The sequence below is a fragment of the Pteronotus mesoamericanus genome, unplaced genomic scaffold, assembly GCF_021234165.1.
Source record: "Pteronotus mesoamericanus isolate MK-2021 breed Mesoamerican mustached bat unplaced genomic scaffold, CSHL_Meso_final contig_1189, whole genome shotgun sequence".
Taxonomy (NCBI): Eukaryota; Metazoa; Chordata; class Mammalia; order Chiroptera; family Mormoopidae; genus Pteronotus; species Pteronotus mesoamericanus.
This window is the reverse complement of record NW_026555038.1, coordinates 1,229,531-1,290,478: the sequence shown is the minus strand read 5'-3', so window position 1 is coordinate 1,290,478 and position 60,948 is coordinate 1,229,531. Positions and strand designations below refer to the sequence as shown.

The following is a 60,948-nucleotide window of genomic DNA, read 5'->3' as shown; positions in this document are numbered from 1 at the left end:
CATTAAAAATAACATTTGCTGTAGTGTTTTGGTAAATGATGTATCAAAATAAATCACTCATTATTGACTTGTTGCAATTTTTATTATATATGGGTATTGAACTTTATCAAGTGTTTTTTGTATCAATATAATATGATTTTCTCCTCAGAATGTCATAAATTACACTGATAAATTTTTCTGGTGTTTTACCATCCCTATAGTCTGAAGATAAACTTTATTTATTCTTAATGTAACCATCCCTATAGTCTGAGGATAAACTTTATTTATTCTTAATGTATTTTCTAAATATAGAAGCTGGCCTTAGCTCCATATTTTAGGATTTTTGTATCAGTGTTCATTAATAAAATGAGGCGCTTTTTTTTTCTGCATTATTCTCTTCAGGTTTGGGGATCAAAATTACATTTGACTTGTACAATGAACTGTAGGGATTTTGTTTTCTACTCTCTGGAAAGGTCTCTATATGAGTAAACTGTTTCTTCAAAGTTTGTTAGAACTTACCTGAAAAACACCTGGGCTTTGAGAGAGAGGTGAGTGATTGATTACCTTTGCAATTCCTTTCATGCATTTTGGTTTACTGTGTAAGTTTTCTGTTTTTTTCTGGTACCAGTTATGGCATTGTATATTTTGTTTTAGTTATTTATCCATTTCTAGTTTTTACAGTATTCATTTACTGTAACTCAATAAAACTTGTTTTTCTGCATATAGCCATTTTCCCTTCTTCAGCCTGCATTTTATTGGCATTTTCTTCTTTGCCTTGATCTTGCCCAACATGTATGACCTAATCTTTTCAAAGGATCAAGTTATGTCAATCTCTTCTATTGCTTTTTTGTTCTTTAGCTCGTTAATGTCTGCTGTTATTTTATTCTTCCATATTTTTTGCTTTGGGGCTTTTTTTGTTGTTCTATTTCCAACATACTTATGTAATGTTAATTTTGTTTTTTAATTAAACTATTTCGAGGTTAAGTATAGATTTATATGTAGTTGTAAGAAACACAGAAAGATATTATTTGCCTGTTACTCAGTTTCCTCCCAAGGCAGTATCTGGAAAAGCACAAAATCACAACCAGGCTCTTGATGCTGAAGTCAGGATGCAGAACAATTCCATCACAAGAGTCCCTTAAGTGGCCTTTTCATAGTCACGCATTTCTGTCCTACACCCACCTGTTCCTTAACTCCTGATCTCTACTGCATGTCTGCAATTTTATTTCTAAAATGTTATGGAAATGAATCATACAGAATGTAACACATTATGATTATCGTTTCTCACTCAGTATAGCTCTGGAAACTTCTCCAGGTTGCTGTATAAATCAACAGTTCATTCCTTTTTTTATTGCTGATTATCCCATGGTATGGATTTACCACAGTTTAACAGTTCACCCATTAAAGAATATCTGTATTGTTTCCAGTTTGGGGCTATTATGAATAAAGCTGTTATATTTATATACAGGTTTTTGTGTGAACAGTCTTTATTTTCCTGGGATAAACACCCCAGAATGCAACTTCTGGGTCTTATGATAGTTGCATGTTTAGTTTTTTAAACAAATTGATGAACTGTTTTCTGGGTTGGCTGTACCATTTAGCACTCCCACTAGCAATACATGAGTCATGCAGTTTCTCCACACCCTTGCCCACACTTCTTGCCACTATATTTTATTTAGCTACTCAGGTGTGTAGGGATAACTCACTGTAGTTTTAATTTGCATTTATCTAGTGGTTAATGATGTTGAACATCATTTCATGTGCTTCCCATCTGTATTATGTATTTTTGTGAAATGTTTGTTTATACCTTTTGCCCATTTTTTAATTGTTTTTTAACTATTAAATTTTTAGAATTCCTTTATGCAATGGAATACTACACAGCCATTAAAAAAAAAGATGGATGGAGTATCAAGATGGTGGAGGAGTGAGTGGAAGTCATATTGACCTCCTCCCAGGATCAACCAGGAATTACAACTAAATTGTGGAGAAATCACCTGGAACAAACAACTGAACAATAGCAAGAGAGGAGCTTTGTAACCTCGGAGACAGAAGAATCGGTTTTATACAACCTAACTGGTAAGGAATGTGGTAGAGACTCGAGAAGGCAGGCGGGGCGCCCACGGGCGGCAGCACCAGATGGGTACTGAAACGGCCAGTTGGATCCCCCTGAGAAGAGGGGGTTTAAAACAAAAGTGGGGATCCCTAGCCTACAGCACTTGAGCCCAAAAAGTACACAGAAAACAGCCAGCTGTGAAAAGCAGCAGGGTTGCTCTCTGCCAGAGACGGGTGGCTGGAGACACAAAGAACCGTTTAAAGGGCCAATGCATACATTTTTATTTGCAGCCACCTACCCTGGTCTCTGGCAAAAGTGGGGCAGAGTGGGCTAGAGACACCTGAGGAGAGACTGGGGAAGGAGGCTTTGGGGAGAGAACTGAGAGTAGCTGGTGGGATCTCGGTTTGCAGCAGAGCCATCTTGCTCAGGTGGAGACCATCGCCCTGAGCAGCAGCAGCATCAGAGGACCCAATAGTCCCATCCCCAAGTGAGATTCCACCCTGCCCTGTGCTAAGCCACCTGCTGAGTGTAGAGTGGCTGCCACAGATAGTAGATCCCTGGCTAAAGGGGGCACAAAGAGGTCTGGAGACACTTGAGGAGAGACTGGGGACAGAAGCTTTGGGGAGAGAACGGAGACAGTAAGCAGTGGGAGCCCAGTGCTGACTGCTCCCCTGTATAGCAACAGCATGAGAGGACCCCATAACCTCACCCCCAGGAGGGACTCCACCCCGCCCTGTGTTGTCTAATGTGGCCTGCTGAGTGCAGAGTGACTAGATTAACAGCCAAAGGAGACAGCCACGGACAGTAGATTCCTGGAAGTCTCGAACAGACTGCCTAAGGTCAGACAGGGTCAACATCTGACATCATCAGAGGCAGATCCAGAAAGTAAAAACAGCAGTCTCCTACCATAGAAGTTCACACCACAAAGTCAGGAAATCAAGACAGATCAACTTAAGAAGCAGAAGCAAAAAAGAAGAGTCTCACATATAATGGGAAGACAAAGAAATACCCCCCACTTGAAGGGAAAGGAGGAATCCCCAGAAAGAGAACTAAATGAAACAGAGGCAAGTAAACCATCAGATATTGAGTTCCAAATAACGGTTCTAAGGACGCTCAATGAGCTCAGTGAGCTCAGAGAGAATTACAAAAAACTACAGGGAAACTATGAGGAACTTACTGCAAACTATATCATCATGAAAAAGGATATAGGAACTATCAATAAGAGACAAGAGGAAATGAAGAATACAATTTCTGAATTGAAGAACACAGAACAAGGAATTAAAAGCAGGTTAGATGAAGCTGAGGGTCGAATCAGCGAGCTGGAAGACAGGTAGAAAAAAGTTCCCAGAAAGAGCAAGAAAATGAAAATAAGACTCAAAAAGAATGAAGAGCCATTGAGGGAAATGCAGGACAACCTGAAACGTAATAATATCCGTATAATAAGGATACCAGAAGAAGAGGATGAGAAAGGGATAGAGAACCTGTTTGAAAAAGTCATGATGGAAAACTTCCCTAATTGGAGGAGAGAAAAAGTCACAGAAGTCTAAGAAGCACAGAGGGTTCCACTCAAGAGGAACCCTATGAGGCCCACTCCAAGACACATCATCATTAAAATGGCAAATATCAAAGACAGAAAATCCTAAAGGCAGCAAGGGAGAAAGAAGTAGTAACGTATAAGGGAGCCCCGATACAGCTAACAGCTGACTTCTCGACAGAAACAGGGCAAGCCAGAAGGGTGTAGCAAGAAATTTCACAGGTCATGAAAAGCAAAGCCCTGCAACCAAGACTGCTCTACCCAGCAAGGCTCTTAGTTAAAATGGAAGGCAAAATAAGGAGTTTCCCAGACAAAAGATGGCTAATACACCTCCACCAAACCAGCACTGCAAAATATGCTAAAGGGACTGCTTTAAGATGAAGAAAAAGTCTATGAATACCCAGTTCCTTTCACAGTTGCCAGTACTTGCTATTACCTATATTTTTTTAATATGTATTAATCTGATTGTGGCAATGATGTGTTATTTTAATTGTTCCTTTATTATTTGTTGAAACTAAACAATTTTTTTGTATAGTTCTTGCCTACTTCTATTTTTTTCAAATATTAGAAATAGTAAATTATTTATTTTTACTGTAAATACACATTTTAATTATCAGACTACCAGTCAAAATTATGAAGCAATGGATCAGTCTACAATGACATGAATTTTCCTTTTTATATAGCAAATACCCAGGGGTGGAAACAAATTTATGATCCCCATCCCTGGTCTTCATCCATTATTTTTAAAAAGCTTTAAATGACTTTTTGGTATTCTTTATCCATTTTTTAAATGTTTGTAGAATTTTTCCCCCCCAAAACCCCATTAACCCTTCTTTAGATGTGTTGCAAATACCTTCCTATTCTCTTCCTTGTCCTTTAACTTTTTTTATATGTATATTACTGTAGTCTTAAATGTTTATTATAGTCATATTGTCAATATTTTACTTTATAGCTTCTGGGTTTGAATATTTTACTTCAGGGTAAGAAAAATATTAGTGTGTAATTTCTCCTAAAACTGCTTAGATTCTACATACTGATTTTTAACTCACCTGAATATTCATTGTATAATGTGTGAAATAGGGCTCTATATTTGTTTTATTTCAATAGTGGTCCATGCACCTTGTTGAAAAAGCCTTATTTTACCCCATTGTAAAATCAATTACCCATTGATTTGAAATATCAACCTAATCATAGATTACATTGTTAGACAGATATATACATTTATCTCTAGAATGCTCATTATGTTTAATTGATCTGATTATTTCTGTGCTGGTGTCATGTTGGTTTAATTTCTGAGAGTTTATAATAGATTTAAACTTTTTAATATTTCATAATTAACTTTGACATTTAAAAAAAATAAAATCAATCTGCATTTAAGAGAGAGAGATGAAACTCCTACCATTTGTGACAACATGGATGGAACTAGAGAATATTAAGCTAAGTGAAAAAGCCAGTTGATGAAAGACAAATACCATATGATCTCACCTATAAGTGAACTCTATTCAACAAAATAAACTAACGAACAAAATAAACCACAGGCATGGAGCAGACTGAAAGTGAACAGAGGGGATGGGGAAGGAGGACAATGGTGGAAAGAAGGAGAAGGAACTAGATAAAGAACATGTATGAATGACCCATGGACATGGACAACAGAGTGGGGACTGACTGTGGGAGCGGGGGGTGGGGGTGGGATGGGTGGAGGGGGGTAAAGGGAAAAAAATTGAGACAACTGTAATAGAATGAATATGATTTATAAATTAAAAAAAGAATATTTAAAAATTAAATAAAAAATAACAAAATCTGTGAGGCAAGGACTCGTCAGCATTGTTGAGAAATACTGTGCATCAGTGAGATATGTCCTGTTCCTACACGGTGACTGACTCCTTCAGAGACCCAGGTTTGTTTCTGGTCTCTGGCCTCCATTTAGTGACCCTAGAAACATTTTGTCCAACGTAAAGTTCCAGGTCATCTCAAGAAGAAACTCTGTAAGTACTACAGCACTATATTGTTATAACACCTCTTGAGAGAATGAAGGTTTCAGGTCATGCACTGTACTTTTTAGTGGCAATTGTGGAATTTCATGATTATAATCATATAAACATATGAAATAAGCATATAAATATTAAAAGAAAAGATGGAAATCTTACCTTTCACAACAGCATGGACAAACCTGGCGATGATGATGCTAAGAGAAATAAGCCAGTCAGAAAAAGACAAATACCTTATGATCTCACTTGTATGTGGAATCTAATGAACAAAGCAAACCGATGAATGAAATAGAAACAGAGGCATAGATACACGGAACAGACTGACAGCCGTCAGAGGGGAAGGGGGAGAGAAGCTGGATGAAAGAAGGTGAAGAGATTAGCCAAAGAATATATATGGATAACCCACAGACACAGACAACAGTGTGGTGATGGCCAGAGGGAAGGGGTTGGGGGGGAGGTGCTGGGTGAAGGTGAGCAAAGGGAGGTAAATGGGGGGGGGGGGGGGTTATCTGTAATAGTGTCAATAAAATTAAAAAATGATTGAAAAAACTTTTTGGAGAATTCTTTATATATTCTAGATACTAAGCCTGTATTGGATATGTGGTATGCAATTACTTTCTCCAACTCTGCAGCTTGTTTTAACCTTAAGATCTTACATAGTGTTCGGGGCGGGGGCAGTTAGGGATTGAGCAAGGACGTGGACAAGTGTGCTGAATGCTGGGGGGAAGGGGGTATAAGGGGATTAAATGGCAATGAAAAAAGACAACAAAGATTAAAAAGATGCAAACTTTTTAAAGTACAATTTATTACTTCTTCCTTTTATAAATCATGCTGCTGGTGTCAAGTCTCAAGAATTCTTTACCTAGCTTTAGATACCAAATATTTTCTCTTACATTTCCGTTTAGTTTTACATTTTACATATTTTTAATTAATTTTGGATTTATATGTAAGATTTGACATTTAGGTGGAGGTTAATTTTACTTGTGGATGTCCAATTGCTCCAGCATCATGTTTAAAAGGCTATCATTCCTCCATAGAAGTGCCTTTGTCCCTTTGTCAACATGTTTTTGACATATTTGTGTAGGTTTCTTTCTGGTCTCTTTCTTCCTTTATTCTGTTCAATTGATCTATGTATCTATCCCTCTGCCAATTCCACATTGCCTTGATTATTGTAGCTATATAATAAATTTTATAATCTGGAAGAATGATTCCTATTTATTCTTTTTTGATTTTAGCTATTCTACATCCTTTGCCTTCCCATATGAATTTTAAAATAATCTTTTCTGTATCTACCACATACCTTGCTAGGACATTGATGGGAATTACATTAAACCTATAGGTCACATAAGGCAGCAATTTTCAACTCTTCATCTCATGGCACACATAATCACTAAAATTTGGTGACACACCAACATATTTTTGCTGATCTGACAGAAAAGTAGGTAGAATTTTGATTCATTCACATTGGATGGCTATTGTGTTTGCTGCTCTCATCTTTTTATTTGACATTCTAAGGGAAAAAGAGGTCAGTGCCCAACTAGTCAGGTATTGCATGTTTTAAAAATTCTTGCAGCATACCAGTTTAAGATTGTTGATATAAGGTATTTGATAATGTGGATAATGGCTAGGATTTGTATGTATAGTGTCTGGCTACACAAAAAAATAGGATGGAAAAATAATCTGCCTATATGCGAGGCTTGGGAGACTTTTGTGACCCACATGGGGCAGGGGGGCGGCATGAATCAGAATTGAGTACTAAGGCTGCAATAAAACCCACCACCTATACATCTAATGGTCATTTACACACCAGCAAAGCTCCAGCCATTTTGATTTATTCTGCTCATTTTCTAAAAGCCAAAGACAACATTCAATTGCATTAAGATTCTCAAAAGTCAACTATAAAAATAAAAGTTCTGGTCAGATAGCTCAATTGGTTAGAGCATCATCTCCATAAACCAAGGTTGCAGCTTCAATCCCCAGTCAGGGCACATACAAGAAGCAACCAATGAATGCATAAGTAAGAAAAACAACATGTTTCTTTCTTTCTCTCTCCCTTCCTCTTTCTCTCCAAAATCAATACATAAAAATTAAAAAGAAATATTTAAAATTTTCTTTGTTCTTGAGAATGCACATCAGAATATCAAGAGAATACATTTTTATTCAATGAAATAAAGACCAAGTACTACATTTAATTTTTTTCAGTATAATTTATTGTTACATTTTAGTTTGCATTCATTAAGTATCTTAGAAATATACACTCAAGGTAATTGAACTCCAGAGAGGTGCCATTAACTAAGAAGGTACAGTCTCACTTCGTCAGTGCGTCAACTTCCTAGTTAGCTTGTAGGCCTCCCCACTACACATACTTGCTCTCTTGTGGTTATTATATGTATCTGTCTTCAAGATGTGTCTAAACCTTGAATTTACATCAGACCATGTCTATGAATCCGTGAATACAGGCACCACTGCATTCAGAGTATAGCCTGCTGAAGGGTTTGTTCTTGGCAGTCACTGATGACGAATCTAGAGAGACTGGTTGTTCTCTCGGGAGAAGAAAATATACCCCACCTTGAGTGACACTTGAGTTTTCTAACAGAAAAAAAAAATAATCAAGGGGAAAGAATCAATGATAAGGATAGGGAAAATACTCTGAGAATAGAGTAAGTTCAATATATACACACTGGAGTGAGTAGTGAGACTTCTCCTGAGTCAAAGCTCTTTTACTTTTAAAAGTCTGATAAAAATTTATTCAATTACATTTTATACAGTAATATTTAGTGAACTTTGTTCAAAAGGTTATGTTTTAAGTTCATCTGTAAAAATAACAAAAGCTTATCATTCAGTCTCTGGTCAATAAGAAAGGAAGAAAACCTTGCTAGAAATAACAATAAATAATTTCACACAAAGGCCAGGTGACATAAGAATAGTATATTAATCAATATATTTTCTTTGTATTTACAATAAATCCATTTGTTAATACTGTGATAGAAAAAATAATAAATCAGTCCACATTATGTAGTAGAAACAGGCCTTGAGGATAATCACACCTCTCACAATAAAATATAGGGATTTCTCCCAGTTAAAGTACTTTTCAACATGACAGTCTTAGGTGAAGGTAAAACGGACAGAGTACTTTACTTTAGATCAGTTATAGCCTAGAATCAAGTATATTACCATTAAGCAAGCAGCAAAAAGCTGTTTCATTTTTCCAGGACTATTTAAATTTAGTAGTTACCATGTGAGAAGTTAATTATACTTTGAGTTATAAAAAGTAAAAAAGAGTAAATTGGGAAACTGCATTAAGCAAAAGCAGCCCCAAACAAAAAAAAAGCCATCAATAGAAATGAAACAAGGCATTCTTATAAGTATATCGTGCATTAAAAAAAGGATAGTTACATAATACATACTTTAATGACCAGACTAATAAATAAATGAGGTAAACTTTACAGTCATTGGAACAAATAAACTATATTTAACCACTTACATGTTACGCTGTCACTGTTTATTTCAAAATATAAAGCAATATAATTAACATCTAAAAACTGTATATGATTAATGTTTGTTTTTTGATCCCCTTTTGAGATAAAGGGAAACTGTAACAAAATATTATCTGAATATAAATTATCAACACCAATATGATACAATTATCATGTAATCACCATTTTGTATATGCACAATGTAAATACTGTGAAAGCTAGAAAAAAATGAAAATAGACTGGTCAAAATTTAAATTTCAAACTAATCCATGATAATCTGGAACAGAAAAAAGCAAAAATAAAATACACTAAACAGATATAACTTGATACCCTTTCCCAATTCAGTGGTATACTAAGTAAGATGCAACTTCTAAATAAGTCCATTACCTCAAAGGTAAAAGAGGAAGATGTAAATCTCTTTTAAATACTAGTTTTAAGTTCTATGCTCTGAAAAAAAAAGGCTAACACTAGCCTGAACTACAATGCTATTTTTAAAAATCTAGAGTTTTTACTTTTCTATATCTATTTTAATTATTAGTAAGGGATAAGAAAGAAAAATATTAAGTCAAAGATAAGTATCTATAGCCAGTTCATGAATATATCAAGTTGAATGAATCAACTGGGTCAAGAATTTCCTACAATGCTGTGTACTAATTATTTATAGCTACCCTTGGGATAGTAATTTAGAAGATGGCAATCATAACTACTAACAGCACTTTTCATAGTATATCAATTTCCATTCTTTCTTCTCTCCCTTGCCACTTAAATGCATTATTTTTACTGTCTGATAGGAAACTATTTTACAAATTCCTGTTTCAATTATCGAAGAGTTGATTTTAACACATAAACCTGCCAGTCCTGAGATGATGATGAGGAGGAGGAGGAGGAGGATAGGAAAACTAAAACCCAGATGGTATTTCACTCAAATTTCTGCTTTAGTTTTTTTTGGAAGATGGCTGGCAGGATAGAAAGTAGAGCCAAAATCATTAGAACAAATACTGAATTCCAGGAAACAGCTTCCCCTGCTGTTGTAAGTTGATATAATGTTGTTCCTGCCTTAATTGCTACAAAAGAGGGAGGTGCAACACCTAAAAAGAAACAAAACCAGTAAAAAGCGTCAATTGTTTGTCTTTTACCATGAAAATGTTCAGCAAGTATAAAATAGCTTTTAAGAATATAGTAATTTCCACTTTGGAAATTTTTAATTTAAAGTCCCTCAAGTTTATTTCCACATAAGGTAAAGGTTGGGGGGCAGGGGGAACGGAGGACACCAACATCAAGGATAAGAAAATGTAATTAGCCCTGGCTGGTATGGCTCAGTGGACTGAGCGCTGGCCTGCGAACCAAAGGCTCTTGGTTCAATTCCCAGTGTAGGGCACATGCTTGGGTTGGAAGCCAGATCCCCAGCAGGGGAGCAACCACACATTGATGTTTCTTTCCCTCTCTAAAAGTAAATAAATAAAATCTTTAAAGAAAAAAAAAAAAACCCTTAAAAAAAGAAAATGTAATTAGCCCTGGCTGGTGTGGTGTGGCTCAGTGGATTGAACACTGACTGCCCTGTGAACAAACAGGTCGCTGGTTTTATTTTGGTTAGAGCACATGCCTGGGTTGCTGGCTAGGTCCCCAGCTGGGGGTGGGCAAAAGGCAACAGGTTAGTGTTTCTCTCATACATCAATGTTTCTCTCTCTCCCTCTCCTCCTCCTTCCCTTCCCCTCCCTCTAAAAAAATAAATAAAATCTTTTTAAAAAAATCTAACTATATTCAAAGTACATGCAATTTTACCTCATTTTAATTTACATAAAAATGTAAAGCAAAAATTTTTTTTTTAATTTTAAAGAATTAAATTTTTCACAATCACCTTTTATGGAAATAAATTTAAGAACTCAAGAAAAGTTTCTGGAAAAAAATTTTACACTAATGAACATCCTTAAAAGAAGACTGTGCTCTGATCCAGCAATTTCAACTTTAACAAATAATGTGTATGAGCAAAGATCTCAAGGATGTTCATCAAAGCATTATAGTAATAAAAATCTGGAAATAATCTGAATGTTCAAAAATAAGACTGGGAAAATGGTCCTGCACCCTTGACAGAATACACTTAAAATAAAAATGAAGTGGTAGGAGATACTCAGAAATGAAATGGTACTCTATATTAGTAAAAAGAATTTATACAAGAGCATATGCAAAATAATCATATTTCATTAAAAACCAGAACTGAAAAAGCTGCTTTAGCCAAAGCTGAAGTTAACTAAATCCCTAGGTATTTCATCTGTAATATAAGGAGATATGGACAAAAATTTCTCTTTTGATTCCATGAACATTAATTTACAAAATCCAAAATTACCTCTACTGAGATTTTTAAGTTTGTCAAGGAATTTTTTTTTAAAGTAGCAATAAAAATTGGTTTTGGTTATTCTTTTCAAAAAGATGTATTTTAACAATAAATGGACACTCAGAATCTGCTCATTTTGTTTGTAGCTAAACAATTCAACTTAAATTTGAAACAAAAGCAGAATACTCTAAGGGACTGTTTGAATTTATAAAATATATAAAAGAATCTTAATGTTCATTGTTTAATTTCAAAAATAAGCACAGCTCCTTGAAAGCAAAATGTTTGTTAATCCCTGCTTCCCCCATACATTTTGGTAATGTCCATAATAAATATTGATTTCAATAAAACAAAAAATAGTATCAATTCTCTACTAGAAATTAAAGTTGAAAATTTCAGTGTTTGATTAGAGGATAGAGGATAAAATTATTCAAAAAAGGCACCTTGAATTTTTTTTCTCTCCACTGAAGGAGAGAATGGAATTTAAAAATCCAGCTTAATCCTGAATGATTAAAAAAATATATAGTAGAAAATGTGCCTGTTTAAAAGAAGTTAACACACAAATACTTAAATTAAGACAATCTAACAGCCCAGGCCAGGTGGCTCAGTTGGTTGCAGTGTTGTCCTCTACCCAGGTTTGATTCCTGGTGAGGGCATATACCTAGGCTGCCATTTCAAGCCTTGGTTGGGACATGTATGGGAGGCAACTAATCGATGTTTCTCTCTTTCTTTCTCTCTCAGATCAATAAAAACATATCCTCAGGTAAGGATTAAAAAAAAAAAAAAAGAGGAGGACACTCCAACAACCAATTCTGAACATCTATTTATATAGACCAGGCCTTATGCCATGGTCTGGCATGTCTGCAAAGAGCATCAAGTCTAGCCCAGCTGGACACTGCTAGATACATATATGTACACAATCAGTTCTAACACAGAGTGAACCAGAGACCTTACCTAGAAAAGTGCCAATAAAAAAAACTTTCAATGGCACATTTATCACAGGAGATGTAATATTAATAAACCAGTTAGGCAGAAATGGTGTTATTCTCAAAAATATAATGTAGTTAATAAGGTGTTCTCTGTGACGTTCAACCTGTCATAAGAAAGAAAGAATTGGGATCAAGATAAAGTCAAGCTTGAAAACAATTTCTTTAATATAAAATACCTTATTTTACATTCTCATACTTGATAGTTAAATTATCTAATAGAAATGATCAAAAAGGTACTTGAAAATGACAATGAACTACTTATCAAATGCTCACTACCAGAGCTAAATAATATGGGGTAAGAGTTGTTTGTTTGTTTTTTTTAATTGTGTTTATAGCTTAATGTTATTCTACTGAAGATGGCTCTACATCAGCCTAGATCAGTGATTTTCAATCGGTGTGACACAGAGGCACACTGGTATGCCGCCAGAATTTTTAACACACACAACATATGACTTATTTAGTCAAGGGCACTGACCTCTTTTCCCTTAGACTGTCAAATAAAAAACTGACAACAGCAAACACAGTAATAGCCATCTGGTGTGAATGAATCAAAATTATGTCTATTTTTTTCAGATTGGCAAAAAACACTTTTTGTGTGTCACAGAATTTTAGTGATTAGTTTATTATGTGTGCCACAAGATGAAAAAGTTGAAAATTTCTGGCTTAGGTAATGATGGCTCAACAATGACATTTTAAACCTAAAATGGCAACATTGAACTTATGACCAGATATAAGAAATGCATTAGGTAAACAACTTTTTAATGCCTTTAACTTCCTACAATGTAAAGCGCAGGTATAACACATCAATATACCCAACCTCCAATTTTTTAAAAATTCAGATCTTTGTTATTACAATATATATTGCATAAGTAAATTCATGATTGATAAATAAGATTAAACAAGTATATGGAAATATTTAACCAATGAAATATAAGCAATGATTACATTATAGTTAATACCTCCTTTGAACTAACAGAAAATAGCTATCCCAAAAATACATGAAAGATAATTTTAGTATTCAGTACATATGTGTTATATAAGAACAACACAAAAGTCTACAGACCAGAGATTGTAGGCCTTGGTTTACAAGTAAATGACTAATTTTAGGGCAAATGCTTAATTTCTGTTAATACGCTAACCAATAAAAAGGGATTAGGCAAAGATGATCTCTAAAACTCCTCTGAGATAATGTTTCTTTTGATTCTTTATAAAGAGAGGATTTTCTTAGCAACACTATGTTAGGCTTTTCTGTGCAGTATTGCTTACAATATTGCTAGTCTGTGCAGAGATCCTGACTGAAGATAACAGTTGTTCCCGCTAGTGAAACACATCAAAGGATTTGGCTGACACAAGTTTTTAGTGACCCACTGACATCAACACAAAACAGGTGAGGTATCTACCATGTGGATGCCTTTACACAGAACATTTTGACTTCTATGCTCTAACATAACTTACTAAAAATGAAGAATTAACATATAAAAACTTAGATCTGAAAACATCAACATTCATTTTTTACCACCCACTTGATTTTATTTTGGTCAAAAGATCATTTTTATTAAAGCCCTGAGACTGAGTTAATTTATGTAGGGGCTATATACTGACCTTCACGATTAGCCAAAGAATTACATTAAACAATTTTAAAATACATGATTACCTGCTGTGACCATTTTACTGCTTTCTCCGTTAGGTATTTGTATACAACTGGTCTCCCAACTAAATAGGAGAGCATATAGCAGAATGAGGCACCGAGTCCAGAACACTAGAAAACAACAAGAAGTCATATTTGGTACTCACTTGCATGGATATATTCACCTAAGGAAAAGCTAAACTAGTTTACTTCTTTTGGGGCGGGGAGAGGATATTCTGCATGACATCTCTTGTGCAGAGAGCAAGAACCAATTTGATCTAGTCCTTCCTAGTCCAAATTGTAACTAAAATGAGATCAGCTACAACAAACTGGGACTTACTGGCAGTTAAACTTAATGACTCTATCCAAATAGTTCATGTTAGCTTTTAACCTAAGAATAAAAGTCCAAAAGCAAATTTTTTTCTTTCAATTAATTATGCTTGAAAACACCACCTCCAGCCCTGGGACCTAACTCATTTTGCCCACTTCTTGGACTATTAGAATTATAAACCACAATACGAAGCAAAGGTTAAAACTGAGCCTATAAATACAATTAAATCTATGACATCCTTGTTCCAGAAAAAAAACAACTATGTAACACTTCCTTATGGAGGAACTTAACAGGTTAACATTAAATGTCTCTTAAACCTAATGAGTTTATGCTTAAATGAGACTAGTAATGCCATCCTTCTCCTCCTCATTCTATTTAAAGCTATGCTTTTTCTAGTCTCCCAATTTCATTTCATATACTTACCAAACAAACAAGAAATAAGGCTAGAGGAAAGGGATAAAGAAACCCTGAGAGTATGCTGAGAAATATAGAACCTGGAATAGCAAATGTTTGCAAGCTGTTAACTTTTAAGTTAAGGATTAAAACATAATTAAGCAGAATTTTTAAAAGACAAATCCAACATTTCAGGAAAATAGTATCAATACATAAGTTATCATGTCAAGTTACAGTATTAAAAATAAAGTAAAAGTATGTCTAAAAGTGTAAAAAATATATATAACTCCTCAGTTATAATTCCTTTTATCTCTAAATTGACCATTCACTAACATGTGCCAGCCAGGGGTTAGGCACTTTGGCAAAAAAAAAAAAGAGAGAGAGAGAGAGCGCACGCATACCACACAAGAACAAAAAAGGTCTTCAATAATCTTTTAAATATGCTTCTTTAATGCACTGCAGTTACTCCCAAATTTTTTCAAGAATGATGGAATGATTTCTGTGGAAATTTCTAATTTAACTTATAGACATTTGCTTAAGTTCACTAATATAAAAAAAGATAGGGGTTACAAAATATAGTAAAAATCACAAATCTTATTTTAAAAACAATTATGCTTTTTCCTACTTTTGTTTAGTTTTCAGTTTTGGCTTTGTCCCCTTTCTAACCCCGACATAATTTACACATAAGGACAGTCAGGCTGTATGAACTCCTTCAAAATCTCTCCTTTCTACTTGAAAATTTCTGTGTTCATCCATTAATTCTCTTGTTCTTTCTCTAGTTCCCACTTTACTCATGTTTTCACTTTAATCTTCCTTCTGGGTTGTTTCTTCAGCCTCCTGTTCTTTCACAGGATCTGTCCTGTATAAAACCCCTCAGATGCCTATGAACCAAAGAAAATCGAGGCTTTCCTTGACTGAGGCATCCTATCCAGCTACTGCCTCTCATCTTTCTTCCTCCCGGGACACTCTCCTCTTCCCTTACAACCTGGCTCACACACCCACCCACCAGTCTACTGAAACTTCCTCCTGGCCAAAATTAATGACTTTTTCTCAAGTCATTTTTTTTAGTGATTCCTGCAAAGAATTAAACATCCTGTATCATAAAAAAAAATTTTTTATTTTTCTTCTGCATTACAGGTCATTCCATCTTGTTTGTTTCTTCTCCTCACCCTCGAATCTGGGATTTCTCTACCATTCTGTTAGCTATACTCTTCTCTCTCTTTCCTTTGATAAATTTGGCAATTTCCATGGCTTCGAGTATATATGGCCATATATATTCTGACAACTCTGAAGTCTCTCTCTCTGATTCAACTTTTCCAGTCAAATACCAGTCCCAAATTTTCCATCTGTCTACTGGATGCCTCCATTAAAAATAAAAGAGGAAGCAAGAACAAAAATAGTTTGAGAGAATTAGCAAAGTAATTTGCCTTTTTAAACTAAAAGCTGGTTTATTTTATTTTTAAAATAAAAGCATAAGGATTACTGTCATAACATCAAGAGATAATGTCTTTCATTAATTGAAAATATTTGAAAAATAGAATGGATCAGATTAAAGATGCAGCCCGGGCCAGGTGGCTCAGTTGGTTGGAGCATCATCCCTCACACCAAAAAGGTTAGGAGTTCAATTCCACTCATGGCACATACCTAGGTTTCAGGTTACATCCCTGGTCCAGAGTTTATGGGCGGCAACAGATCAATGTTTCTCTCTCATATAGATGTCTCTGTCTGTCTCTCCTCCCTTTCCATCTCCACCCCCTCTCTCTGTTCCTCTCAAAAATCAACAAAGTAAACAAGTCCTCCACTTTAACCACTTGAAGGTTAAAAAAACAGAGAAAGAACAAAAGATATAAAAATCAGAAATTAAAGTCCACAATTAGATTAATCACTAGTGGCATAAACAGCTTGAAAATATTTAGAAAGAATAAAGTTGTTTCCCTGACCAGTTAAAAATACAACATATATTTTCATAAAACAAAGAAATACATACTAAGTACTATTTTAAAAATCCATATCCTTTGAATAACTAATTATCCTCTCAGGATTTTTTCTTTTTTTACAAAGAAAACCATTAAATGGAAGAAAAGTGTCATAAACAAAAAGATTCATAACGTAACATCTAAAAAACCAAAAAATTAAATACAATTATATCTTCAAACCTAAAGGAATTTTAACAATTATGGTATGGTGACTACTAATTTAAAAAAATTATTTAAATTAAATTAAGACAATCAACAAATAATCATAAATAAAAGGCAAACAATTATCTCAAATAATACAAAGGAAAAGAAACTGTTTATAAGTGGATAAGCAAAGTACAATAAAACTGGTCACAAATATCCATAAATATTTACTAAGTTGAAGAGACAGGATTAAAATGAGAATATTTTGCATCTTAATTTTTCAATATTCTAGTTAATATTGTTACACTACATTAACAATTTTTAAAAGGAAAAATAATTATGTATAACCTAGCAGATCTTTTAATATCTTTTCCTTGAACAAAACTAGAAAACATTTCTCAGTTAAAAGGATACAAAATATATGTCGCAAAATAAGCCACAAGTACTTGTACATAAAAGGTGTCCTTATATTTGGATAAAACTTTTCCTAGGGCCTTGGCATCATCCATATCTCTGGGAACCTTCATATTCACTCTTTCTTCTCTAAAGAAATAAAATTAAAGTGGAAAATTTTAAAGCAGAAATTTGCCAAGACAATTAACATTATAGTCAGCCAATTTCAAAACATGAAGTTTTATCCAAAATGATGATGCCTTGATCTGTAATATATTAAGCATAAATTCACAATTAACTTCAAAAGCCTAAAAGTTGTTTTTTAATGAATTAATTAATAATATAATGAGACATGTGCTCTACATAAGAAAATTCAAGGTGACCCAAATTAATGGGTTGGCCAAAAAATTCATATGGTTTCTTCCGTAAAATGAAAGACACATTTTTCATTTTCACCAATAACTTTATTGATTTGGATATTTTGAGTATATCAGCTATCTCCTTGTGGTATAATGCTAACTATTCTCTATTAATGTCTCGATTTGATCACTATCAACTTCAACTGGTCTATCTGACCATGGCTCATTGTCCAGCGAGAAATCTGCAGCATGAAACTTCACAAACCACTTTTGACATGTCTGATCACAGTACCTTCTCCTTCCACTGCACAAATATTTTCTTGTGTTTCAGTTGTTTTTACCTTTCTTGATATAATAAAGCATACTATGCCAAAAATGTTACATATCTTCAATCTTCAATATTAAAATAGCTACACAAAAATTCACCAATTTTGATTTTTTTTAATGTACACTGATATGACAGCTGTCACAATACAGTCTAACAAAATTGTTTTGAATGAAGTTAAAGACAACTAAGAGCTACTAGAGCCATGTTATGGAAAAAAACAAATAAGCATTTTGACCAACGAATAAATGGATAAAAGCATTTGCTCCAACAGTGGTATAAATTTTGAGTTAAGAATGAACCACTGATGTTAGTAATATGTAAAACACATTTAACATCATTTTGGGTAACCTTCATGATAAGCTAAAGTCAATAATCAACTACAACTGAAGTTAAGTAAAAACTGTATTAAGTTTGCAGTTCACACCTTTTCTGGGCTATTCCAGCTCAAAGTTCAAATAAAAACTTAAACGTTTTCTATGCTGTAAACCTGAAACTAATGTAACATTGTATGTCAAGTATAATTAGAAAATAAATTTTAAAAAACATGTTTTTCCTGTTCTATTAATTTTACTTTATCATTTGGTTTCTTGTTTGGAACTGAATAATTTTTTGCTTATAAAAGGCTCAAATAATCACCTTTGCACTCATTTGTTAATGATAAAATTTAACTGACCTTGTAGAACAATGATAGACTGTTGCTTAAGTCCTATAATAGCAGGTAAACTAAAATAGGTTTCCTCATCATAAATTTAAAACTTAAAAAACTCTTTATAGGGGTGTGCATGCATGCATGCATATACACATAATACACACACAGAAAGAAATAAGCAGAATTACAAAAGATTTATAATAACTCATTATTATGTACATGTGATGCTAAGGCAGACTGAGAACAATGTTAGTCTATACTCTATATAATTTCTCTCTTTCAGTCCGCTCTTTATTTCCCAATTTCTGATCAAAACCAGAAAGAATCACCCTGACTGGTAAGACTCAGTGGCTTGGGCGTTGTCCTGCAAACTGAAAGGTTTCCAGTTCAATTCTGGGTCAGGACATATGCCTGGGTTGCAGGCCAGGTTCCCTGTTGGGGCGTGTGGGAGAGGCAGCCAATTGATGTTTCTGTCATTCATCAATGTATCTCTCCCTTTCTTTCTCCCTCCCTTTTCCTCCCTTTAAAAATAAATAAAATCTTTTTTAAAAAGTCAGAAAAAAATCTAAAATTCCATCATACTAATATTACCATAATTCAACATGCTATCCTCCCAAAGACACTTATTTACATTGATGCAAGAAATCAAAATATTGAAATATAAATAAGTTTAACTATAAATTTTCAAGAGTAAGACACTGTTAATTAAAAGAATTTACAGGAAACAGTACATTCCTAAAACCCTGAAATCACATTTCAGTGGCCCTGGTTGAAAGTCTACTACATCTTAGTTTTTTTACAAGGTCCATTTCACTGTAAAAAGAACCTACTGAGACCATATTATTTCCATAGAACAGGGAAGAAAAAAGAGCTAGGAGACACAGATGTACTGAATGAGGAAATGAGTGAATAGACGATAACAACTGGTCACGAGGACAAGTAGGAAGGGAGAAAACAGGGATGGAAAACGGAATGCAGAGATCATTCATGTTTTTCAAAATGTAGGTCAACATCTATTATGGACTGTAAAATACATTTACTTGGTCACTACTAGCATTAAAAAGAAAATGAAATAGGATAGAAAATGTCAGAAACCAACACTGGTTTCACAAAACTTTAATAACTTAGTTTTATATGTATACATGTATGCATGTGAAGGAGAAAAAGAGGAAGTAAGCACATACAGAGATACAGGATCATTAAAAAGATTAGGCCTTAATTAGAGGAGCAGTGCTAGGAAAACCTTGCATAGAGTCATACTTGGAAAGAAGTATTTAAATAACAGTGTCAATATAAATATGGAATTGCTACAGGCCATGAGAGCTGATACACAATCACCATGACAGTCTGTTGCTTAAAATTAGTTTAACTTTTAATCCACTTTCATCACTTTAAATACTTAGACATTTTCAGTTTCTTTCAGTATACTTACTCACTAAGCTGAGGAAAATTTTTGTATACCAAGAACATAACAAAAGCTGCAGATAAGAAAATGGACACCAATATAAGAAGTGACATTCTTGCTGACCCAGCTTCCGCACAGGCTTTTTCTGAAATGGAGGGGGAAAAAAAAAAGCCATACTTAAGATAAACATAAAGGAAGACAGTATTCCAAATCAGCAAATAATTTCCTTAAAGGCGTTCCTTCCAAAAGGCTGTTCACACGTTCGCCCACAACACTGTAACATTAAATTTTAAGTACAATTGTATTTGACATTTATTAACTAGGCACAGTACTTTTCTGGGCTATACCCATTTTGGAAGCATGAAAAAACAGAACACCAGAATTTGTAGCATTGGTTTGTTAATAAGCCAAAGGGGGAAAATGGGTATTACTCTAAGTGTTATCACTGATTTTCAATTTTATTATCTGTATGGGGAACAAAGAATGGCCTCTTAGGAAAATGAGGTGATCTGGCAATTACTTCAACTGTTACAAGAACCTAGAGATTTCACTAATGCAGTGATTTTTCAACCCTTTTTCATCTCATGGCACACATGAACTAATAAAATTCTGCACACATTAAAAAATGTATTTTTGCTATCCTGACCAAAAAAAAAAAAAAAAAAAAAGGTATAATTCTGATTCATTCACACTGGACAGTTATTGTTGTATTTGCTGCTGTCTTTTTTTTTTTTGGACAATCTAAGGGAAGAGAGTTCAGTGCTCCTGACTACATAGTCAGGTATTGTACATTTTAAAAATTCTTGCATCACATCACTGCACCTAGCCCAGCACACAGACTGGGAAATCACTGTGGTACTGCAATTGGTGACAGTTATACTTTCTCTTTACACCAACGGTTTCAGAATAAAGTTGAACCTCAGATGTTCTGGGTGGCTCTGTCTGTGACTCCAAGAATGGGAGAATTTGTTTACATTCCCTCACAAGGTACTCTTAACATTATCTTTAAAAGTATATGCCAGATAAAAGTATGAAGTGAGCCCTGGCTGGTGTGGCTCAGTGGATTGAACACCGGCCTGTGAACCAAAAGGTCTCTGGTTGATTCCTGGTCAGGGCACATACCAGGGTTGTGGGCCAGGTCCCCAGTTGGGAGCATGCAAGAGGCAACAGGTTGATGTTTCTCTTGCACAGCTACGTTTCTCTCCCTCTCGTTCTCCTTCCCTTTCCCTCTCTCTAGAAATAAATAAATAGAATCTTAAAAAAAATAAATAAAAAGTATGAAATGAGATCCAGGAAATAGCAAGCATCATAATGAGCAGGCTATTTCTTCCTGGAAGCAGTCAATAGTGGGAAGGCCAGAACACCTTAATAGTATTCACCAGGGAAGAGGCAGGTATAAGCAGTTCAATTTGTGTTGCTTATATTTATCATTATCACATGTATATACTGATAATACTTGGGATTGTAAAAATATATGTACTGGCCCTGGTTGGATAGCTCAGTTGGTTAGAGCATCACCTGGATACACCAAGGTTGTGGATTTGATCCCGAGTCAGAGCACATACAAGAAGCAACCAATGAATGAATAAATAAGTGGACCTACAACAACAAGATAATAAAAATTTAATAAATTAAATTAAAAATATATGTATTTTATAATTAGGATTTATTGATTTCAGTTCTGAGAATGGATCTATCACTATGCTCCCACAACTACTGTGTGGCTTTTATATGTGCTTTTATGAAGTATGCTAGTACTCTAACATTTAGCAAATCATTGTTCGTGAACATTTATAAAGGTGTATCAGACAGGTGTCACTGTCTGCTCTGGTAAGGTTCCCCTTCTCTGGAAACAAGCACCTTTCCTGTGCCCATCCCCCCTCCAAAGAGGCTAATCTCATTTGCCCTCTTTTTACCATGTGATTCCACACTCCACCCTCCCAAACATGGAAGGCTGACTTGCCCAAGGTTGGACACCTGACCCAAACAGAAACAATTCATTCCTAAAATTTTAACTAAGAAGAATAGATAGGTCTCAAGGTCTTGAGACTGAAAGGTCAAACAGTATAGGCCACTGTCAATACCTGGCAAGCCAAAGGCGTGTACCAGAAAATGTAAGAGGGGAGGTTGGAACAGAAATTCATAAAGCAGAACAATGGGAGTTATAGCTAACCTACTCAGTTTTTAACTTTGTACTTTTCTTGAAGTCTGGCTACATTATTTCTTGTTCATGGATACCAGTGAAATTATCTCAAATTCTTAGGACAACTTCCCTTTCTACTTGTGCTGGTTTAAACTGATTACTGTTCCTTTCAACCCAAAAGCCTTAACTTGCACTTTATCTTTTGTCTCACTATGGCAGTTTTATGTTACAACTGAATAAGTAAGGTTTTGTTAAATTCTATGTTGAACATAGAGCAAGAGCAACCATCTAGCCTCTTCCTACTCAAAGGATATTCTGGGAACTACAGAAATCAGTACCATCAATGAGCTTGCTGGAAATGCAGATTCTCGCCCTAGCTGGGTAGCTTGGCTGGTTAGAGCATTGTCCCAATAAGCCAAGGCTGCAGGTTCTCTGTTAGGGCACATCCAAGAATTAACCAATGAATACATGAATGGGTGGAACAATAAATCAGAGCCTCTCTCTCTGTCTCCCATCCCCCTTTTCTCCCTCCCTCCCTCGCTCTAAATGAATTTAAAAAAATTCAGACTCTCACCCCGGCCGGTGTGGCTCAGTTGGTTGGAGCATCGGCCCGTAGACCAAAAGGTTGCGGGTTCAATTGCCAATCAGGGCACATGCCTAGGTTGCTGGCTCGTTGACAAGAGGCAACAGATGATGTTTTCCTCTCACATCGATGTTCTCTTCCTCTCTTCCCCTCTCTAAAATTAATAAGCATGTCCTCAGGTGAAGATAAAGATGCAGATTCTCAGACCAATATCCCAGACCTACTAAATCAGAATCTGTATTTAAATAATATACCCAAATGACTTGTATGCACATTAAAGCTTCAGAAGCAACAATCTGGTCCTGGCTGGGTAGCTCAGTTGGTTAGAGCACTGTCCCTAACCAAGGTTGCAGGTTCAATACCTGATCAGGGCAAATACAAGGAATAATGAATGCCTAAGTAAGTGGAACAACAAATCAATGTTGGTCTCTCTCTCAAATCAATAAATAATTTAAAAATCATATAGAAGAAGCAACAATCTGGTTGACCCTACCTATTTTAAAGGTAAGTAAATAGAGGCCCAAAGGAGTATGTACTATCTATTAAATAAAAAATCCTAAGCAACCAATTAGTGTTAAGTATATCTCCAAGGCATTTTACTATCCATTTACAGGTAACTCATAATTTCTGCTGAAACACCAATTGCTTAGATTAGCGCTTTAATATACTACATATAAATTATTCTCATCTGTTCATTAAAGCAGGCTTTCTAAAAGACAATATTAGATTTATCGAGTTCTATGCGAACACTAAGGTTAAAAATTTTTCTTTTCCAATTTTCTGTAATCTAAACATATCACAAATCCTTATCATTTTAACTGCTATGTTTCATTTTATGTAATCTCAAAAAAGAATTTACTTCAAAAACCAAGTCACAAATAGAAACTTATTTGCTCGTATCATACTTATAAATTTATTGCAGGAAGAAATGGGATAACACAAAAGATGCTTTCGATGAAATAATAAACCAGGTATGCCTGTCTCTTAATATTCCAGTTCATTAATCCCCTGATGTATTTGTATATATGCTTTTCTGTAGCACAGAGAATTAAACAGAGACTTGAAACATCTGCAGTAGATAAAATATGAGATCTCTGCAGAATCTTATGACAAATGTCAAACTGTCCACTACATTTTTGTCCTAATTATGATATCTAATTCAATGCATACCTTAATGACTCATAATAAATCATAGCTACTCACCCTAAAAAAAAAGGAAAGAGTTATCAGCCAAAAGTTACAAAAATATCAAGTGTGCATTGAAACCAATTCAACCAAAAATCCCTATTTAAACAACAAACTGTTCTCACAAGGCTAAACTAGTTTTTTTCCTACTTTATTAAATAAGGAGGTACTCTACTAGAAAAAGAATAAGGGCAATATATAAATACTGAACATTTTGGTATAGTTTTCTATGGGTTGACATCAAGGCAAAGATACATTAACTTAAGTGTATAGTCTGTATGATTTTTCTGGAGGCCTATGACTTCTTAAAGATATGCTACTTTTTAATTTTATTGATTTTTTTAGATAGATAGGACAGGGAGGGAGGGAAGAGAGAGAGAGGAGGAGATGGAGGTAGTGAGGGAGGGAAGAGAGAGAGACACACAGGGAGAGGCGGGGGGGGGAGAGAGAGAGAGAGAAAGACAGAAACATCGATCTGTTCCACTTATTTATGCATTCATTCGTTGCTTCTTGTATGGCCAAGGTATGCTATTTTTTAATCTACCTGGAATTAATCTGCCTAGCCCTCACGTTCCACTTACTTCCCTGCTAGAATCAGGTAGAGAGTACAAAAAGTACTGATACAAATAATTTAATGTTATGGGTATCTTTTAAACTCTTCAAAACCATCAATAACTTTATTTATTTTTTTTGTTTTTTCATCCTATAGATATTTGTGGACACAGAATTACTTCTAAGAATAAATGGCTGATTTCCTCCCTTTCTTGGAACTCCTCTTAGGGTTATGCAAAGTATGCACTCAAATGTACAGTTGCTTAGAACTGTCTGTTGAGCATCTATTGTGTACCAAACTTTGCTCTATCTCTGCTCTTAGGAAGCTGCCAATGCCCTTAGCTAGATCCCCAGGGAGTGGTACAAAGGGGCTTTTAGTTTTCAGAAAAGCAAGATTACTGGGTTAGAGTGATGGAAGCAAGATTCAAAGAGCAGGTGGAAATTTAGGGCCTTCTAACATGTACTGTAGGTAAACATATTTTTGAAGACTTCAACAGGTAACATGGTTCTCTTAAATTAAAATTAAATAAGACATTTAGCATGCTAGCCCTAAAATTAAACTATAATATTTTCCTTCCCATTATGAATTCACCAGTACTAAGTAAGGGGCTGGTGGAGAGAAAGGTGTCAAACAACATTTAACAGACCTTCAGAACACTAACTACACTGAGGGTTGAGTACACATCCCTGATTGCTTGCTACTTGTTTTATAGTTGGGTAATAAAATATATAGACGCTTGAACAAAATTAACCTCCAATTCATTTTCTTTACTTCCTAAAATTAGGCAAACTTTGGCAAGCACTATGTTCAGCAGTAATACCCACACACAACACTAGTAAGAATGCAATAAAACTAAGTGATGTTCAGTTTTGAACCTCTCTTTCATACAAACAGATAAGTAGGGAGAGCTGGCTATTATGGTTCAAAAATTTTTCTTGAGGAAAGTCCTAATAAACCCAGATACTAGCATGCAATTCGCTTATTTCTAAAAAGATAAAAGATGCAGAGCTTGTTCTAATGGTAACTCTATGTCTGCATGTGTAGCACAGATATTTATAATGTGCCTTCTTCTGGTTGCATCAGACACGTGTCATTTAACATTTAGAGCTATCCACACCAGTACTTAATACATTCATTAACCTCTATATCCTCCATCATACTAATTCCCAATCTGAATCATCCTATTATCTGTTTTACCAACCCCCTCCCAGGCCAAAAGTCGGATCATCATGCTCCTTTGGCCTAGAACAAATTCACTTGTTTTTCTATCTTCAATTAAGATTATCATTTGCAAACAATAACCCCTTATCAATACTATCCAAAAGGGCTATTTCAAGTCTCAAGCCTTTAATTCTACCTTCCCCTTCTATCAACCAATGACACTGCCTCTACACTTTAGTGAGCTCCCAATCTCTAACTCAAGATCTGTTCATGAAACTATCTTCCTTTGTGCCTTTCCCCGTATCTTTACATTTAATGCCAGCCAGCACACTCCCTTCCAGATGTGGCTCTCAGAATTATTTCTCCGTTTATTCAGTATATTTAATTCTTCCCTCTACAAGCACTTTTTCTCTAACTTCTAATAAGTATATATCCATCCTAAAAAAGCCTACTAAAAAAGCCTAACTTAAATTCAATGCATCTGAGGTAGCTTCCTATTTCTCTTAGTTTCATATCAACATCTTTTGAAAAGCAAAATTTTTCTGTCTCTAAAATCTTAGGAATGAATACTAATGGTCATCTAGTCCACTAGTTCTCAATATTCAGTCTCCACTAGACCTACTTGATCCCACCATGAAGGAAGCCAAGACCCATCTCTCCTGAGAACATAACTCTAGAGGGACTCTAACAGGGCTTTCAAATTTTTAAGTTATTAATAAAAAGTGGTAATATCAAGTATAAATTTAAACAGCTAAAATAACTATAAAATACAGCACTACCTATTTTGTATAAAAGCTCATTCTCTAAGGCTTATTAGGGTCTGCCACTCTGCTACAGTTCAACTCACACACCGTCACTCGCTGTCTAACCACTTTGAGCACTTTCCCTAGTCACCGAAGACTGCTCATATTACAAACAGTAAACTTCCTCATAATCCTAAAAGATATCACCATCCATTTGTATGATCCACCCAGGCTCAAAATTTTTAGACTTTAATTTGTATTCACCTTTAGCCAACCACCTGCAAGGGTACGCTAAGCTCTCATATCACCTGAGACTGCTCTACTCTGGACATTTTAAATCCCGGCATGTCATTCCTTCATCACTTGTATTCTTTCCTGAGCTTACTCACTCCGTGTTCTACCTTCTCCTGGACTCCTTGCTTCTCTTCCTTCCATGCCCATCGAGCCTGGATTCAATGGTGTATCATCTGAAGCAGCACCTTTGATTAGAATCTTTATCTTTTCCTTACATCTAATCTAACCCAAAATCAGTGTTACAAGTTCACTTTCTTCATTCCTACACCACGATGGTTGAACACAAATAGAGGAAAATCAAGAATCATCTATCATAGAGACCCATGTTTTGGGGAAGACTGACTTAGCCTCATTCCTATTCCCTTTTCTAGGTGTAGGTTATGAATCAGACTGAGCCAATCAGGTTATTCTTACTCCCTGACAACAGTGATAGGTTCTGGGATAAGCAGCTCATTGGCAAAATCTGATCAGGGTGAATGACTAAACGTTTTTTGGTAACACTAAGAAAAAGATTTTCAAAATTAACAAAGAAACATTTAGCTCACCTGGACCTTTAAGAGGAATCAACCTTAAATAAAGCTGACATCAAGTAAGCAGACCACAACACACAAAAGATCTAATCCTGATGATATTATTCAGCCATTGGTTCCAGGCTGAAGCCAGTGAATCCTACTTAATCTCTCAACTTTTTAGTTCTATGAACCAATAAACTTCCTTTCAGCAAGGCTTTCAATTGTATTTTCTATTAATTATAAGCAAAAAAAATCCTGATACATAATATTTGGGTTGAGATTGGCATCAACAAATCAGGCAAATAATACCTTGGTTAATGTCCAGTTGCCAATTTCAGTCTAACTTTAGTTCCTAGTTATCAGTAATCAGAGCTTCTTTCCTACTCTTAGCCAGTACCTTGCTTATAGCAGATCCTCAGAGTATTTGTTGAAACAAATTAGCATGACAGGATCTAGAATAGGCATCTGAGAGGGATTTACTTTTGTGCAAGTTCTAACAATATTGTCTTCTAAGAGCAATAAAACCAACTTTGAGACAGTGTTCCTCAACCATTTTCGGCTGCATTCTACAATAAGTAATATATTTTATACCATGATTTGGCGCATAGAAGAGCTACATAACTGATAAAAACTCAAAGAAAACACCCGCTCCTACATGCAAAGTGCTCTGATAATTTCTCTTCTTTTTTTTTAATGGCTCATCATTACTGATCAAATTGATTTCACGCTGCTCACAAGAGTAATGACTTACATGTTGAAAAACACAGTTTTAGGAGTCCTCTTAAATCAAAACAGGGAACTTCTGTGACTTGCTAGCAAATAGGTCATCCAGGGCAAATAACACACACAAAAATAAAATACCCTGGTCCTGGCACCTTGCGCACAGATTAGATCAAGAGCCTTTTAATTGCCCTGGCTGGTGTGGCTCAGTGGATTGAGTGCCAGACTGCGAAACAAATAGTCACCAGTTAGATTCCCAGTCAGGGCACATGCCTGGGTTGTGGGCCAGATCCCCAGTGATGGGTGAGAGGCAATCACACATTGATGTTTCTCTCCCTCTCTTTCTCCCTCCCTTCTCCTCTTTCTAAAATAAATAAATAAATAAATAAATAAATAAATAAATAAGCCTTTTAAGTGGTTCTACCTCTTGTCTCTCAACCTTCCTCATCATGCAAGAGTTGGACTTTCAGTGTCATTGTCTTGCTCAAGTCTTCACAGCAGTCCTCACAGTCTATAAGGCTCAAATGTTAGACTACAGACCAAAGTCACAGCTGGAATAGAGACTTTGGAATACAGACCAAAGTTCACTCTGGAACCAACTATTTATCAAAGTTATGTAGATATGTCAGTAATAAAATACAAATTTTTCATTATTATGCACTTCTCAATCAAGAGCAACTAAAATTTTTATCTGTTCTCTAAAATCTTTTCTTTTTAAAATGTCAAGTTGCCACCTGCGATTAACAAAAATTATTTTTTATAGCCCCCAAAATAGGTGGCTAAGTAGTTACTAATGACATCAGATCACCAGCTGATTACCACCAGCAAGTAAATCAAACTCTCTTACTTAAAAGGTCCATGAAAGTTCCTAACCATGAAGGGTCCAAAAAATTCCTAACACTACAGAGACAGAGAAAGGAAGAAAAAGAAAAAACTAATTAAAAAAAAAAGTATGGATCCAAAAACTTATTTTGTCTAGCACTTTATTTATGTTACTGATTTGGGGGCGGGGGAGGGAGAGAGATTTGTTGTTTTGCTTATTTATGCTTGCATGTGCCCTGGCCGGAGATGGAACATGCCCCCTTGGTGTATGGGGATGACACTCCAACCAACTGAACTAGCTGGCCAGGGCCTTGCCTAGCATGTTAAAACCCTCTATACTATCACACCATTTTGATCATGACCATGGCCAATCTTATCTCCTACTACCCAACATAAATTCTTCACTCCTGACAACTTACTCTTTACTGACACACATAAAAGGTTCACATTAACCTTCAAGCCAACTGTTTCACCTGCCCAGAATCCCATTCCCTTCTTTTATCCAAAACCTATTTATCCAAATCCTACTAGTACACAAAGGCATCTTTCACATCTCCTCCATCTTGCTACAGCTTTGTAGTCTACAGAAGTCATTTGACAGCATCATGAGAATAACTGTGTTGTTCAAATGATAAAATAAACAATTTAAAAACACTTTGGAAATTTCAACATTTTATTTTCTCAACAGCATTAGGTTAAAAATAATAATAATAATAAATCAACTGATTGCTATTGCAAACCAAATGACAATCTTTAGGGATGACCTACCTGGAAAACTTTCAGGAAACCCCCAGATTACTGTCACTTGGTAAGAGCCTCTTCAAAACAACATTCCTTTAATTTGAGCGGATTTACACAGTGAGAACATTCATTTCTGAGTTACTGAAGTTATTTGGCTCTACTGTCTCTAAGGTGGGAAAATACCCAAATACATAAAGCTTAAAGAGCCAAAGTAAACTGGAGACATTTTAAATTATTTTTAAAATATTTAAAAATAAAATACCATTTTCTGCTAGATGCTGTTTTTTCATTTAATGCATTTTAAATTTGATTCATAAAGCATTTCAGCTGAATGTTAAACTTACTACCTTCATAGTTATAAATTTTAAATTTTCTTTACTGCTGACTATAGTTACAATGTTGCTGAACATTCTTAAAAGATCCTCTCCTTACCCATCCCTGGTGATGGAACACAATAATGTAAGTAAGCGACAGACAACATAATAGCCATTTATTAGGATCTCTTCAAGTTAATGGGCTTTAAAACCATCTAAAGAGCTTATCAGTTTCAACTGCTGAAAAGTAATGAAAAACCCTCTGCCAAGATGGAATCAAAGTACTTGGAACCAAAGTACTTAATTTCTAGGTACTTTTTTTTCTTAAAATAATATTTAAAGCCCTGAGAAATGCCAGACTGGCATAGTGGAAAAAAGCTTTAAAATGAGAGATCTTGGCTCTAATAATAATCGTTAATATTTAGCCCTCACTTCATACAAGCCAAGCATTCCACTAAATCCTTGGCATAATTATTTTGTTTAATCCACGCACCAATCTAACTAGATACTATTACTTTTATCATCCTCATTGTACAGTTTGGACACTGAGCTTTGAAAGATAACAAGTCCGAAGTCATAAGTAGTAAAGCAGGAACTCAAATCCAGGTGTTCCTGTCACCTGAAAGTTGCACTTGGACGTAGTTATTACGTCCAAGGAACCTTGTTCTTAACCACTACTTTACTAATCTGGCTTGGTAACTTTGCGCAACTCATGTACCCACTCCTGGCCTCAGTTTTCTCAGCTACAAAAAGCAATGCATGCTAAAGTTCCTTACAGCTCTACCTAGCTTCAGTAATAGCACCCTTACACTCTCCCTGGCGTCAACAAGCCAGTGTCATTCCTCCTTTTAACTGAATTCAACTAAAAAAAAAAACAAAACAAAAAATTTACGACGAACCGACTAGGTGTCCTGTCTTGTGGTGGAGGCAGCGGCCCAAAACCAGGTTCCCGGCTCTCTCTGTTCCCGCCCCTGGGTGCGAAAAGGCCCCCTTTGCCCCAGCAAATCCCCACAACCCAGCTGGGGTCCTTACCCCTCCCGAGCCCCTACCGGCACACTCCCGCATCTAGGCCAGGCCCAGCTCAGGTCCCTGGATCCACTCACCCTTCAAGTGGTCTCTGCTGCCCGGGGCTGTGGGACCCCGCGTCCCCGCTGCCCGGTCCCCAGCTGGGGTCGCCTGGAGTGCCCCCGTCTGCGATCGTTCGGCGACTCTACCTTTCGCCATAGCTACTGCAGGGAAGGTTGGGGAACGAGGAGATGCCGCACGCCCTTAACAACAACTCCGCCGGCACCTCCTAACCCCCAGCGACCGCGGCCAGTCAGTTCCGGGGGGACCACCTAACCTGAAACGACCTCAGTCGGTGAGCACAGCGACGCTTGACCTCAGCCCACTCACACTAAGCTCCGCCCCGCGCAGCCGAGCACCGCCCCGAGACTTTTGGGCTCACGCCTGTCCAGTGCCCGCGAGACAAGTCACATCCCGCCCCTGCGCATTCACTGCCTCGCCCCGCTTCGCGACTAGGGGGAGCATGCGCAGTCGTGGCATTGGAGTTACACGGTGTGACTTGCGGTCCCAGAGTCGTAGTGCGCAGCTTTAGTTATCCGGAAGTGCAGTTCCGGCGACTTCAAACCGTTCGGCCCAGCCGCAGGAAGTGTCCGAGAATGATTAGGCAGTGTTTCGCGGTGGGGGCTGATTCAGCCCACTCCCAATTCCTGTTCCAAAGCTACTGTCTGGAATTTGGAAGGCCTAGGGCATGCTTGGTATGAAGATGTTGAAAAACAGGAAACTTGATACGATTCTACCGAGTTTCAGAAGACTAAGACTCAGGGAGGAGCTATAACCTGTGAAGGTCACAGGGTGGCAGAAATGGGTTTAGAATCCGAGTTTTCATGTTCCTTTGTCATTACCCAGCCGCCCCTCTCTAGTAAACCCACGTTGGTTCTTTATTTTAGGTTTTCTTTTTGCTGAGCCCCAAAGTGCCTATTTTTAATAGTTACTTCTTTTTAACTCCTACCTCTCCCAGCAGTATTCGGTTTACTCAGTGGAGAGTGTTTTGGAATTCCCTCTAAAAGCAACTTGGCAGTGTGTATAAAAATATTGTTCCAATCCAGTAATTACATTTCTAGGAAACTATTTTTTGAAAATAAACATATGAAGAGAGTCGTTTCTAACAGCATTATTTATTAGTATAACGGTAAATGTGGAAGCAATCTAAAAACCCAAAAGTAAAGAAAAATGGTTCATTATGGGAAATCCATGTAATGGAATTGTTTTATGTGCACGTCCTCTGCCTACTTTTAACGCCTTTAGTGACCACTCTACGAGGCAGGTCCCCATTTCATTTCCTTCATAGTCGTTAATTAAAAGCAATAATTATTTGGATTATTTGTTTACTGGTTTATTGTTTGCCTCCACATCGCGAATGGAGGCTTTATTAAGGTAGTCTTAATAACAGCTAAGTGGGCATTTAATAAATTTGTTGAATAAATTTTCAACCACAAAAAAATGAATGAGGAGACTAATCTGGAAAATACTTATTCAAAAACAATTTTAAGAGCTAATTATAAAAAAAGGTAGAAGAATTATAAAAGCGAGTAAATTTATATCAGTGTAGAGAATTTCTTCTAGAGCAAGACACAAAACTATTTTCAAAAATTTGATATATTTTACTACACATATACTAAGTATGACCAAAAAAATAAAAAACAAACCTTAAAAACTCTAAAACAGACCAAGAAAAAATATTTGCCACATAAGTAAGAATTTCTACAAGTCAATTAGAAAAGTACTTGACAGAAAAGTGGACAAAGAATATGAATAGTCAATTCACAGAAAAAAAATTAAATAGCCAATAAGTTGATGAACAACCTCATTAATACAGTGCGATAACACTGAGAGGTACATAAATTGCAATAGCAGAAAGAGAGGTATCTAAGTGAGAATGGGGCTGCAGTGAGTGCCTAGCAATAATGATTTTCAAACTGATGTAAAGGATGCATGGGAATTAAAGAAAAAGCTTTTACAAAGGTTAGAAGCTGCTGCTTATTTTTGGAAAAAGTGGAAGCGAAGAGAAGGAGAATGGAAAGAAATGAGATTAAAGAAATAATACAAGGACCTTAGGACAAAGTGCTAGAAGTTTGAAGTAAGCCCTCCAAGACATCTGAAGCCACTGAAGAATTTTTTTTTTCTGAGTGCCTTTCTGGTGCTAATTTATTATATTTTTAATTTTACTTTTCAATTACAGTTTATATTTGAGTATTAGTTTCAGGTATACAGTATAGTAGTTAGACAAGTATATACTTTATCAGCATTCCCCCTGATATTTCCAGTACCTACCTGGCACCATACATAGTTATTACAATATTATTGACATCCCTGTAACTATTTTGTAACTACTAATTTGTTCTTCTTAATCCATTCATCTTTTTTACCCAATCCCCCAAACCCCCTCTCCTCTGGCAACAATCAATCTGTTCTCTGTCTCTGTGAGTCTGTTTCTGTTTTATTTGTTCACTTATATTGTCTTAGATTTCACATATAAGTGAAATTATACTGTATTTGCTTCTCTCTGTCTGACTTATTTCACTCAGCATAATACCCTCTAGATCCATTCATACCATTTCAAGTGGTAAGATTTCATTCTTGTTTATGGCTGAGTAATATTTTACTGAATATATGTATCACCACTTTTTTATCCACTTGTCTATTGATGTGCACTTAAATTGCTTCCATATCTTGACTTTGTAAATAACAATGCAGTGAACATAGGGGTGCATTTATTCTTTAAAATTAGTGTTTTGGGATTCTTTGGATATACACCCTGAAGTGGAATTGCTGGATCATAAGGCAGTTCTATTTTTAATTTTTTGAGGAAACTCCATATTCTTTTCCATAGTGGCTGCACAAATACGCATTCCTACCAACAGTGCATGAGGATTCCCTTTTATCTACATCCTCACCAACACTTGTTTGTGGATGGATTTTTTTTTAAGACATGAGGTGTCTTTTTAGGGAATTCAAACAGTTTCTACATGGCTTAATTTTTTTTAATGAATATATACTGATATGTTCATGATATATTTACATATTTCATGATATACAGATTTACAAAATTTACACAGCTTATGTCATACCAGAAACAAACTGATACATTACATACATAAAACAGTTTAGTAGCATGTTCAAAATGTTTAAAAAAAAACAACAAAAACTTAGGAGGACAAAGTTATATTGTATGTAGTCAGTACTGAAGTTGTAAGCACCATCTTCCTCTTCAGGCTCTCAATCCAAGACATAAGATTGTTCAGACTATTCATCTACTTGAGACTCCTCAGGCAGTGCCTCCCAGGCCTATTTTGGAGGGAAGATGTCTGAGCTCTTTTCATCAGCTTCTTCATCAACACTTTCCTAGTCATTGTCTATGTCTTCATAGTCTTCCACCTCTTCCTGCTTCCTCTCCTTCTGTTTTGGGAATTCAGAGATGTCCCTTTCCTCTATTATTCCATTTGTCAGACCGAAGTTCTAGAAAAACATACTACTGGCTGAAGAAGGGCCCCTGATGGTTTGTATGCTGTGTGCGTTGTTCTTTTCCAGTTCTTCCAGGTTAAACCCCATTTCATGTCTGTCACAAGATTTTCATTAAAATGTGGAGAAAGAGTACAGGATTTAGGGGGGTTGCAATGGTATCCTAAAGAGCCACCTGTCCACTCAGAACATAGCAGTTTGGCAGTACCTTCTTCATTTGGGCTTCCACCTTTTTGGTGTAGTACTATGCACAAGCAAAGTAAAGTCTGGGACAGTAAATTTCAGTACTACGTGTTGAGTGTCAGATTGGGATAGGATGGCACTGGCAGCCTCCATTGGTTTTAGGACTTCAATACTTGCTGGACTTCTCAGAGCAAGTGCAGTGGGAGAGTTAAGTGGAGACACAATGAAACTTGGACTATGATTGTGATTTGTTTGTCCAGGGGGACAACCTGCATGCTCCTTGTAAGCCCCATGGGTATACCAACATTACATGTCATATCCATTCTTGTTTTAAGCTATTGATGATGATGCTTTTCCCTACATTTGGGAAACCAACTACTCCCACCTGAATAGCTTTGCCATAAGTCTCTTGAAAACCTCCAAGATGCTCCCAAAGGCCTTTGTTCCCAATGCAGACTTCACTTTTGAATGGAGTTTTTCTCCTTACCTTGATTATCTTCCGTTTGATCTTCAGATTTGTTAAGGCTCCGAACATGACTGTTAGCAATTCCCTCTTCAAATAATTTAGCCAGTTCTCCAGATTCTCCTTTGGTACCAAATCTGGTTTACCACTAGTACCAGCTTTTTCTGTCCACCCTGGACAATGGCCTCTTCCACGTGGGGACACTTGCAACATAGAGGATCTCTGGCATCCAACATGTCTGGCACAAAATCTGATGCTTCAATCGCCTTTTTAAGTTCCTGACAATACAGCTTCTTTGGATTCTATTTGCCCAGCTTGGCTGTGTTCTTAGTTTTGCATTACCCAAATTCCTCCTTCACAGGTTCCACATTAGATGACTCAACACCAGGGTTAGTTTCAAGTTTTCTTTTTTTCCCTGTTCCTTCTGCCTGTCAAGTTTCTGCTGCTGTTTTAGTTCTTCAGGCCACTGTTTCCTTAGCTCAACTTCCCGAAGAAGAGCCTCCACAAAGGGAACACTGTTTGGAACCCCTGGGTCTTTCCTAGGCTTCTTACAACCCCGTTTCTTAGGCTCCTTCCTCAGTTTTCAATAGTGCTCTTGAACCTTTTTTTGGATTTTATACCACTTATGTCAGGTCATGCATTTACCTGCTTTCTTTAACTTTGTCTGCTTCATTCTGGAGGTGGGAACAGCAGCAGAGGCAAGGGCAGCAGCTACGGCCGGTCTCCACAGGCACCACGTGTTGTAGATTTAGTGATGACAGCCATTCTGACAGATATGAGGTGATAGCTCATTAGGTTTTAATTTGCATTTCTCTGATGATTAGTGATGTCAAGCATCTTTCCATATATTTATTGGCCATATGTATGTCTTCTTTGGAGACGTCTATTTAGATCCTCTGTCCATTTTTTAATTAGATTGTTCATTTTTGTGGTGTTGAGTTGTATGAGTTCTTTATACATTTTTATCATTAACCCCTTATCAAAATGTATCATTGGTAAATATCTTCCTCCACTCAGTAGGTTGTCTTTTCATTTTGTTGATTTTTTCCTCTGCTGTGCAAAACTCCTTGGTTTGATGTAGTCCCATTGTTTATTTTTTCTTTTGTTTCCCTTGCTCACAAAGATATATCAGAAAAAAATATTGCTAAGAGAAATGTCATAGATTTACTGCCTATGTTTTTTTCTAGCAGTTTTATGTTTTCCAGTTTTACATTTAAGTCTTTAATCCATTTTGAACTGATTCTTGCATAGAATTAAGAAGGTGGTCTAGTTTTATTTCTTTTTGCATTCTGTCCAATTTTCCCAACACCATCTATTAAATAAATTGTCTTCACCCATTGTATGTTCTGGCATCCTTTTTCAAATATTAATTGACCATAAAGGTGTGGGTTTATTTCTAGGCTCTCTGTTCTGTTCCATTGATCTGTATGTCTGTTTTTGTGCCAGTACCATTCTTTAAAAAAAAAAAAAAAAAATATATATATATATATATATATATATATAGTATTGATTATGCTATTACAATTGTCCCATTTTTTTTTCTCCTTTTTATTGCCCTCCACCCTACACTGCCCCACCACCCTCAGCATTCTCCCCACCTCTTTGTTCATGTCCATGGATTGTACATATACATTCTTTGGCTTTATTTCCTATACTATTCTTAATCTCCCCCTGCCTATTTTGCACCTACTATTTATGCTGCTTATTCCCTGTACCTTTCCCTCCATTCTTACCTCTGTTTTACTGTTCATAGTTTTTGATCTTCTTTTTCTTAGATAAGTCCCTTTAACATTTCATATAATAAGGGCTTGGTGATGATGAACTCCTTTAACTTACCTGGGAAGCACTTTGTCTGCCCTTCCATTCTAAATGATAGCTTTGCTGGATAGAGTAATCTTGGATGTAGGTCCTTGCTTTTCATGACTTTGAATACTTCCTTCCAGCCCCTTCTTGCCTGCAAAGTTTCTTTTGAGAAATCAGCAGATAGTGTTATGAGAACTCCTTTGTAGGTAACTGTCTCCTTTTCTCTTGCTGTTTTTAAGATTCTCTCCTTATCTTTAATCTTGGGTAAGATAATTATGATGTGCGTTGGTGTATGCTTCCTTGGGTCCAACTTCTTTGGGACTCTCTGAGCTTCCTGCATCTCTTGGACATCTAGTTTCCTTTTAGATTGGGGAAGTTCTCCTTCATTATTTTTTCAAATAAGTTTTCAATTTCCTGCTCTTCCTCTTCTCCTTCTGGCACCCAATGACTCAGATGTTGGAATATTTAAAGTTGTCCCAGAGGTTCCTAAGCCTCTCCTCATTATTTTGAATTCTTATTTCTTCATTCTCTTCTGGTTGAATGTTTATCTCTTCCTTCCGCTCCAAACTGTTGATTTGAGTCCCAGTTTCCTTCCATTAACTGTTGGTTCACTGTATATTTTTCATTATTTCACTTTGCATAGCCTTCACTTTTTCCTCCATTTTGCAACCATACTCAACCAATTCAGTGGGCATCCAGATTACCAGTGTTTCAAACTGTGCATTTGATGGGTTGGCTATCTGTTCATCGCTTTAGTTCTATTTTTGGAGCTTTGATCAGTTCTTTCATTTGGGCCGTATTTCTTTGTCTCAGCATGCCTATTATGTTGGGAGGGTCAGAGTCTTAAGTATTTGCTAGGGTGGGGAAACCCAGGTTGCTGTATTGTGACGTTTTGTGTGGGGGAGGGGTCTGAGAGGGAAGAATGCCGCTTGCTGGGCTCTTGGCTGGTTTTCAGTCACTTCCCCACTACCCACGAGCAAATTGGACCCTTCTGGTGCTGATTCCTATGTGGGTCCTAGAATGTAGACAAACCTCCAGAGGTTTTGAGGCTTTCTTTTCCAGCCCTGGAACCTTGGGCTGCATGGTCTATCTTGCTCTCCAGCTGTTCCTCCTCGTTTATCTTCATGCAAATGTGGGACTGCCCGGTCTACCAGCTGCCACCTCACCTGCCTGGTCCTCCAGCCACTGCCTTCTGCATGTTCTCTCTGCCCTGGCTGCCCGTCTCTACCCTTCCTACTAGTCTGGATGAATGTTTTTTCTTTAGCTTCTTGGTTGTTGGACTTCCATACAGTTTGGTTTTCTGGCCGTTCGCTTTATTTTTTTTGTTTTTAAATTTGTTGTCCTTCTTTTGGTTGTGTAAGGAGGTAAAATGTCTCTACCTATGCCTCCATCTTGGCTGGAAGTCTGCACCTAACGCCAGGACCATTCTGTTCTGATTACCATAGCCTTGTAGTATAGGTTGATGTCAGGTAGTGTGATACCTCCAACTTTGTTCTTCTTTCTCAACATTGTGGTGGCTCTTCAGAGTCTTTTGTGATTCCATATAAATTTGGGGGATATTCATGCTCATTCTGTGAAGTATGCCATTGGTATTTTGAGTTGTGTTGAATCTATAAATTGCTTTGGGTAGTATGGATATTTTAATGATGTTAATTCTTCCTATCCATGAGCACGGTATATGCTTACATGTATATGTATCTCCTTCAGTTTCTTTCTTTAGTGTTTCATAATTCTCTGAATTCAGGTCTTTTACTTCCTTGGTTAGATTTATTCCTAGGTATTTTATTTATTTTTTGATGCAATTGTAAATAAGATTGTTTTCCTTTCTAAGTTTTTATTGATTTTAGAGAAAGAGAGGGAAAGGGAAACATCAATTTGTTGTTCCATATATTTATGCATTCATTTGTTGATTCCTGTATGTTCCCTGACTGGAGACCAAACCCACAACCTTGGCATGTCGGGATGATGCTTAACTAACTGAGCTACCTGGCCACAGCGAGATTGTTGTCTTAGTTTCCCTTTCTGATAGTACATTATTGTTGTATAAAAATGCCATCAATTTAAATGTTTATTTTGTGTCCTTCTAATTTACTGAATTCATTTATCAGTTCTAGTAGTTTTCTGGTGGAACCTTTAAAGTTCTCTATATACAGTTCATGTCATCTGCAAATAATGACAATTTTACTTCTTACTTTCTAGTTTGGATGCCTTTTATTTCTTCTTGTTTGATTGCCCCTGTTAGAACTTCCAGTACTATGTTGAATGAGTAATAAAAATAAACATCCCTGTCTTTTTTCTTGATCTTTAGGGGAATGTTTTTAGTTTTTGCCCATTGAGTATGATGTTGGCTATGAGTTTATCATATATGGCCTTTATTATGTTAAAGTATGTTCCCTCTATTCTCTCCTTGCTGAGATTTATCATAAATGGATGAATTTTGTCAAAACCGTTTTCTGCATCTATTGATATGATCACATGACTTTTATCCTTCATTTTGTTTATATGGTATACTAAGTTAATTGCTTTGTGGATATTGTACTGCATCTCAGGAGTAAATTCTACTTGATCATGGGGTATGATCTTTTTAACATATTGCTGAGTTTGGTTTGCTAATAGTTTGTTAATCAGGGATGTTGGCCTATAATTTTCTTCCCTTGTAGTGTCATTATTGGGATTTGGAATTAAGATAATACTAATCTCATAAAATGAGCATGAGGCTGTGGGTAGGACATGTCTTCCATCCTCTTGAATTTTTTGGAATAGCTTGAGAATAGATGTTAGTTCTTGGTATCATTCACCTCTGAAGCCATCTGGTCCAGGACTTTTGTTTGTTGGAATTTTTTTTATTACTGTTTTAATTTTGTTAGTCATTTGGGCTGTTCAGATTTTCTGTTTCTTCTTGAGTCAGTTTTTGAAGATTGCATGTTTCTAGGAATGTATCCATTTTGTACATATTATCCAATTTGTTGGCATATAGTTGTTCATAATATTTCCTTATAATCCTTTGTATTTTTGTGGTGTTGTTACTTCTTTCCTTTCTGATTTTATTTATTTGGGTCCTCTCTCTTTTTTTCTTGATGAGTCAGGTTAAAAGTTTATCAGCCTTGTTTGTCATTTCAAAAAACCAGCTCTTGGTTTCATTCTTTTTTTAGACTCTATTTTGTTAAACTAAAAATCTTTAACTCCTATGACTGAAGTCTTTTTTTTTTAGATTTTTTAAAATTTATTTTTAAAGAGGAAGGGAGGGACAAAGGAAAGGAAAGAAACATCCATGTGTGGTTGCCTCTTGCATACCTCCTTCTGGGGACCTGGCCTGCAACCAAGGTATGTGCCCTGATTGGGACTCGAACCAATGACCCTTTGGTTCGCGAGACAGCACTCAATCCACTAGCCACAACAGCCAGGGCTGTTTTTAAGTAAGGTTTCATTGATCCAAAAATGCTAGCCAAAAAGACAAGTCTTGGGGCATGAAGTCTAAACCACCAGCGGCATGGGTAGGTAGAAAAGACAGCATGTTCACTCTCCAGAGTTTCGTAAGCATTTTATACATTAGGTAGGAGGAAGAAGAAAGAAAGAGATAGTCTGAAAGAATTTACATGAGCTATAGGCAAAGGGATGGAAGAAGGTGTAACGGGACCAGCTGTGGAATAGTAGAATCCTAAGTAATGTTCAGTCCTGTGGGTTGACCCTGGGCAGCAATCCAAAAGCCCCCATGTATACAGTGAGCAAATGCTTTTGAAGTTAGATGGTGCCTGACTACAGTAACCTTTGGAAATAGCCACCTGGAAATTAACCCAAAGTTCTAACAGGCAAAACAGGAAATGTAAGAAGTCTATTGGTAACCTGGTCAGCAGCCATTAACAGACTAACAGTTCTGTCTCTCTCGTTTTCTGGCCACTGTGATTTAATATAAAACATCTCAGAATAGTTTTTTTAAATATCAATCTCAAATGCAGGATATCCAGATTTGAAATCAGTATCTGACCTCCCAAATATTATCCATTCCTTTTATTCACAATTTTGGGAGAGGGCACCATCAGCTCCCCTACTGCTTAAGCCAAAACCTAAGAATTCTCATTTAACATTCATTAAATTCAACTTGTTGAATAAACAAATGAGTGAATGAATTCTTTCTTGTCCTTCACACCCCAATTCAGTCAAACACTGAGTCTAGTCAGATCTCAATCTCCTTATCCTCCTCATTCAGATCTCATGATCTCTCGTCTCGCTTACCTATAAGCAATTTTCCATATTACTACTAGAGTGGCCTCTAAGAGGCAATCTTCAAGCCCTTCATGATTTGACATAAGCTCAAATGGTCTAGCTGACTCTGAATCCAACACGAATAAATAAATCAATGAATAAAAGAAACTACTCTGAACCACATGTAGTACCCTTAATATGCTATACTCATTTGTGCTGCTGTGTACCCTTGCAATAATCATCCCTGTGCCTTAATGTTTTCTCCCCAGTGTTTTTCTATAATCAATTATTGCTTATCTTTGAAGAGTTGTCTTAAGGGTGCCAGTCCTAATAGATGCTTGCTACCCTAGATTGCCTCTACTTTAGTGTGTGTATGTATCTCCTCACCCAAGGAGATATTTTTCATTGCTTTTTAAGATCAGAAGGGAAAGACAGAAACATCCATGTAAGAGAGTAGCATCCGAACATGCCTGAATCAGGGATTGGCATTTGGACCATGATCGTAGATGTTGGGACTGGGGTTCACATGCACACAATTCTGGACCAGGGATCAAACCCCAATCCTATGACTGTGCCCTGACCAGAATTGAACCTGCAACCCTTTGGTTATGGGATGATGCCCTAACCAACTGAGCCACACTGGCCAGGGCTCTAATTATATTTTATTTGTTTATTTATTATCTGCCACCAGACTATAAAGAACATTTAATGATCCAGCACAGTGCCTTTTTCAATGTTTTTGTGCAATGAATGCCTTCAAGATGCATGAAAACTCTCCAAATGCATATGATCACCAAATAGCTAAATATACAAGTCTGTTGCTCAGCAGAAATTAACAGAAAGTCTGATGTTGAAAATACTGATACTTGGAGAGTATTATACTAAGTGAAATAAGCAAGTCAGAGAAAGACAAATACCATATAATTTTACTTATATGTGAAATCTAATGAAAAAAAAATTAACAACTGAAATAGAAACAGATTCATACATACAGAGGACAGCTGTCAGAGGGGAGGGGAGTTGGGGGCTGGGTGAAAAAGGTGAAGAGGTTAAACAAACAAACAAACAAAAAACTGATAGACAACAGTATGATGATTACCAGAGGGAAAGGGGAAAGAGGGAGGGGAGGTAGGAGAGGGTTAAGGCGTAAAGAGGCGATAAATAGTGATGGAAGGAAACTTGACTTAGGGTGGTGAACACATAGTAAAATATACAGGTGATGTACTGTAGGATTGTACCCCTGAAACTGATATAATTTTATTAACCAATGTCTCCCCAATAAACTCAATAAAAAACAACAAATTTTTTAAAATAGAAAATACTGATACTTTATGAAAAAATAAAACTGAGGATGGTAGACCTGTACCAACAGCTATAAAAGATATTATAAAACTATAGTCATTAAAACAGGTGTATGGGGGCAGGAAAAAAGTAGAAGGTAAATAAAGGAGATTGAATAGACCCCTGTAATAATAGGGATCAGTATGTGATAGAGGTAGCATTTTAAATCAGAAAAAAAATTATTCAGCAAATGCTACAGGGAAAATTGTTTAACCAATTTTTTAAAAGTCAGATTCTTATCATATACTATATACAAAATTATCAGATGATATTAAAACCATAAAATTAACAAACAAAACTATGAAAGTACTGAGAGATAAAGTAGGAAAGAAATGTTTTTATTATCTTGAAGTTTAAAAAAACCTTTCTTAGTGGAACCTACAGGGAAGCCTCTGATTTTATCTGTGGAAACCTTAAAGAGTTTAGTACTTTATCACACACTCAAAAGAAAATCTACTCCTCTAAACAGTAATAAACAATGTAGGGTTTATTGACTTATTTGAAGACAGAGAGACACTTAATAAATTCCTTTATACATATTTGTTCTTCCCTATTATTGTCAGCTCCTCCCTTTTCTTTTCTTTTTTTTTTTTTTAAGATTTTGTGTATTTATTTTTAGAGGGGGATAGGAGAAAGAGAGAGGAACATTGACTGGTTGCCTCTTATAGGCCCCCAACTGGGAACCTGGCCCACAACCCAGGCATGTGCCCTGACCAGGAATCAAACCAGCAATCTTTTGGTTTGTAGGCTGACACTCAATCGACTGAGCCACACCAGCCAAGGCAGCTTCTCCCTTTTTCTTCTCCTCCTAATCCCTCGAGCAGTTTTGTTTTGGGGGGGTTTTTTGTTTTTGTTTTTGTTTTTGCTTTTAATTTTTATTCACAGGCTCTGGAGGCTCTCTGCACAATGCAAGCAAAACATTAATCTAATAAAATGGAGAAACTTTTTTTGAGAATCTAAAATTAATGTTGGAGTAGGGAAGTGGGAGTCCCTAAATGAAGATGTAGGAAAAAAAAGACGGAATAATACCAATACCCAGAAGACTCCACACTCCCTTCCAAGTCACTCTTCACCCTCCTCAAGGTGAAAAGCTTCTAAAAATATAATACTAAGCCCAAAGCCAGTTTGAAAGTTCCCTGTCTAGCCATGACAAAGTACTTCATACTAGACCAGCCTTGCAATGGCAAACAACTGGAAAATTGGATAAAATATCTGAAACAACTCTTTTTTCGATCTTGAACAATAATCAATTATAATTGAATTTATAATTATTATAAATTATAATTGAATAACAGTCAATAATAATAGGCTATTTTCTTGAGAGAAGGGAAATAAATAATGTGAGCCTCGTAATTATCCTGGCTTTCTGCCTGGAGGCACTTTCTGGATCACAGGATAAGGAGGGGTAGCCCAAAGAGAGCACAGTGGTGTTACTGAGCCAAGGGAGAAAGGACTGGGGTTCAGGCTATCAATTTGACTGAAATTTACAGGACAGGATACCAGAGAGAAACTGAAAACATTCTAGATTGCATAGGAGTCTCCTTGTGTCTTTGGCCAAAAATCTGCACAAACCAGGCTAAGACTATCTGAGGTGGAACAAAGAACAAATGCTAGGGAAATACCAAGTACTGGAAAGTTTTGAACTGAATGGAGATTCCAGTGTTTACATAGGCTGGAAGGCAACAAATTTCCCATCAAGCAGAGGGGAGAAAACTGGCCACACATTGGGCATTCAGAAAATACACCATAAAGGCAGATCTTTAGAATTAGGGCTAATCTTACCCTAGAGTAAAGGCTGCTTTAGACACACACTAATATTAAAAACAAGGATTAACTTGATGAACAAATAAACGAACCATCTATTAGAACAAAACTCATTGTTTATCAGGTTCAATTTTTTAAAAACAAAAATAGCCCTGGCTGGTTGCCCTCCTGCAAAGTGATAGGTCCCTGGTTCGATTCCTGGTCAGGGCACATGCGTAGGTTGCAGGTTTGTTCCCCTGGTTAGGGTCAGAACGCATAGGAGAGGCAATCCATGGATGTTTCTCTCCCTCTCTTTCTCTAAAATAAAAATAGATAAATAAATAAATAAAATACAATAAAAACAAAAATAAAATCAAGATGATCTATAGCATGGAGTGCACAATGCTCAGCATGCAAACTGAAACTGTCAGGCATTCAAAGAAGCCAGAAAAAGATGACCCATAATCAGAAGAAAAATCATTCAATAGAAGGAGACCTAGAAATAACTTTTTTAAAAAGTGGGGGGGTTAAAAAATAATACTTTCTCTTCCACCTTCTAAGTTCTAGCTGAGCTAATAATCAAGTTAAAAGAGACAGATTAACAGGAGAAAATAAAAATTTTAATACATGCATGTGGGGAATTCATATAAGCATGAAAATTCCAAAACAGTGAGGTAAAATGGGGTATATATATTCATTATTTTGGACAAAGGAGAAAGGGAGGGAAGAGGATCTTAGATTTCAAAAGTGAGAATGGGTGATTTAGAGGTGACTGAGGAAAATCAGAACCTGTGAGAGATGAAGGGGTTTTTTTGTGGGGGGAGGGGGCGAGGAGAGGAGATTTAGTAAACAAGCTTCTGCTTGGAGTCTCCCAGTCAGATGCTAAGGTGATTTTGCTAAGGTTCCCTTTCTAGCGTAGGTTTTCCCCTCTGAATTTCTTAGGCAGGAAAAGCAGGGGAGGGTCAAAGCTTCTTCTGAGTGTTTTCTTAATAACCAGTTTAAAAATCAATATCCTAAAAGGCAAAACTTTGGGTCCTCTTCTAAAGCTATTATGAAAGTGTTCAAGGACTTAAGTCCAAACTTTTGGCGTCTCTGGGCCACACTAGAAGAAGTAGAGTTGTCTTGGGCCACTCATTAAATACACTAACAGTAATGAAAACTGATGAGCAAAAAACAAGTTTTAAGTAAACTTACGATTTTTTGTTGGGCCACCTTCATAGCCATCCTGGGCCACATGGGGCCCATGGGCTGCAGCTTGGACACCCCTGAAGGAAACTGCAAACACAATAAGGGGGCAGATAAGAAATAGCAATAAAAATGTAACCCATAAAATGAATAAAATAGAATTATGAAACTGAAAAATACAATATCTGAAATGAAAAACTTATTAGATATGCTTAACATCAGATTAAACATTATATAGAGAAAAAAATCTGAGTCTAATATATGTCTAATTTCAGAAAGAAAAAAGAGAAAAAATTAGGGTATTTAATGTACTTGAAGAAATAGTGGCTAATTTTTTTTTTGTTTTACAGATTTGTTGAAAACAGTAAGCCAAAAAAATAAAAAAGTTCATTGAACCCTAAGTAGGATAAACATAAAGAAAAACACACTTAAGCATATCATAATAAAACTGACAACCAAGATAAATAGAATCTTTGAAACAGCCAGAGAGGTTTTTGGGGAACATTTCATTCAGGGAAACAACAATAAGAACAAATAAGGATTTCCCACTAAGAAGGGGGGGGGGGGGAGGAGAAGGAAATGGGAACTTCCTTAAAGTGCTTAAAGAAAATAAAAACAAAACTGTGAACTGAGAGTTTCAAATTCAGCATAGATATCTTCAGATATAAAGGTAAAATGGATCTATTTCAGACAAACAAAAGTGGAGAGATCTGTCATCAGAGTCATGGAATATAAGAAATACTGAAGGAAAATAAAGGCAGAAAGAAATACATATCCACAGAGGCATTGAAGAGTGTCGAAAAAAACAAAAACAAACAAACAAAAAAAAAAACCAGTATGTACAGGTACCTATAAAACACTTTTTCTTCATTATGTAATTTTCATAGGATAATCGGTAATCATACATTATTGGTAGGAGTGTTAATGGTACAACCACTTTAGGAAAAGATTTGGTAGTTCCTTATAAAAAATTAAACAAACACCTACCTTATGACCCAGTAGTGCCACTGAATTTACCCCCAAGGATTGAAAATACAAAGGTGGACAAAAGTAGGTGTGAGTACGTGAAACAACTATTATAATAAAGCTATCATAATAATCATAACCTGCATTTTTTCCATATGAACAACTGTAAACCTACATTTGCCCACCCCATACATGTCCACAAAAAGATTTATCCACAAATATTCATAGCAGCTTTAGTCACAATAGCTAAAACCTGGAAACAAGTGGCATGAGGATAGTGTTTCTTAAGTGGGGCAACCTGGTGTGGGATGTCAGAGCCCAGACACAGTGAGGAGACTGGTCCAGCAGGGGGGCTTAAAAACCAAGCAGACTGAGGAGAGAGAGAGGCAGTGCAGTGTGAGGTTTCAGAGACCAAGCCAGGGATGTCAGAGAACCCCAAGACCACCCCCAGGCTCAATGAGTAACTAGCAGGACTCAGCATGTAATCATTATCATGGCAATGATTTATTATAGCAAAATGATAGAAACCAAAATTGGCAAAGGGAATGCACATGGGGCAAAGTCAAAAGAAAACCAGGCAAAAGCTTCTAAGAGTTGTCTCCCAATGGAATAGCACAGAACACACTTCGTTCCACCAGCAACAAATTGTGATGTATGAAATGCTGTTTACCATTGGAGAGTCAGTGCCACCAATTTTTTTGTTTAAAACTTTATTTATTTTTTTAGAGAGAGGGCAAGGGAGGGAGAAAAAGAGGGAGAAATTGTTTCAACAGATGAAAAGAAATCAACAGAGACAAGAGGGAAGGAGGGGGGTGGGGCAGGGAAAGGGAAAGGAAGGGGAAAGTCAAGGAACATATAGCAAGGACTCATGGACAAAACCAAAGGGGAAGAGCTGAGGGAGGGAAGGAGGGAGGGGGCAAGGGAAAGTGGTGGGGGGGAGGCAGAGACAAATGTATTTGAAAAAATAAATTAAAATAAAAAAGAGAAAAGAGGGAGAGAAACATAAGTTGATTGCCTCTCTCACACTCCCAGTTGGGGGCCTGGCCCTGCAACCCAGGCATGTGCCCTGACTGGGAACCAAACCTGCAACCCTTGGGTTCACAGGCCAGCACTCAATCTACAGAATCACACCAGCCAGGGAAGTGCCCCAAATTTTTATGGAAAGTTGGTCACATAGGCACTCTATGCCTACCAAGTACCAAAATTCCAGATTCCCACAAGAACAGTAATTGTTCGACATAAACCATACATATTATTTATACAAACCATTTGTACAAGGTGAGCCATTCTTATTGGTATGAAAATGGTGGGAATACTTCTAAGATCCAAGTTACCAGATGCTAACCAAGAACCAACCTGGCAAGCCCTAGCTGGTGTGACTCAGTGCATTGAGTGCTTGGCCTACAAACCAGAGGGTTGCTGGTTCGATTCCCAGAGTAGGACACATGCCTGGGTTGCGGGCCAGGTCCCCAGCAGGGGGCGCGCAAGACGCAACCACACATTGATGTTTCTCTCCTCTTTGTCCCTCCTTTCCCCTCTTTAAAAATAAATAAAATCTTAAAAAAAAAAAAAAAAAAGAACCAACCTGGTAAGCATGTTCTTCTGAAGGGAGCAGTCTCAGGCCTGCTGCTGTGTAACTCCTTCTCCTCACACCAAGTAACATGGATATCCCTGAGAAGAGGTGGTGGGTCAAAGCAGGTTTTCAAAGCCAGAGGAGGATGAGGAGAGTGTCCATAGAGGGGGCAATGATGGCACTAGCCCTGAACCGGGAGTCAGAGTCGAAACTGGGTGAAAAGTGCATCTAGGTAGGGCAACCAGGTGCAAGGTATTGGAGTTCAGGTAGGGGTAAGATGGACATCTGCACAGGAGAGAAAAGGTTGCAGTAATAAGGGATTAGGTTACAAGCTGATAGGTTGATTAAAAAAAAAAACTAGGAATATTAGGGATAATGAGAATCCAGATTTTCTTACCATCATTAGAGTAAGAAACTTGTAGAAAAGTAGAATGAAACCTGAAGTATTGGATTGAAATTGAAGGTGTCAGTGTGAAATCATGGCTTTCAATATATAGATAGATAGATGTTGGAAGATATGTGAATGAGAGTGTTCACTAAAAGGGTCTGGAATCAGGGACACTCCCATAAACAATGAATATGCTTAGTGTCAAGATCTTGGTTCTAAATAATATTCTCTACTTCTTAGAAAAATGGCTGATTGCAGGGTTGGTTGGGATATGGCAAAATACAAGATGAGTCTGGAACATGTGCAAGAAACAAGGAAGTGCTCAAGGAATGACCTAGACATATCAAAAGGACTGAAAAGCCAACTTGAAGAGGCTCCAATGGCCAAATGAGGAATAATTTAACCTGGAAAATAAAATAATGATATTAACAAACTATAATCCATTGAATAAAATATAAAATCATGAATCCATACTTATTATTTAAACCAATGAATAAATTAAAAGAATATTTTTATAGTTTCAAAATATCTATTATAAAATATTGATCAATTCCAGAAGGAAAAAGAGTAACTTTACATATATCAGTAACTCATTTTCAAGGAGTTAAAAAATTATTTGTATTGGTGGCAACAATTCTGAAATAAAAAATATAAAAATCACAGTTACATTTGGAGATTTCACCACTTCTCTAAGTAATAGATCAAGTAGTTATTATGTATCTTGTTGGTTATATGAGTCTATATATTTGTTAAAATTCACAGAACAGTACTGTAAAAAGTCAACTATACTGTTTGGGTTTTTTAAATAAAATAATAAAAATAATAGTACCTTCATATATGGTAATGGGAATGACAAAGGACATCAATAACCTAACTTTACACCTTAAGGAACTAGAAAAAGAAAATCAAACTAGGAACTAGTAAAAGCAGAACAAACTAAACTCATAGCTAGTATAGGAAGTCGATAATAGAAAGTATAGTAGAGGCAAACTCAGTAGAGTTGAAAAATATAGAGAAAATCAACAAAACCAACACCTGGTTCATTATAACAATCAACAAAATTGACAAATCTTTAATTAGATTGACTAAGATACAAAGTAAGAAAAACCAAATTACTAAAATGAGAAAAGAAAGTAGGACATTACTATAGATTTTATAGAAATAAAAAAGAGCATAAGAGAATAATATGAACAATTTGCTTCAGAGAGAGGAATGGAATGGCGGGGGAACGATGAGACCTTACTTTTTGAATTTTGTCTTCTTTGTGTGAATAATACATTTAACCAGTAACAACAACAAACTTGTGAACATGAGAACGGATCAAAGGGAAAATACTATATTAAAGTATAAATTATTTGTGCTGCTCTTTCTAACGTTCCTGCCATAAACTTGTGTTGCCTTCATGACTGGAATAAAAGCCAAAAAGGTTTTTTAATGTGTGTAATGTTGGTGTGTACACAAGTTTTCTTGTGTTTTAAAAATTTAGTATCATATTAACTTTTACTCTTCTTTGACTAAAGGAATTCAGTGAAAACAGCATCTTCTCCTTATCTGTGAGCAGGAGCTGGAACCCCTAAGATTTGCATTCCCAGGTGAGACCTCTGCCTGAACTGGGAATGGAAACAATTTAAAAACAGAAAAAGAAGAGCAGTTTCTCAGGGAGCCAAAGATGGAAGATGTTGTTCTAAAAATAGATTGGAATGTGATGGCTGGACTCAGGCATTCAGAACTAATTTTTAAGTCCCAGCATTCAGGCAGCTGTCAAAAGCAGGCAAAAGCCAGTGGGATCAGGTCCCTGGAAACCAGCTGGTGAAGCTGGAAAGAAGCAGGCTATGGATGTGGGATAGGCAGGGTCAGCACCTTAAAATACTGACTGTCAGCCACACTAGGAGGGAAAGGCCTGGGTTCTGGTCAGAAGCAAAGAGCCAGGTCAGACTCTCTGGACTGACATCACTCTTTTGGCAAAAGAATGCAGGCAGCTTAGGCTGCCTTTTCATTTGTGCTGGGTGGAGAGGGTGCTGGCCAAGAATCCAAATAGTTCAAAGCTTTGAGGCTTGGCTCTCTGGCCCATTTCTCTCTGTGTTGCTATTTGTCCAGGCCAGAGAAGAGCCCTTGTCTCTAACAAGTCAAGATTATCTGAACAAATCAGAATACTATAACTTTTTTAAAATGAACATTTTTACATTTAAAAAAATTACTGTTTTCCATAGGATAACTTGTCAGTGTTCATTATATTATATTATATTATATGGAACACTTGTTTGGATTTTTTGTTTTTGTGTTGCCTCTCCAAAAGGAATGAAAGCTCCATGAGGACAGTGGACTTTTTCTGCTTAATTCACTGCTATTTTCTCAAAGCTCACAAGACAGCCCGAGACAAACAATAGCTCAGAAGATTTTTGCTGAGATACAAAAAAATATTGCCAAAAAGTTGTTACAAAAGTTCAAATAGTAAAGATAAAAATGTATGAATTGTGCCCTGGCCGGTGTGGCTCAGTGGGTTGCGTACTGGCCTGTGAACCAAGGGGTTGCCTGTTCGATTCCTAGTCATGGCACATGCCTGGGTTGTGGGCCAGATGCCCGCTGCGGGGGTGCATGAGAGGCAGCCACACACTGATGCTTCTCTCCCTCCCTTCCCCTCTTCCTAAAAATAAATAAATATTTTTTTAAAAAGTATGAATTGAGTTTGCACATATCTGCATTTAATTCTACTCCCCCAAAATAACCATTATAATACTTTTGTGCGTACAATATTAATCCTACAACTATCTTTTGTCCTGTTTATTTCTGTATATATTAAGCAGGCCACAGTGCCTGGCATAGAAGAAGTGCTTGGTAAAAACTAGTTGAAAATTCATTGAATGAGTTATAAGAAGTCTCAGGGTTGGGGTGGGAGGGCTAAAAAAACAGTTGGCAGTTATGGGCTATTTCCCCAAACAACTTAAGGTGTGTTCCTAGAGTTAGACATTCACCTATACATCACAAATATCAAGGAAAGCGCCTGAACACTACCAAGTACTTATTAAGCATTTCCTCAATGATCCAACCATATAGTAAAGAGAAAAATTTTATTCACTCCAGCCCTAGGCTGGTGTGGCTCAGTGGGTTGAGTGCTGGCCTGCTTACTGAAAGGTCATCAGTTCTCCCTGCAGACCAGATCTCCAGCTGGGGCATGTGAGAGGCAACTGATGGAACTATCTCTTGCTCATTGATGTTTCCCTTTCTCTCTTTCTCCCTCCCTTCTCCTCTTTCTAAAAATAAATAAAATCTTTAAAATAAATAAATAAAATCTTAAAAAGAAAATTTTGGGGGGTTCTCTAGCCTGCTACACAACTTCTGGCTTCCTTGCACAAGAACTCCCTGCCCTATTAAACTGTCTCAGCGCCGTCCTGCCATACACAGTATGCCAGTTCCAAGGCAGAATTCCCATCCCAAGAGGCTCTCTGTGCCTCTTTGCTGCTGGCAAGATATTAGAATGAGAGGACTCTCCCTTAGGCCACAGATACCCACGCTTATGCCCAACGTGTCTGGATGGAACTCTGCCAAGTTAGAACCTCTGACAGACGGAGATCTGTCAGCATGTCTTTGTGACAGTATCACAGAAGATTTGTCTGTATGCCAGCTTCTCCGGAAAAGGCAGTCAAAACTAGAAAAGTCAGCGACTCAGTCACACTTAAAATAAAATATTGAAGCATTAAGCTGGAATGTGAATATTTACAGCTGTCACACCACACTCACTAAGTGAAATAACATTTTGTGCCAGATTTCCAAAAACGTAATCACATGAAAACTATTTTTATTGCCTTGATGCATGGTTAAAAGTAGTTTACCACAAATGTAAGAAAGTCGACTATAGGATCTCTGCTGAGAAGCATAAATTCAGAGAGCAAAGTAGTTGTTTCCTATTTTACTTCAGGAAACATTTAGTTATAAATAAAGTTATGCACTAAGCATAGAAATGTGACTCAGGGTGGATTCTTTGCTAGTTAGTAACTTTACTGAGTCAACAAAACTAAATCAACTTTCTCAGAGTTCACTTTTATGATACAAAAACTTCTTAGTAGGCCTGGTACACTTTTAGGCTCCAATTCACTTATGTTTTCTTCTTGGTTTCTGCTTATTTTCATATCAGGTCTTTTACCTTCCAGAAGTTAAGCAAAATCTTCCAATCACGCACTGCACTAACTGCTGGGTTCTCTCAGTGAGGGTGGGGCGAATAAAGACAGGACTTCATTCTCAGTATCCAAAACATTAGAAGTTGGCAAATAAGTCCTCAGGCCCTTGCAAGCGATAACTCTTGCACCTGCTAGCCTCTTACCCTAACCCTAACCCTTCTTCCCTAATCTTTGACTAGCTGCCTCCTCATCCTTCAGGTTTCAGTCAAAGGTCAGTCCTTCTTGACTATTCTATTAATTATCCTATTTAATATTGCCCACTTTCCATCACTCTGTTTCATGACACTTAGTCTTATTTTTCTTGCATCATATCATCTGAAATTATGTTATGTATTTATTTAATTTTTAAAAACAATCACTTTGTTAAAAATAGCAAATTTCACAAATACTCACTTAACATTTTGTTATCACTGGCCACTGGAAAACACACCAGCATGTGTACTAATTGTCTAATGTAAACTGAAGCTGGGCTGCCACAAAAAGCCTGTGCGTCATCAATTTAGGATCAACAGTGGAATAAGTTTGGTGAGCTCAAGACGGGTAAATCCTTCAGCCCTGCGGTAAACATTTAGCACAATGCATTTCAAGTATAACCTCAGAAGGCAACAATGATAAGCATAGCTGCACTACCTCTGCATCACATTTCCTGATTAAGCTTTTGACAAGGTCCAGGCCTCCAGCTATGGTGAACTATAGTGAGTCAAATTTACTAAAAGCAGTATGTGAAAACAATCATTGTGCTTGCACTTTAATTACTTTAATCCCTTATTGTGGAAGATGATTCTGTTACTGGATTCAGCTGGATAAGTAAAGAATGCTGCTTTTCTTCAAACCACAAGAAAGCAACAACATTCCATTTTAGCGGGTAGAAGTATTTGGAATATTTTGTGCATCTGCCAAATAGAGTTTTTCTGTGGAAGAAGACAGTTCTAAATCAGACAGAAGCCTATCCAGATTAGAGTCACTAGCTGTTTTCCTTTTATCCTTAGGAAGTTTCTCTAACTCCCCATAGAGTTCCAAATTCAAGTGAGCTAATTTCTCCATTCCCCAAACACGTTCCATCTGTTCAGTGGAAAATTTGTTTCTGAACGCTTGAAGTTTTCCAGAGGGGAAATCATTCAACAGGCTGAGAAGCCCCTTCTCCATCTCCTGAACGTCTGTAAGAAAGCAATGCTGAATCGGAGCTGACTGAGCACCTTTTCTTTCTTCACTCTGAGGTTTTGTCTTTTCTTTCATCAGTCTTTTTAACTTTGGTTGCTATGAAGTTGACTGTGATGCAGGATTTGAAAGCTCTGGGCTTTTAGTAACTAGAAAGGCTTTTTTTTTTTTCTTTGCAATAATAACCTGAGTAGAGTGGGCACTAAAAGACTTAGGAGCCCTCCTCTTCATTTTCTGTTCCTCCATTGTTTCAAGGCCAACTTCTTTTTTTTTCTTTTCTTTCTTTCTTTCTTTCTTTTTAAATACATTTGTCTCTGCCTCCCCCCCACCACTTTCCCTTGCCCCCTCCCTCCTGCCCTCCCTCAGCTACTCCCCTTTGGTTTTGTCCATGAGTCCTTGCTATACGTTCCCTGACTTTCCCCTTCCCTTCCTTTTCCCCGCTCACCCTCCCTCCTTCCCTCTTGTCTCTGTTGATTTCTTTTCCTTTCAGTGTTGCTGGTCATATTTTCCTTGCATCTTTGTATTGTTGGTTAGGTTCCGCTTATAGGTGAGATCATATGGTATTTGTCTTTCGCCCCCTGGCTTATTTCGCTTAGCATAATGCTCTCCAGTTCCATCCATGCTGTCGCGAAGTTTAGTAGTTCTTTTTTCCTTTCTGCTGCGTAGTATTCCATTGTGTATATATACCATAATTTTTTGATCCAATCATCTACTGATGGACACTTAGGTTGCTTCCAACACTTGGCTATTGCAAATTGTGCTGCTATGAACATTGGGGTGCATAGGTTCTTTTGTATTGGCGTTTTGGTGTTCTTAGGGTATAGTCCCAGCAGGGGAATCACTGGATCAAAAGGCAGTTCCATTTTCAGCTTTTTGAGGAAACTCCACACCGCCTTCCACAGTGGCTGTACCAGTCTGCATTCCCACCAACAGTGTACTAGTGTTCCCTTTTCTCCACAGCCTCACCAGCACCTGTTGTTTGTGGATCTGTTTATGATGGCCATTCTGACCGGTGTGAGGTGGTACCTCATGGTGGTTTTGATCTGCATTTCTCTGATGGCTAGTGATGCTGAGCATCCTTTCAAATGCCTCTGGGTCAAGGCCAACTTCTTAACATACTTCATACCTGAGGAAGGAAGGGATTGGGTCCTCTTCCTAAACCTGCAAAGACCCCGGAGCCTCTGAAGCCACTGATTCATATGCAGCTGCCGAAGCTACTGCTGCAGCTTGAGCCAGGGTCACATTCCGGACCCCGCCCCTTCACAGTGCCCTTTGTTGACCATATTATTTATTTGATTACTGTCTGTCTCATTAGGTAAGACCTAAGCACCTCGTCTGCCTTGGGTACTGCAGTATTCCAGCACCTTGAGTCTTGCCCAGTACACAGCAGGCTTTTAATACTTAGTTATGTATAACTGAGTAAGTAGGTGATTCGGTTTAGAGTTTGGAGAATGATTTAAGGACTTAAAAAGAGGACTTTTTTACCCCAATAGATTTACGTTAAAAAAGAGGATTTTAAATTTTCAGTAAGTTACCGTCTTTCCAAAAAGAAAAAGAAAAATGAATTGGGATTATCTTGTCTATTGCCAACTTCAAGTTTTGCCAAAAAGACATTTCATGGACCTTATACTTCTGGTGAACTGATACAGAGTAAAGATATATGTTTGCACCAGAAGAAAAAACATTTTAAAAATGCTTTAAAAATTTTATTTATTTTTAGAGAGAGGGGAAGGGAGGGAGAAAGAGAAGGAAACATTGATGTTCAAGAGAAACATCAATCTGTTGCCTCTCACATGCCCCTACCCCGGGGCCTGGCCCACAACCCAGGCGTGTACCAGTGTAGAACTGGTGACCTTTTAGTTTGCAGGATGATGCCCAATCCACTGAGCCACACCAGTCACAGCAGAAGAAATAATTAACATTAGCAAACATGGCTATATCTTAAAAGTTTAAAATATGACTTTGTTAATATTGCCTCTCTGAAATCTTATCTACATTATTTTTTGGTCAGTGTGGAAATTATTATAACAAATAGGGCCCTCATAAATAATGGCAATTGATTTAGTCCCTCTTTCCTCCACTTTCCTCATCTGTAAAATGGAGTTCATAATCCTTATCACATAGAATCATGTGTACTAAGTGCCTAGCTTTAGTATATATTTAACAAATATTATTTTGTGTTGTTGTTTTCTGTAAAGTACTGAAATCCAGAAGCCCTTTGAGTAGCATCTGGCCTGCTCACTGATCTTCTTCAGCCACACTGCACTCTATTACATATCTTCCCTGGAAGGTCATTTAGGGGGCATTATGGGACACAAGAGTGTTCTGATTGTAAACAGCACCTGCTTGTCAGAACAACAACAACAACAACAACAAAATCAACAATTTTTTCAGTCTCCTCTCCAGCATCAATTGTGCTTCAGTAATCTAATACTAAAGGGGTATCTGAACTGCCTGCGTAAGGAGATGGTGCACCCATCCAAGGGGAAGCTACCCGTTCATTAGAGGCCACCGCTGTTGCAAAACAAAATGAACCAGAGTAGTAAATTTCAGGGATGCCTTCCCAACAAGAGGCAATTAGCTATGTGAGAAGAGCTTTGACTGCCTCATTCCTCTCCTTGGCCTCATCTTGAAAACAGAGAAGCAGACAAGGTGTCCCAAGGGATGGCCCAGCCTCCATCTGCTCTCCAAGGCACTAGAGTGGGAGTGGGAGTGAAAAAGTCAACCAGTCTCTGCCTGCCGTAAGTCCAGTTTATATTGTGGGAGGTGGAGAGCTTTGAACCAATCATAAGCCTGACGTTTTAGACCAGACAGAACTGAATTTTAGTAGTCAAATCACGGAAGCTGCCCAAGGTGTCATTAAAGTACAGGAGGGAGATTTGCCACATCATAGTTGAAAGCAGTAATCAGTAATAACACCTAATAATTACTGAATGCTTACTATGTGCTTAGCCTGTCAACAACTTTACATATATTATCCTCTCTAATTCTCATAATAACCTTGTGAGGTAGGTCCATTATAACCTCCACTGCACAAGAGGGAACTGAGTAGCTAATTTGCTTAATTCGGACCCCAGCAGTCCTGCTCCAGAGCCAAGCTCCTGACCAATTTGCACTATTGTTTCTTATACCCTGGATAGGTGAGATTTCTTTATAAGCCAGTGTCAAGACCATATAATGTGTCAGTTCGGAGTTCTCTCTTCTGCTTATTCAAATAATAAAATCTCTCAGGGTATGAATTCCAAATCTTAGCTTATTCAAAACAAATATTTTAAAGGTAAGGCTCACTTGGATTGTAGGATAAAAGCCAAATTCAAAGTCCTGCAACCAAGACTGCTCTACCCAGCAAGGCTCTCATGAAATGAGAATGAAAAGCCAAAATAAGGAATTTCTCAGACAAAAGACAACTAAAAGAATACACCTCCATCAAACCAGCACTGCAAAATATGCTAAAGGTGAAATATGCTTTAAGATGAATAAAAAGAGTCTATGAATACCAAATTCCTTTCACAGCTGCCAATACTTGATATTACCAGTATTTTTTAGTACATATTAATCTGATTGTGACAATGATGTGTTATTTTAATTGTTCCTTTATTATTTGTTGAAACTAAACCTGTTTTTTGTATATTTCATACCAATTTCTATTATTTTTAAAAAGCTTTAAATGACTGTTTGGTATTCATTATCCATTTTTTGATTAAATGTTTGTAGAATTTTTTCCCAGAAAACAAAACAAAACAATCCATTAACCCTTTTTTAGATGTGTTGCAAATACTTTCCTATTCTATTACTTGTCCTTTCATTTTTTTATATGTATATTACTGTACAGTCTTAAATGTTTAATATAGTCATATTGTCAATATTTTACTTTATAGCTTCTGGGTTTGAATATTTTACTTCAGGGTAAGAAAAATATTAGTTTGTAATTTCTCCTAAAATTCCTTAGATTCTACATATTGATTGTTAACTCACCTGAATATTTCTTGTAAAATGTGTGAAATAGGGCTCTATATTTGTTTTATTTCAAGTAATAGTGGTCCATTCACCTTATTTGTTGAATAAGCCTTATTTTACCCATTGATTTGAAATATCAACATAATTATAGGTTACATTGTTAGACAGATATATACATTTGTCTCTAGAATGCTCATTATATTTAATTGATCTACCTGGTTATTTCTGTGCTGGTGTCATGTTGGTTTAATTGCTGAGAGTTTATAATGGATTTAAACTTTTTAATATTTCATAATTAACTTTGACATTTAAAAAAAATAAAATCAATCTGCATTTAAGAGAGAGAGAGAGAGATGAAACTCCTACCATTTGTGACAACATGGATGGAACTAGAGAATATTAAGCTAAGTGAAAAAGCCAGTTGATGAAAGACAAATACCATATGATCTCACCTATAAGTGAACTCTATTCAACAAAATAAACTAACGAACAAAATAAACCACAGGCATGGAGCAGACTGAAAGTGAACAGAGGGGATGGGGAAGGAGGACAATGGTGGAAAGAAGGAGAAGGAACTAGATAAAGAACATGTATGAATGAGCCATGGACATGGACAACAGAGTGGGGACTGACTGTGGGAGCGGGGGGTGGGAGTGGGATGGGTGGAGGGGGGTAAAGGGGGAAAAACTGAGACAATTGTAATGAATAAACATGGTTTTTAAATTTAAAAAATAAAAGCCAAATTCAATTGCCTACCAGAAGAGCTAAGAGGACATCTGCTCTATGTGCTATTGCCATTTATTTTTAATGATCTCTGAATTTTTTTTAATCCTCATTCAAGGTCATTGTTTTTTATTTGCTTTTTTTGAGAGAGAGAGAAAGAGAGAGGAAGGGCGAGAGAGAAACACTGATGTGAGAGAGGCATTGATTCGTTACCTTCTCATGCACCCAGACTGGGGATCTGTACCAGACCGGGGATTGTACATGTCCAGACCGGGGATCGCACACACCTGCGCCCAGATCAGGGATGAACTCACAACCTAGATATGTGCCCTAACCAGGAAATGAGCTTGCAACCCTTTGGCTATGGGATAACGCTCCAACTGCCTGAGACACACTGGCCAGGGTGATCTCTGAACTTTTACTAGGCTTCTGTCCCCGCCCCTGCCAAGAGGTATCCTACTTCCGCTTCCTTAAAGCCTCAGAACTTCGGTGTCATTGACCCCAGATACCACTTTACTGTTCACAATCGTACAGTGGTAGTCTTTTGGATGCATTGCATGGAATGACTGTTGTTCAGGCCATCACCAAAATCAAAGTCCTTCACTTCTTCCAGCAGGCAATAGTAAGTGGCAAGCTCAGCCTCCATCTTGACCTTGATATTCAGTAGGGCCTGGTACTCCCAGGCCTGGCAGTGCCCCTCTGCCCAGGTCTGGGTCAGGTCTGACTCCAGGGCATCAGGATCCCACTGAACCGTTGCATCTGCATGGCATAGTGCTTCTCCACCTCCCTCAGGCTGTTCTCCAACCTAGCCTTCAGGTTCTCATCAAGTCTAGGTCAGTCTCTAAGTACTGGATCGTGTGTCTCAGCTCTGTGAATGTCATCTCAGCAGCACCTATCTCAGCGGCCTGTGAGGTGACCATTGTGGTGCTCTCCTCATTCTGCTGGGACCAGTGCTTGTCTAGCTTCTCTCAGTTTTTCTGAGCCAGCTTATCACACTGGGCTTGGATGTCCACCATGATCCTGCTGAGGTCCTGAGATTGGGGGCATCCATCTCCACCATCCACCCAGAGTTAGCAATCTGGTTTGTAGATCATTTACTTCCTCCTTGTGTGTGTGTATGTGTGTGTGTTTTGTTTTGTTTTGTTTTGTTACCCTCATGAAGAACAGCTCCTCCTTGAGAGCCTTGATCTTTGTCTCCAGCTGCAACCTAGTGACACTGGTGTCATCAGTGACCTTTCTGAGCCCACTGACATCACTCTTCAGTGATTGGTGCTTGGTCAGCTCCGTCTCACACTTGACTCTGAAGTCATCAGCAGCAAGATGGGCATTGTTAATTGGCAGAGTGATGTTGGCATTGTCCACAGAACTTGCAACCTCATATAACTACCCTCATAACCTCATATAAAGATCTGAGCCCTCAGGTCCTTGATGGTCTTGCAATAATGCCTCTAGTCTCTGACCTGGGGTCTCTTCTTCTTCATGTGTTCCTGGATTTTTCTTTCCAATCTCCAATGTTCAGCCTCCAGGCTCTTCACCCTCACAGGTAGGAAACTAGGCAGTCATTCAGGCATTGCATAGTCTCCTTTCCTCTCTGAATGTCCCCATATGCCTGCCAGGCCCCTGCAGGGTCCTGGACCCCCAGCCACCCCAAATGCTGGTGGAGTGGGACATGGAGATCCGGGAACCCAAGCTCCTGGTGCCTGCATAGATGCTGGATGTGCTGCTGGCTGGCCGGGCCAGTGGCTAGGCAACTGCATATAGCCCAGGGGCCATTAGTTTATGGAGAAGCTGGAGCAAGTGCTGAAGCTCATGTTGTCCAGGAAGAAAGGGGAGAGGGAGGACAAGACACAGGTTCAAGCCACAGTCTCCCACTCCATTTTAACAGTTAAGAATTTATATATCAGAAAGCAGCCCCCCAAAATATTAATGCCTTTCTTAAGCTATATTGCCTCTTATCAAAGATCTCTGCAGTTTTTCCAGTTAGTTTCTGCTATGATTCAATTTGGCAAATATTATTGAGCATCAGAACCGTGCCATACACTGTTTGTTATGAAATGTCCTTTCCTCAAGAACAATTACACTGGCCCAGGAGAGAAAGGAAAACATGTAATGAGCAATAACTCAACTGAGGTTGTAGTATTTATTCTGGTGACTCTGTGGGAGCCACAAGAAGTGAATGCTTGATCCTAACAGAAGGCTGCATGGAGGAATTAGCATTTAAGTTGGATTTTGAAAGATGAACAGGATTTATACAGGACAATGATGAGGAAAAATCATTCTAGGGAAAGGTAAACCATAGGTAAAACATAGAGGTATAAAAATGGAAGATATATCTGGAAAAGAGATATTCAGGAGGGTTGAAAAACAGAGGATGAGGCCCTGACTGGGTAGCTCAGTTGATGAGAGCGTCATCCAAAACGCTGAGGTTGAGGGCCCGATCCCCGATCAGAGCACACGCAAGAATCAACCAATGAATCCATAAATAAGTGGATCAACAAAAATAGACATTCTCTATCAAATCAATACTGTTTTTAAAAAAAGGAGAATGAATATTGGGACAAGGCAGGATTTAAATAAAAAAACTGAGAATGGGAGCAAGACTGACATAGGAATGGGGTTCCAAGAAAGGGAGCCTAGGAGAGAGAAGAGGAGGATTGGGAATGGAAGGCTCTATGACCAGGTAATGACTACATAGAGTATGGCTTGCAAGAGAGTTTCAATGTGGGAGGTATTGATGGTTGAAGTTAAAAAATTTATATTAGGGAAAGAAAAAATCCAGGTTTGGACATTTTGTAGTGTTTACAGATTATCTAGGGGGGATATTCTTCATGAAAGTATA

General features: G+C 37.2%; 1 protein-coding gene and 2 pseudogenes across 1 annotated transcript; all 3 read right to left on the bottom strand.

Moving 5' to 3' along the window:
• Positions 1–7,611: 7,611 nt before the first annotated feature.
• Positions 7,612–31,141, bottom strand: TMEM41B (transmembrane protein 41B). The gene is made up of 7 exons (XM_054582935.1): positions 30,828–31,141; positions 19,981–20,098; positions 17,234–17,362; positions 14,730–14,823; positions 14,003–14,107; positions 12,314–12,452; positions 7,612–10,118 (listed from the first exon to the last, which is right to left on the bottom strand). Exons 1-7 carry the CDS (start codon positions 30,946–30,948, stop codon positions 9,949–9,951), a joined length of 876 nt encoding a protein of 291 aa, XP_054438910.1. The 5' UTR covers positions 30,949–31,141; the 3' UTR covers positions 7,612–9,948.
• Positions 31,142–33,846: 2,705 nt separating this feature from the next.
• Positions 33,847–35,567, bottom strand: LOC129078058 (guanine nucleotide-binding protein-like 3; annotated as a pseudogene).
• A 17,562-nt stretch (positions 35,568–53,129) lies between these two features.
• On the bottom strand, positions 53,130–54,614 carry LOC129078053 (coiled-coil domain-containing protein 28A-like; annotated as a pseudogene).
• Between the last annotated feature and the right edge of the window lie 6,334 nt (positions 54,615–60,948).

Excerpts from the sequence above, each read along its gene's own strand:
- TMEM41B (XM_054582935.1), bottom strand. The coding sequence starts at position 30,948 with ATGGCGAAAGGTAGAGTCGCCGAACGATCGCAGACGGGGGCACTCCAG. Across the intron at positions 14,824-17,233 it reads TATTTTGCGACATATATTTT|CTTGCAAACATTTGCTATTC; the intron begins GTATCCTTTTAA and ends AAAAGTTAACAG. Across the intron at positions 12,453-14,002 it reads CAGTAAAATGGTCACAGCAG|GTTGAACGTCACAGAGAACA; the intron begins GTAATCATGTAT and ends TTCTTATGACAG.